Raw genomic sequence first — 72089 nt, forward strand, 5'->3', positions numbered from 1 at the left:
CCGATTCGTTAATCACTTTAACTTGTGATCAAGCGAGATACAGTTAAAGCAAAGATATAAAGGCAGTTTGCAGTTATGATGGAAATCAGAATGTAAGCGCAAACTGAAATATGATATTCGTACGATAAAACCGATTTCCGTCTTAATGCCGATTCAGTAAATACTTAACTATGAAACACGTTCATAAATGAGCAGAAGGTAGTAAGTTACTAAGGAGGTTTGTAGTAAAGATAAGTTGCTCAAAGTAAATGCAAACCAAGATTTAGAGTCGTTCGGTCAAACGTGACCTATATCCACTTTCGGCTTCCTCCTCCGACGAGGTCACCGACGTCCACTAGAGGCCTTCCTTCAATAGGCGAAGGCCAACTACCCTTTTACAGTTTCACTCCTTTCGATGGGCTTAGGAGAAAACCCTTACAGAATTTCTCTCCTCTCTTGAAAGCTCAAAACTTGGAAGAAAAGAGGGAGGAGAACTTCTAGCCTTTACAATACTTTTGAGCTCTAAAAATCAAAGAGTAAGATTGGATTTTTGGTGCTTTTGGTTGCCCTTTCATGCAGGAAAGGGTGAGGTTTATATAGGCCCCAAACTGGTTTGAATTTGGAGCTCAAAAGTGTCTTTTCTCGGATTTCCGGGGTCCTGACGGTACAACTACCTAGCAGCAAAGAGATTGAGCCTCTAGGCAGTGCCACCGCCTGATAGGGGCGGTTGCACTGCCCAATCTCGCTCGGAGACTGAGCCTAGGTGGTGCCACGGCCTGACTGGGGCGGTTGCACCGCTTGGCAGATCTCGGAGACCGAGCTCAAGTGGTTCCACCGCTTGTCAGGGGTGGTTGCACCGCTCAGTCTCGCTCGGAGAGTAAATCCAGGCGGTGCCACTGCCTGACCTGGGCGGTTGTACTACCCAGCTTTCTTGGGAGACCATCTCCTGGGCGGTGCCACCGCTTGGCAAGAATTCTGGTCCGAATGGGTTGATTCATTCGGCCCAATTTGGGTCTATCAAGGGCCCAATTGCCCCCAGATTAAGTTAATGGGATCACCTCCCATTCCTAACTTAATCTACATTCTAACTATGATATTTCTTAAGACATTTACTGCAATTTGCTCCGGTGCGTCAATCGCTTCTTCCAGCGAGCTTCCGGCGAACTTCCGGCGAACATCCGACGAACCTTCGGCGATGCTCCGGTGGACTTCCAGCAAACTCCTGGACTTACGATGATCCACTTGGTGAGTTCCAACGAGCCTCTTTGGCAAGCTCCTGGACTTCTCGGATTTGTTCCCGAAGAACCTCCGACAACCGTTCGGACTTCCGTCGAACATTCGAACCCCCAACATGATCATGGTCTTGACTCGGCGTAACTCATGCTGCATGTCTTTCTTCCATCATAGTTAATCCTACACATGTAAAATAAAACTTCGATCGAGACAATTAATCCTAAGCAATTAACCAAGTTGTCCGGCATGTCATTGGTCCCTCGATGCTTTGTTTGATTATTCGGTGCATCGTCCTCTCCTGCGGCCTATTGCCCAATCAGCTAGTTGACTCCGCAACTCTGATATCCTTGGCACAATACCCGCTCTTCTTGGCCCGATGCTCGAGTCCACGGCCCAAAGCCTTCTGTCGATACGTCGACCGATCCACTGGCCCGACGTCCAATCTTCTAACATGTTCCTCTGGCACAACATGATTTTCCTGCTTTAATTGTCTCATCTTGATCGAAGCATCCTGCGTTACTCAAAACAAAAATTAAATCATAAATATATATCAAGTAGTTTCATCATCAAAATATGAGATTCAACACTTCAGTGTCACTTGGTCTAGAAGGAGGTAAAGATAATGGTTGTGATTATGAACATATTATTTCATCAATTGGGGAAACTTGAGAAGAAATGAGTGGAGTAGTAATAGAGGGAATAGACAATTGCTGAACTAGAGTAGTTATAGAGTGTGGATCTTGAGGAAAGGAACTGGACGGTGTCATGGGAGGCTCATCTGATTGGATCGGATGTATACTCTAGTGAGGAATGTTTATTGGAGTGGTCTGCATGGCAAGAGACTCATGGTTTTGGAAAGGAAAGATAGACTCAATAAAAATAATGTGATGTGATATTAAGACTTTGTGGGTATGGGGATTATAGCATCAGAAAGCATTATGTTCAAGAGAGTATCCTATAAAGATGTAAGGTTGAGATCTTGATGTTATCTTATGGGAGGCATAGGGACATAACCATGGATAATATAGACAACAAAATACTTTGAGTTTATGAAGGCTTAGAGGTTTATGAAATAGTATTTCAAATATGGACTGGTATTATAGGACTAGCATAAGCATCCGATTAATAAGGTAGACTGTAGTTTGAAAGGTTATTGTCCAAAAGGTTGAAGGCATAGAGGCCTAATGTAGAAATGTGAGGCTAGTTTCAACTATATGCCAATGTTTGCGTTTAGCAGAGCCAATTAGTTAAGGAGTATGCGGGTGTGACTTGAGATGTTATATTCCACAAGCTGAGAGATAGGTTGTTAGGGCTTGATATTCACCTCCACCATCAGAGTAAACTATTTTGATTGTAGATTGAAGTAGTTCTCGACCAACTTTTGAAAGTTGGTAAAGATGATAGACACTTCAGATTTATGGTGAAGATGATATAATCATGTGTACTTAGTGAAGTAATCTACAAAAATAACATAAAATCTGAATTTAGTAAAAGAAATGATTAGAGCAAGGCCCCAAACATCAGTATAAATAATTTCAAAAGGTTTAGAGCATGATATAGAAGATGTGCCAAAGGGCTATCTATGACTTTTATTGCTAAGACATGCATCACATATTGGGTTGACAACCCATAAGTTTAGCCCATAGTAGGCTTTAATAGCCCACACCCTACCTCCTCTTTTAACCTAATCTAAGATCAAATTAGGGGGTGGTGGTGGCTACGAAAATAGAGTAAAAAATTATAGCAGTAGGGGTAGAAAATAGTAAAAGCAACGTGATTCAAAAAGAGAAGAAAAGGATAGAAAAATAAGAGAAGAAAAGGGAAGAAGACAAGGAAAATATAAAGAGACTGTTCTGAATCATCCAGGTAATGTTCTCATCTCAAGTTAGATAAGATCTATAGTAGATTCTTCTTGTGATTACTTGGAGAGAATTTAGATATTGTGCACAGTGACATAATCCTTGTATCCCAGTTATTCTCTTGAGATTATTCTTGGGTTTTGGGCAAAAGACTTTAAGATTTGTATATTTATTATTCTTATAGTGGATTATATTTGGTTTGCCTCGTGGTTTTTACCCTTTACTTTGGAAGGGTTTTCTTAGTGTTATATTTGATTGTGATTCAATTTAATTCCCACTGCATATTATGACCTACTAGTATTTGTTCATAGACAAAAGTTTATTTCTCTTTATATCTTATCAACTGGTTTCAGAGCAGGATTTTGGTAATTTAATTTTTGTATTTGAACATGGAGGCTAGTAGTGTTTCTTGTATGATTAGCTTGAATGGAAATAATTGGATGATATGGAAACCAAGAATAGAATATCTCTTGTATTGTAAAGATTTGTATGGACCTTTGCAGGGGGATTGTGCAAAGCCCGCAACTATAATAGATCGTGAGTGGAAGAGGTTAGATCGAAAAACAATTGTGTTTATTCGATAGTGGCTCGATGACAATGTCTTTCACTATGTTTCTATTGAAAGTTCTCCATATTCTCTTTGGAAAAAGTTGGAAGGTCTATATGAAAGAAAAATAGTTGGCAATAAAGCTTTATTTATTAGAAAACATGTAAACCTGAAATATAAAGAGGGTGCTTCTATTGCTGAGCATTTGAATGAAATGCAGAGTATCACTAACCAGTTATACTCTATGAAAATGTCTCTTGATGATGAGTTACGGGCATTATTACTTCTCAGTTCATTGCTAGAAAGTTGAGAGATGTTGAATCTTAGATTTTGATAATGAAACCAATCAATATGTGTTTATGTTTTAATCTGTATTTTGAGTGACGCAGAATGCTTCGATCAGGATGAGACAATTAAAGCAGGAAGAATCAAGTTGGGCCGGAGGAACATGTCAAAAGATTGGACGTCAGGCCGGTGGATCGATCGACGTATCAATAGAAGGCTTCGGGCCATAGATTCGGGCATCGGGCCAAGAAGAGCAGAGATTGTGCCAAGGATATCGGAGTTGCAGAGTCAACTGGCCAATTGGGCAATAGGCCGCAAGAGAGGACAATGCGTCGAAGAATCAAACGAAGCGTCGAGGGACCAATGACATGCCGGGCAACTTGATTAGATGCTTAGGATTAATTGTCTAGATCGAAGTATGTTTTACATGTGCAGGATTAACTATGATAGCAAGACATGAAGCAAACTGAAGTCCCGGAGTCAAGGACGTGACATCGTTAGGAGTTCGAGAGTTCGTTAGAAGTCTGGACGTTCGTTGGAGGTTCTAGCGGAACCAGCCGAGAAGTCGCAGAGCTTGTCAAGAAGCTCATCGGAACTCGCCAAGTGGATCATCGCAAGTCCAGGAGCTTACCGGGAGTCCGGCGGAACATTGCCGAGAGTTCATCGGAGGTTCACCGGAAGATCGTCGGAAGCTCGCCGGAAGAATAGACTTACAGACTTAGTTTAGCTTAGAATATGTCTTAGGAATCGTAGTTAGCACGTAATTGGGCTTGGATTGGGCCAACCCAATTACGGGCCAGCTAGGCCTATGTAAGAACTATGTTAGGCCCAATAAGAAGACCAAACAGTGCCCCAAGAAGACTCACCGTCGTGGCACAGTCTTCGAGACTATGTCAGGCAATGGTACCGCCAGTCTAGGTGGTTGTATCGTCGATGGCAGGGTGTCAGGCTATGGTACCACCAGTCTGGGTGGTGGTACCATCCAACACTGCACCCCAGGCGATGGTACCGCTAGACCTGGGTGGTGGTACCACCCAGGATAGTGTCAGTCAAACTAACACTGGGCGGTGGTACCGCCCGTGACCCGGGAACCCGGGATGAGATGTTTTTAGGCTTTAAGTTTGAATCAATTTGAAACCTATAAATACCCCTCTCATCCTTGGTTAAAGAACACAAGCACAAAGAGTTTAAAAGCAAAGAAACACTATAGAAATCCCTTGTGAGAATCCTCCTCAAGTTCTAAGTATTAGAATTCTATAAGAGGAGTGTGAGTGCTTGTAAGGGTTGTCTCCTAAACCCGGTAAAAGGAGAAGAGGGGTGTAATAAGGAGGATGATCTCCGCCTAGTAAAGGAAGATCATCAGTGGATGCCGGTGGCCTCGATGGAAGAGGAATCAGAGGAGTGGATGTAGGTCACGATTGACCGAACCACTATAAACTCCCATCTTCTCTGGTTTGCATTTTATTTCCTGCTATTACCTTACTACAAACCCCTTTAATAGCTTACTGCCTTCAATACATTTACGTATGCGTTCAAGTTAAGTTTTCGAAATCGGTTTTACGTCGGAAATGATTTTTATCATATGAGAGATTTGACAAAGTTGACGTTTTTATCCGCTGCACTAATTCACCCCCCCCCCCCTCTTAGTGCTCTTGATCCTAATAGGAGACACTAGTGATTTCTCTCAGTAATTCTACACCAGATGGTGTTGTCACCATGAGTCAAGTAACAAGCAGTCTGTTGAATGAGAATTTGAAAAGAAATAATTCAGCAACATCTTAGAATGATTCACAAGTACTTATCTCAGAGAACAAAGGAAGGTCAAAGTCAAAGGATAGAAGCAGTTCACGTATGGGTAGAAGCAAGTCAAAATTAAGAAAAGATATTATTTACTATAACTATAGTGAGAAAAGATAATACAAGAACCAATGTAAGCAACCTAAGAAGAGTAAGAAAAAGGGAAAAGAAGTGGAGTCTATAGAGTCAAAAGACAATATCACAGTTACAGTGCAGGGTGGTGATTATTTGATTTTATCTCATTCTGATGATATTTTTTATTATGTGTGTCAGGATCTTGAGTGGGTGATTAACACATGTGATTCTTATCATGCTACACCACGAAGAGAGTTTTTTGTTACATATAGGTCTAGAAATTTTGGTGTTGTTAAGATGGGTAACTATGGCACGATAGACAACATTGGCATGGGTGATATCCATATAAAGACCAACCTTGGCTACAAATTGGTGCTTAAGGATATGAGGCATGTTTTGACTTGAGGCTAAATTTAATTTCAGTTGGAAGACTAGATGATGAAGACTATGATAGCAGATTTCACAAAAGGTAATAGAAGCTCAATAAGGGTTCTCTTATTGTGGTTAGTGGAAAGAAATGTCACACTTTGTACAGGTTGTAGGCCAAAGCTTGTGATGAATAGTTAAATACTACAGAGAAAGACTTTTGCATGGAGTTGTGACATAGGCGATTGGGACACATGAGCGAGAAGGGGCTGTAAGCTCTTTCCAAGAGAGAGGTATTGCCGGACCTCAAAGGTACACATTTGAATCCTTGTATTGATTGTTTGGCTAGTAAACAACATAGTTTCATTTGCTAGTCTGGCTATATCTAGAAAAACACATGCCTTAGACCATGTTTATATAGATATATGTGGTCCTTTTTGAATCGCTGATTTTGATGATGAAACCAATTGATAAGAGTTTATGAATTGATCAGCGTTTTGAGTGATGCAGGATGCTTCAATCAAGGAGAGATATTTAAAGTAGGAAACATGTTAGAAGATTGGACGTCGGGCCGGAGGATCGGTCGATGTATCGACAGAAGGCTTCAGACCATGGATTCGGGTATTAGGCCAAGAAGAGCGAATATTGAGCTAAAGATATTGGAGTTACGGAGTCAACTGGCCAATTGGACAGTCGGTCGCAAGAGAGGACGATGCGCCAAAGAATCGGACGAAGCGTCGATGGACCAATAACATGTCGGACAATATGATTCAAGCTTAGTAATAATTGTCTAGATCAAATTATGTTTTTACATATGTAGGATTAACTATGATAGTAAGGCATAAAGCAAAATGAAGTCCTAGAGTCAAGAACGTGATTTCGTTAGGAGTTCAAGAGTTCGTCGAAAGTCCAAACATTCATCGGAAGTTCTGTTGGAACCAACCGAGAAGTCCAGGAGCTTGCTAAAGAAGATTGTTGGAACTCACCAAGAAGATCATCATAAAGTCTAGGAGCTTGCCGGAAGTCCGCCGGAACATTGCCGAGAGATCGTCGGAAGTTCACCGGAAGATCGTCGAAAGCTAACCGAATGAAACTAGACTTGCAGACTTGTTTAGCGTAGTAAATGTCTTAGATTTTGTAGCTAGCATGTAATTAGGATTGAAATTGGGCCAACCCAATTATGGGCAAGTTGGGCCTATGTAAGGATTGTGTTGGGTCCAATGAAAGGCCTAAACAATGACCCAAGAAGTGGCACCGTCATGGCATAGTCTTCGAGACTATGTCAGGCGGTGGTACCGCTAGTCTGGGTGGTGGTACCGCCTAGTGGCCTAGTGCTAGGCGATGGTATCGCCAGACTAGGTGGTGGTACCACCCAGCGCAATGTAAGTGTCAGACTAACACTAGCGATAGTACCACCCAGTACAGCCGGTGGTACCGCCCGAACCCAGGAAACCCAAGATGAGATTTTTTAGGCTCCAAGTTTGAACCAACTTGAGGCCTATAAATACCCATCTCATCCCTGGTTAATAAACACAAGCATAGAGAGTTTTAAAGTAAGAAAATGCTGTAGAAATCACTTAAGAAATCTCTCCTCTCGCTTAAACTTGGAATTCTGTTTAGAGAGGAGTGTGTGTGCTTGTAAAGGTTGTCTCCTAAACCTGTGAAAAGGAGAAGAGGGGTGCAAAAGGTAGTTGGTCTTCGCCTATCGAAGGAAGACCGATAGTGGATGCCGGTGGCCTTGATGGAAGAGGAATTGGTAGAGTGGTTGTAGGTCACGACGACCAAACCAATATAAAATTAGCGTATTCTCTAGTTTGCATTTCTATTGTTGCCATTTACTTTACTGTAAACTATTTTACTTGCTTACTACCTTCAATATATTTATGAACACATGTTTCAAGTTAAGTTTCCGAAATCGATTTTTATCGTATAAAAGAATTTTTCGAAACCGACGTATTTTACCGCTGCACTAATTCAACCCCCCCCCCTTAGTGCCGACTCGTTCCTAACAGTTAGTATCAGAGCCATATTCGTTTCTTATTTGGTTTAACAACCAAGAGAAATTGCTCATTTTGGCTTTCAAGAGGGTCACTCTCTCATTCGTCCTCCCTTATTCAATGGGATGGACTACACTTTTTGGAAAACTCGAATGAGTTTTCTTACTTTCTTTAGATTTGAATTTATGAAATATTATTGAAAGCGGTTTTAGAAGGTCTTCTCTTCCAAGGAACCATTGGAATAATTTGGAGAAGAAGACTTTTTCGTTAAATGCTAGAGCTATGAAAGCTCAATTTTATGCTTTAGATAAAATTGAGTTTAATCGAATTTCTATGTGCGAAACGACTTTTGACATATAGCACGCTCTCAAAATTACACACAAAGGCACTAATAGAGTAAAAGATTCAAAGATTAATTTTTTAATGCATGATTTCGAGCTATTTTAAATGAAGCCGAGCGAAACTATTGTTGACCTATACACCCGCTTTATGGATGTCGTCAATAGTTTAAAAGTTCTTGGCAAATATTTTTCAAATCTTGAACTTGTGGATAAAGTTTTACGCTCACTTTCTAAAACTTGGGAATCAAAAGTAACAGCTATTTAAGAATAAAAAAACTTAAAATATTTACCAATTGAAGAACTTGTAGGGTCTTTGATGACCTATAAAATGACGTGCAATGCACATGAAGAACTTGAGAACCACCTTCCAAAGAACAGGAAGGATTTCGGACATTGAACAAAAAAGACCACTCGAGTGAAAGCTCAAGTGATGATAAACTTGAACTTCTCACAATAAAACTTAAAAAGTACTTAAAGCAAGAATCAAAAAATAAAAATAAATTGAGGAAGAAGAAAGCAATTTAGGATGAAACGAGTATCTCCGAAGACAAAGAGCAAACCAACAAAGGCGAGATGGCAAACTATACCTTAACGACATTTGACGATGAGGTAATCAAAATGCTTTAATTTATTTCAAAATTACATGATGCTTTTCAAGAATTATTTTTAATTTAGTTTAGAATAATTATTTTTCTTGAGAATTACATGTTTAGTGAAAATGCAAAAATAAAATTGGATCATGCTTACCTTTTTAGTGATTTTAAAAATAATTATGAAAATTACATGTTTTATGATAAACAAAAAAAATGATTTTGATTAAAGATGCTTTATGTTTGATGAAATCATTTTCGATGATGCATAATGATGTAATTATGTAATGAAAATATTAAAATTTTTAGTACCATGGTGATTTTATACTATGCATGAGATTTAAAAATGATGCATGATGATTTTTGTGATTTATGCCTTATTGATCTTTGATGTAATAAATCTTGCACTTTCAATTTTAAATGTTGATGCATTTATTTATTTGGCATAAATGAAATAAATCATATGAATTGAAACAACTAAAAAGAGGAAAGATTTCTCCTTGAAAAATTTAGTTTTCCCTAATTTATCGATTTTTCTAAAAAGAAAATTAATGAATCTATTTATATCACATTTATAAATCTCTTGAAAATGATTTTGATGATTTGAATTTGAATGAGTTTTATCAAAATCATGATCTTGATTTCTTGGAATTACATGAGAATTTTTTTTAATCAAGATCTCTTCTTTGTATTTCTACAATTTTTTTTGGTATTTTATTTAAGAGGAGATTTAATATATGAATCATGTCTTTTAGTATTTACATGATCTTATCTCTCATGACATGATGTATTTTTGTATAACACCTTGTATTCATCACCCAATTAATTTTTCTTGATGAGACGAAATGAATGTGATGATATAAAAGTATGCATGAAATATGGGATATAATGTAAATTGACATTTAGATACCATTATGATTTAAAATGCTATGATTTATTACCAAAATGATTTATCATGAATGCTTGAATATCATGTATGATATGCCCATAGTGATGATTGATTTATTTTTGGTATCATGCATAAAGTAAGAATGATATGTAAAGTTTTAAAATTACGAATGTTGTAAATATAATGTTGCACAGACAAGATTGATACTTTACCTTTGTCATGCTTTGAAAATTATTGTAAAGAAAAAAATAGATACAAAATTATATTCTTCCCTTCTTTTTGACAATAATAAAGGGGGAGATAGCTAGCTTGCACAAGTCAAGAAGATGCAAAAACTTTCTTGCTTACACATCAAAAGAGAAGCAAAAATTACAAATGTACATATCGCAAAAAGAGAAAACTTTTTCATTTGCTCAAAAGCAAGAAATCCTATCTTGCAATCTCAAGAGAAGCAAAAATGATATCTTGCCTATCTCAAGAAGCAAAACTTGCAACTTGCACACTGCAAAAGGAAGCAAGAATTGCTACTTTGCACACTTCAACAAGAATGCTATCTTACATTTGTTTTTAAAATATTGCTAGCTTGCATGATGATATATGGAGAAAGAATTGGTAGAAATGCAAAAATGCTAGCTTGCACGTTTTAAGTAGATGCAAAAACACACTCTCTTGCATATATCAAAAGGTGTAAAAAGTTTGCAAAAAACTCACTAGCTTGCATAATGCAAAACTTGTTAGCTTGCTTCATGTAACACTTGCTAAATTTTCTAGCTTATAAATTGCATGATGATAAAACTTGAAATTATGTTTATTATGCAATGACTTGAACTTGTTTGTCTAAAACACTTGATAATTGAACTACTCCTTTTTGTTGATGACAAAGGGGGAGAAGTATGTTGATGTTATGCATGATTTTATCATGACATGTTTGCTTTAATTTTTGAATCCAAGAGTTATACGGCATATTGATAGGGGGAGTTTGTTTAAACTCCAGGAGTTAAGTTTAACTCCGTCATCAATTGGTTGTCATTATAAAAAAGGGGGAGATTATTGAATCTCATATTTTGATGATGAAACCAATTGATAAGTGTTTATGAATTGATCTGTGTTTTGAGTGACGTGGGATGCTTCGATCAGGGATAGACATTTAAAGCAAGAAGAATCATGTTGGGCCGGAGAAACATGTCAGAAGATTGGACGTCGGGCTGGAGGATAGGTCAACGTATCGACAGAAGGCTTCGAGCCATGGATTTGGGCATTGGGCCAAGAAGAGCGGATATTAAGCCAAGAATATCGGAGTTGCAGAGTCAACTAGGCGATTGGGCAGTAGGCCGCAAGAGAGGACGATGCGTCGAAGATTCGGACGAAGCATCAATGGACCAATGACATGCCGGACAACATGATTCAAGCTTAGTAATAATTGTCTAGATCGAAGTGCATTTTTACATATGTAGGGTTAACTACGATAGCAAAGCATAAAGCAAAATAAAGTCCCGGAGTCAAGAACGTGATTTCGTTGGGAGTTCGAGAGTTCGTCGGAAGTCCAAACGTTCATCGGAAGTTCTGCCGGAACCAATTGAGAAGTCCAAGAGCTTGCTAAAGAAGCTTATCAGAACTCGCCAAAAAGATCGTCGTGAAATCCAGGAGCTTGCTAGAATCCATTGAAACATTACTGAGAGATCGTCGGAAGTTCGCCGGAAGCTCGCTAGAAGAAACTAGACTTACGAACTTGTTTAGATTAGTAAATATCTTAGATTTCGTAGTTAGCACGTAATTAGGATTGGAATTGGGCCAACCCAATTATGGGTCACTTAGGCCCATGTAAGGACTGTGTTATGCCTAATGAAAGGCCCAAACAGTGACCCAAGAAGTGGCATCGTCGTGGTATAGTCTTTGAGACTATGTCAGGTGGTGGTACCGCCCAGTATAGTGTCAGTGTCAGATTGACACTGGCGATGATACCGCCCAGTACAGGCAGTGGTACCGCCCGAACCCAAGAAACCCGGGATGAGATATTTTTAGGCTGCAAGTTTGAATCAACTTAAGGCCTATAAATACCTCTCTCATCACTGGTTAATAAACACAAGCATAGAGAGTTTTAAAGTGAGAAAACACTATAGAAATCACTTGAGAAATCCCTCCTCTAGCTTAAACTTAGAATTCTGTTTAGAGAGGAGTGTGTATGCTTGTAAAAGTTGTCTCGTAAACTTATGAAAAGGAGAAGAGGGGTGTAAAAGGTGGTTGGTCTTCGCCAATTGAAGGAAGACCAATAGTAGATGCCGATGGCCTCGACGAAAAAGGAATCGGCAGAGTGGATGTAGGTCACGATGACCGAACCACTATAAAATTGGCGTGTTCTCTAGTTTGCATTTCTGTTGTTGCCATTTACTTTACTGCAAACCATTTTACTTGCATACTGCCTTCAATACATTTACGAACACGTGTTCCAAGTTAAGTTTCTGAAATCAATTTTTATTATATGAAAGAATTTTCCGAAATCGATGTATTTTACCGCTACACTAATTCACACCCCACCCCAAACACCCCCCCCCCCACTCCTCTTAGTGCCAACTCGTTCCTAACATTCCTTTAAGGATAAAAACTCTTGGTGGATCTGTTAATGTTCATGATATGCACTTTATTTTATCACTTTTATAGATAATTTTTTTTAAAAAGTTTGGGCCTATGCTATGAAGACCAAAGATCAAGTTATTAATGTCTTCAAAAAGTTTCATGCTAGAGTTGAAAGGGACACAGAAAGAAAATTAAAATGCATAAGATCGGATAATAGTGGTGAGTACGTAGGATTGTTTAATGATTATTGTAGGTCACATAATATCCAACATGAGATGACAGTTCCTGTTACACCTCAGTATAATGCAATTGTAGAGAGGATGAACCACACCATTATGGAAAAGATCTGTATGCTTTCACAGGCCAAGCTACCTAAAAAGTTTTGGGATGAGGCTTTGAGGATTGTAGTTGATGTGATCAACTTGTCACCATGTACAACCCTAGATGGTGATGTTACAGAGCATGTATGGTCAGAGAAAGATGTTTCCTATAAGCATTTGAGAGTTTTTGGTTATCATATATTTGCACATGTTCCAGACAATGAGAGGTCCAAGCTAGATGGTAAGATAAAAGAATATATTTTTCTTGGCTACTCACAAGATCAGTTTGGTTACAGGCTTTGGGATCTAGAAAAGTAGAAAGTGTTTAGAAGCAGAGATGTGGTCTTCTTTGAGGATCAAACCTTTGAGGATTTGAAGAAGAATGCACCAGCAAAGACTTCTATAGAAGGATTAGCAGATTGTGACCCAGTTACTCCTCCAATATATCAAGGTGATGGGGAAGATGTGTAGGAAGATGGTGTAGAGTCTGATGTTGATCTACCCGTAAGACATATTGAGCAAGAAGAAGTTGGAGAGCAACTTCCCGTAGAACCTCGGTTGAGAAGATCTTCTAGACAATGTCAACCTTCCAAAATATACTCTACAGATGAGTATGTGATGCTTACTGATGTAGGTGAACCAGAGAGTTACCAGGAAGTAGTTGGAAGTGAGCAAAAAACGAAATAATTAATTACTATGCAGGAAGATATGAATGCTCTTTAAAAGAACCACACATATGATTTGGTGCAACTACCAAAGGGAATGAAGGCCTTGAAAAATAAATGGGTTTTCAGGTTGAAGACTCAAGAATATTATTCTTAGCCAAGGTACAAAGCTAGATTGGTTGTGAAAGGCTTTGGTCAAAAGAAAGGTATTGACATTAAAGAGATCTATTAAAATATCTTCTATTCGTATTGCTCTTGGTATTGCTACTAGCTAGGACTTGGAGATTGAGCAGTTAGATGTGAAGATAGCTTTCCTTCATGGTGATTTAGAGGAGGAAATTTATATGGAGCAACCAGAAAGCTTCAAAGTCAAAGGTAAAGAGAACTTTGTTTGCAAGTTGAGGAAGAAGTTGTATAGGCTGAAGCAAGCTCCAAGATAGTGGTATAGAAAGTTTGATTCATTTATGACTGAAAATGGATACAAAAGAATAGCTTTAGATTATTGTGTGTACATCAAACAATTTGGTAAGGATTTTATTATTCTCTTATTTTATGTTGATGACATGCTTATTCTTGGGAAAGATATGTCTAAAATTGAAAGGTTGAAGAAGAAACTGAGTGAGTCTTTTACAATGAAGGATATGGGGCCAGCAAAGCAAATACGAGGCATGCAGATTTCCCATGACAGAGAAAACAAGAAGATTTGGTTATCACAGGAGAAATACATCGAGAAGGTATTGTAAATGTTCAGTATGAGCAATGCAAAGCCAGTTAGTTCTCCTCTTGTAGGTCACTTCATGTTATACTTAGAACATAGTTCGTTAAGTGATGAGGAGAAAGAAAAAATGCAAAAGGTTCCTTATGCTTCAGTAGTTGAAAGTTTAATATACACGATGGTATGTACGAGGTCAGACATCGCATATGCAGTGGGTGTTACTAGCAGATTTCTTGCAAATCCAAGCAAAGAGCACTGGGAAATAGTGAAGTAGATCTTTAGATATCTCAGAGGTGGACCACACATGTTACATAGATACATATATGACGAGAGATATAGATACGAGGAAGTCCACATCAGGTTTTGTACTTACTTTTGCAGGGGGGCCTATGTCATGACAATCTAGATTGTAAAGGCGTATTGCTCTCTCTACCATAGAGGTAGAATATATTGCTGCTATAGAGGTTTGCAAAGAAATATTATGAATAAAAGAATTCTTAAAAGAATTAGGATTGAAATAGGAAAACTATGTTGTGAATTGTAACAACCAGAGTGCCATCCATTTGTATAACAACTCAACTTTTCATTCTAAGTCAAAGCATATAGATGTCAGATACCATTGGATTTAAAATATACTTGAAGAGAAGTAGTTACAACTTTAGAAAATTCATATAGATGATAACAGAGCAGACATGTTGACAAAGACCTTACCTAAAGAAAGAAGAAGATATGCCAATAGCTAGTCGACATGGCTTCACATTAAGGAGTCATGGGACAGCCTCCCTTATGGGCTGAAGGGGGAGGTTGTTGGACTGACAACCCATAAGTTCAGCCCATAGCCTATAGTAGATTCTTGCTATAATTACTTAGGAAAAATTTGGATATTATGCATAGTGATATAATCCTTGTATCATAGTTATTCTCTTACGATTATTGCTTGGGTTTTGTGCAAAAGACTTTGAGATTTATATATTCATTATTCTTATAGTGGATTATCTCTGGTTTGCCCCATGGTTTTTACCCTTCACGTTGGAGGGGTTTTCCACGTAAATCTTGGTATTCTATTTGATTGTGATTCTATTTAATTCCGCTATGTATTATGGCCTTATAATATTTGTTCATATATATAAGTTTATTTCTCTTTATATCCCATTATCACAATGCATTATAGAACTACTTGATTTAAAAATAGGAAGAGAGTAACGAGAAAGTAACTTTTGTTGGATAAGAGACAAGGGATTACTAAGACGATGATGTCATACATCAATTGGAGCTGCAACTAAAGAGTGAACAGTGGGCTGGGTTATTTGTGGAGCTGACAATCATTCGTAAATGTTGCCTCTATTTGGGCCTTGGACCAAGGATGCCCCCGTGCTCAATTCCTTACAAGAAATGAATTAGGAAAGAATTCAATTGAAGTATTATTGTGTTTGCAAAATTAAGAAACAGTGATGAGGTTTCTTTTAATATGAGGGACACATAGAACATCATCGAGTGTAAAGATTGTAGTATTAGAATTAAGCGTTGTAGAACCAGTATGAGTTATAAGAAGTCCTTTACCATCACTGATAATGATATCTTCATTCCCGTCATAGTTGTTGTGAATAGACAAATTCTGAAGATCAAAGATGATGTGATGGGAGGCGCTAGAGTCCACAATCCAATTGGGTTGGTTAGTAGTCAAAGTAGTTATGAGATTCACTTGAGACCATTATGACGAAGTAGGGAGTCGAGGTCAAGACCAACAAACTTTAGCGGAGTGTCCAATTTTATCACACAGTTAGCATACGACTCTTTGTTGGCTTGTGAGGGCAGGACGCCAAGGCTAATGGTTATTGAAGTTGCCACTTTGCGAGAAATTATGATGATGAGGATAAGGGGGGGTTTGCTTGGGGCCCATAGGGTCAAGAGATATCTTGGCCAAACCTTTAGTGATGTTTATATTGTACTGGTTGCTCTTCCTTTTGGACTTGTGATTGACTTGAGCTGTGATTGTCGGTCCAAGCAATTTGTCATCGTGTTGCAAATACATCTTATAGTCAGTCAACTTGTCATAGAATTCTTCAAATGACATTGGAGAGTCACGTGCCTGAATTATGGTTATCAATTCCTTGTACTCATCTCTAAGGTCATTAAGGGTATGGATGATGACTTCTTCATCACATAGGGAATGACTTATCAAAACTAAGTCATCGATGATAACTTTGACATCTTATAGATAATCAGTTATAGTACTTCCCTCTTATTTTTGTTGAATCTTAGATTTTGATGATGAAACCAATTGATAAGTGTTTATGATTTGATCTGCATTTTTAGTGATATAGAATGCTTCGATCAGGGAGAGACAATTAAAGCAGGAAAAATCATATTGAGCCGGAGGAAAACATATTAGAAGATTAGACATCGGGCTGAAGGATCGGTCGACGTATCGATAAAAGGCTTCGGGCCATGGATTCAAGCATCGGGCTAAGAAGAGCAAATATTGTGCTAAGGATATCGGAGTTGCAGAGTCAACTGGTTGATTGAGCAATAGGCCGCAAGAGAGGACGATGCGCCGAAGAATCGGACGAAGCGTTGAGGGACCAATGACATGCCGGACAACATGATTAATGCTTAGTATTAATTGCCTAGATCGAAGTATGTTTTACATGTGCAGGATTAACTATGATAGTAAGGCATGAAGCAAAATGAAGTCTCAGAGTCAAGAATGTGATTTCGTTAGGAGTTCGAGAGTTCATCGGAAGTCCAGACGTTCGTTGGAAGTTCTATCATAACCAATGGAGAAGTCTTAGAGCTTGATAAAGAAGCTCATCGGAACTCGCCAAGAAGATCATCGTGAAGTCTAGGAGCTTGCCGGGAGTCCGCTGGAACATTACCAAGAGATCGTCGGAAGTTCACCGGAAGATCGTCGAAAGCTCGCCGGAAGAAACCAAGACTTACGGACTTGTTTAGCTTAAGTATATCTTAGATTTCATAGTTAGCATGTAATTAGATTTGGAATTGGGCCAACCCAATTATAGGCAGTTGGGCCCATGTAAGAACTATGTTGGGCCCAATGAAAAGGCCTAAACAGTGCTCCAAGAGATGACACCATCGTGACATAATCTCCGAGACAGTGTTAGGCGGTGGTTCCACCCAGTGCAATGTTAGTGAAAGACTGACACTTGCGGTGGTACCGCCCGGACCTAGGAAACCAGGGATGAGATGTTTTTATTCTCTAAGTTTGAATCAACTTGAGGCCTATAAATACCCCTCTCATCCCTAGTTAACACACATAAGCACAAAGTATTTAAAAGTGAGAAAACACTGTTGCAATCACTAGAGAAATCCCCTCCTATAGTCTAAGTTTAGAATTCTGTTTAGGAGGAGTGTGTGCTTGTAAGGGTTATCTCCTAAACCCGGTAAAAGGAGAAGAGGTGTGTAAGAAGGAGGTTGATCTTCGCCTATTAAAGGAAGTTCGATAGTGGATGCTAATGGCCTCGATGGAAAAGGAATCGACGAAGTGGATGTAGGTCACGACGACCGAACCACTCTAAAATCTGGTTTGCATTTACTTCTTGCAATTTATCTTTATTGCAAATTGAATTCCTCCTTCACTAAGTTTCCATACAATTTCAAGTTAACATCTTTACGAAATCGGTTTTATTGTAACGAAGTTTTTAAACCGACATTATTTTACCGCTGCACTAATTCACCCCCCTCCCTTTAGTCCTGACCTCTTTCTTAACAGTTTTGTTTTTATTAGACTGGATAGAAGACTGAGCTTGCGAGTACATGAATAATTCGCCAAGATTTGTAGCTTATATCATGCTTCCGTAATAGTCGCGCATGAAGATATAAATGCAGTGACGGATCCAGCAACTGAGGCTTGAATAGCTTAGAGGATGAGACGATCTTGACGTAGCCATAGTTTGTGAGTTGGATTTGGCACTGGATTGGGTACTCCAGGGATGTTAATTATGGCTAGTGGACAATTGAGAGAGCCGTTAATATAGCCTAGTAAGTCATATCCAAATAGGAGATTAGAAAATTAGGCCCGTCATGATACGCAGTTGCCACTTTTGATAACTTGAAAAGGATTAGCATGGCAGCATTGATGGAGATAAGTACTGTATGTGGAGAAGTACTATGATTCCCTACTGAAACAGTAACTGGAACATCAGAGGAAGATAACAAAGATATTCTGAGGATGTATACTGATCCGAGAGGCTCAAGATGAGAGTTTTAGTCAAGTTGTCGATGTGTTAAAGGTGAGGCCTGTGATCGAAGAAGCACAATTGCTGAAGGAAGAGAAGCAGGAGATCTTAGTTGATCTAAGGAAGAGATCTATTAGTGGAGGAACTGGGCTACGGCTATGGATCTGTGAGATATCTATAGTTTTTGTCGCAAATGTTGTGGCTGCAACTCCAGTGAATCGCAGGGAGAAGGTTCGACTCTACCTATGCAGGAAGAAGGTGGGGGTGCTAATGTGCTTTTTAGGAACTTTGATGTCACCGGAAAGTGCAGGAGGAGAGACAAAATTGAGGGATCTTCTTGTGTCCCACTTGGCGTGGATAGCATAGAAGTTGATGTCCTTGAAGAGGCCTTTAGAGGAGGAAGACCACTGAGTCTTGTGCCCCTGTTACCGATAAGGAGAACCATTGTTTTTCCTTATTGAGGAGCGAAGGACAGGAGTTGGCGACGAAGGATGCTATTGTTGTTGCAGCAACGATAGTGATGGGAAGCAATTTGATTAAGAGCAAGCAAGGAGATCGATCAGCCGGTGGCGATGGCAGAGAGCAGCCATCGGAGGAAAAAAGAAGGTCACCGAGTAGCAATGACAACCTACTATCATGGATCATGGTACCGCAGAGGCGGGTCTTTCGTGCGTGCATCGGATTTTTGCATCGGATGAAAGCCTTGGTCATCAGCATATGAGGGCTATGTTCCACCAAGGGAAAAGTTCGTATGCAAGTACCTGTGAGTCTCATGGGAGGGACTTGATCATACAGAGGTATGATCAAAGCAGCTGGAGAGTTGGATTGCTCCAGAGCTCATATTCGCTTAAGGGAGCCCATCAAGTCAGAGGACTAGGTCGAGTAAGCGAACGTTGCTACCAAGGAAGCTAAGGAGAATAAAATCGGTGCAAACCCTACAATGTGATGGCAGAGGCCATGCAAGGGAGTTGCAGTCTGTCTTTCCATCGACCAAAGGGAGCTACTTGGATAACACAGAGGTGTTGAAGCAGGGGGTCGAAAGGGGCGAGGAAGCGATGACGAGTCCAAAGGGACTTAGCTACCCAAAATCAAGTATCAGTTAGACTGGAGGTGGACTCAGAGGAGCGCCATGGAGACATATCTACTGATCGTGAAGAAAAGGGATGCAGATGCGAGGCGACGGATAGTAGGGCCATGGGCATGGCAGCGCCATGGTACCGCAGAGGCGGGACTTCCGTGAAAGGCATTGATCCCTTGCTCTCATAGAGGGAGAGCGCTTGCTCGTAAAAGGGGCCGAGGAGGCAAAGCATACAGAGGCAAACTCCAAGTACCGAGACAAGGCTGAAGGGCAGAGGCCAAGGAACTTCGTAAGACCGGTGTCAATGAGCTTCTCATCAAGATAGCCGAAAGTGAAGGACTTCGGGTCATGCAAGAGTACATAACCAAGGAACGAAGCAGGCAGTACGCGGTGATGTACCTTTGCTACTCAGTGGAGTAGGCGGCAGGGTTGATGGAGAAGACGGTACAATCCCAAAGGTGACCAAACCTATGAGAGAATTACTCCAAGTTAGGGTGAAAACTTCCTGCATTCCAGAAGTTCGATGGCATTGAGAAGGTGAATCACAGTAACTAACTCAACGCAAGGAGTGCAAACACTTCAAGTGCTTTAGAAGTGTGAGCAAAGAGCAGGCGAAGGCCAGTAACCAGCTCAATGCATGAAGTACAACTTCGAGGAGGCGGGCGAAGTCAAGTAACCTTTGCCTTCTCAACTCTTAAGAGAATGGGCGAAACCAAGTACCCCAATTCTCTTATCTATCCAGCAGAGGAGCTCTGCACAAGTTCAAAGACCCTTCGAAGATAATGAAAGACAATAGTTGTCAAATCCTCACCAACGGTGATCAGCGCTATTGAGAGTAGATTGTCCGCTTCATTTCCCAACGAAATGCCAATCGAAAGCGGAAGTGATGCGAACCTACTTGGATGTGACAACTAAGTTAAAGAAGAGTCAATGAATAAATTTTATGGAGGAAGGACCCAAAACTTCAGAAGTTTGCGAGACGATGCTCGTTAAAGCTCCAACAAGTATCCACCCAGTTCAAGCAGCATGAGGAATTTGAGAGACTGGCGTAGTAAGGATGGCCTTTTCCTTCATCTGGGGGATCCGCAGGAATCAACAAGGATCAACACAACTCAGCCAATCCCACACCAGAGTCAGAGTCATTGGTGAGTTGAAGCAGTATGGCGGATCAAAGGTTCGACTACTCAAAAACAGCAGCGGAGAGCAGCTGGGAGCCAAGAGGTGCATTGCAGTTGGAGCAGAAGATTGAAGATTCAGCAAAGGTGAGGAGTTGTAGTGTCGACAAAAGCTTCGATGAGGACGTCGAAGGAATAAGTGGGGGAGAATGTCATGGACAAACTTCGAAACAGGATGTTGGTTGGTTGAGGGCATAGGAGCCGGTGGTTGAGGATCCACTATGCTTCCGTTGGATGGCAGTCACAGCATATCACTAGCTTGCAACAATTTGACATAGGGGAAGTCTACACGATGAAGAATTTAGAAGGGGCGTATAACCCAAATCTATTGTGCCGTAGTGATGGTTGCAGATCTATGAGGATGGAGGCCAGTGCTGGTGAGGAAAGAAGTGTCGGTGAAGGCAGCGCTAGAGGCACCGGCGTAGAGTGGTAGCGAGAGAAGACAGGTGATGTTCGCTAAGTGTTGTAGTGGCCGCAGAAAGCGATGGCAGCAGGATCAATATCGCTAGAGGTGTGTCGAGGTAGAGGAGAGAGGGTTCTCGGCGTTAGCTCGGTGGAACAGGTGGAGTAGGACACGACTGAGCTGCATTCACCTTGGTGCAACTTTGCTAAAGGCCACGCCTAGGGGGCTATTGTAGTGCAGTGTAGGTGTTCGACGGCAAGATGCAGCTGTAGTGAGTGGACAGCACAGAAATGCCTTAAATCAATGTCAATTCCTTGAAGGAGTTCACTAAGGATAGTGTCCGCCTCGTCAAGCATTGCCACAAGCCCGATCGCGAGGAGTTCTCGAAGGTGGCGGTCCGCACGGTAATCAAGTTCATGGTGATGGGATTCGTTGGAGGTCAGGTATAGAAATGCTTCATGATGCCCTTAGCATGCCTTGCTCCGACGATAACAAGCTGTGGCCGCCCAAGCCCGTGATAAGTCTAAGGATGGGAGAGTACATCTTGCTAAGACAAGAATGTCTATGATACCTATTAGGAATGATTTAGCACTAGGGGGGGGGGGGGGGGGGGAGGCGGGGGGTGAATTATTGCAGTAGTAAAAACGTTGGTTCTAAAAATGTTTCGTATAATAAAAATCAAGCTCAGAAGATAACTTGAAATACATTCATAAGGATGTGCAATTAGAGTAAAGAGGAAGTATGATAGTTTACAATAAATATAAATAGCAAAGAAGGAAATGTAAACCAAATTTTATAATGGTTCGGTCGTCATGACTTACATCCACTCCGCTGATTCCTCTTCCGTCGAGGCCACCGGTATCCACTATCGATCTTCCTTTAATAGGTGAAGATCAACCTCCTTCTTCTCCTTTTCATAAGTTTAGGAGACAACCTTTATAAGCACTCACTCGTCTCTTAAACTATTCTAACACTTAGACTAGAAGAGGAGGATTTTCACAAGAGATTACTATAGTGTTTTTCTCTTTTTAAATTTTATGTGCTTGTGTTTCTTAACCAGGGATGAGAGGGGTATTTATAGGCCTCAAGTTAATTTAAACTTAGAGCCTAAAAATATCCCATCCTGGGTTTCCTAGGCACGGGTGGTACCACCGCCTATGCTGGGCGGTACCACCGCCAATGTCAGTCTGACACTGGGCGGTACCATTGCCTGACAAGGGCGGTGCCACCGCCTAGCACCCTACCACTAGGCGGTACCACTACCAACAGCCTCTCGTGTTAGGATCAAGAGCACTAAGAGGGGGGGGGGTGAATTAGTGCAGCGGAAATATTTCAGCGATTAAAACCGAAAGCTGCATTCGTTTGATAAAAACGATTTCGATGTAAAAGCCGATTCTAAGATTACTTTAACTTAAGATTAATCAAGATGACGTTAAAGTAAATCTACAAAGGCAGTTTGCAGTTTATGATAAAAATCAGAATGCAAGCGCAAACTGAAATGCAACGTTCGTACGATAACACCGGTTTACGTCTAAATGTCAATTTTGAAGATACTGAACTTTGAGATTTGTTTTATAAATGCGCAGAAGGCAGTTTGCAGTTATGATTGAAATCAAAACGTAAACTGAAATGTAATGATCGTACGAAAAAGTCGATTTACGTCTAAACGCAGATTCGGAAAGTTCTGAACTTAGAAACTCGTTCGTAAAAGCACAGAAGGCAGTAGCTATTTAGGAGGTTTGCAGTAAAGATAAAATGCTTAAAGTAAATGCAAACCAAGATTTAGAGTGGTTCGGTCAATCTTGACCTACTCCACTTTTGGCTTCCTCCACCGACGTCAACTAGAGGCCTTCCTTCAATAGGCGAAGGCCAACCACCCTTTTACAGTTTCACTCCTTTTGACGGGCTTAGGAGACAACCCTTACATAAATTTTCTCTCCTCTCTTTACAACTCAAAACTTTGAAGAACAGAGGGAGGAGAACTTTTGGCCTCTACAACAATTTTGAGCTCTAAGAATCACAAAAAGATGTCAAGATTTCGAGTGTTAGTTATATTCTTTCAGTGCTGAATGGGTGGGGTATTTATAGGCCCCAACCCAGTTCAAATTTGGAGCTCAAAATTGTCAATTCCCGAAATTCCGGGATCAGGCGGTTGCACCTCCTGACTGGGGCGGTTGCACCGCCTAGCAGAGCTCGAAGACTGAGCCTCTGGGCGGTGCCACCTCTGTCAGGGGCGATTGTACCTCTCTGCCAGAGCTTGAAGACCGAGCTCAGGCGGTTGCACCTCCTGACTGGGGGCGGTTGCACCGCTTGCCAGAGCTCGAAGACTGAGCTCAAGCGGTGCTACCTCCTATTAGGAGAGGTTGCACCGCCCAGTCTCGCTTGGAGACTGAGCCCAAGGGGTGCTATCTCCTGGTTGGGGTGGTTGCACCGCCCAGTCTCCCTGGGAGACTTAGCCCAGGCGGTGCTACCTCCTGGCTTGGGCGGTTGCACCTCCCACGGCAATCAGGGTCCGAATGGGTAGATCCATTCGGCCCAATTTGGGTTTTTCAAGGGCCCAATTGCCCCAAGATTAAGCTAATGGGATCACCTCCCATTTCTAACTTAATCATTATGCTAACTACGATAAATCCTAAGACAATTTCTGCAGCTTGCTCCGGTGCGTCAATGGCTTCTTCCGGCGAGTTTCCGACGAACTTCCGTCGATCATCCGATGAACCCTCGGTGATGCTCCTGCGGACTTCCGACAAACTCCTAGACTTGTAACGATCCACTTGGCGAGTTCTGACAAGCTTCTTTTGGCAAGCTTATGGACTTCTCGGATTTGTTCCCGCAGAACCTCCGATGACTGTCCGAACTTCCGTCGAACTCTCGAACTCCCAACGTGATCATTGTCTTGACTCCGGCGCAACTCCTCCCTGCATGTCTAACTTTCATCGTAGTTAATCCTGCACACTTATCTCAACACATAGATTAGACAACAAATGACAATTGACTTCATCATCAAAATCCGAGATTCAACATCTCGGAGACTGTGTCTGGGTGGTACCACCGCCTGACACGGTCTCGGAAATTATGCCACGACGGTGCCACCTCTTGGGTTACTATTTAGACCTTTTCATTGGGCCCAACACAATCCATACATGGGCCCAACTGGCCCCTAATTGGGTTGGCCTAATTCCAATCTCAATTATGTGCTAACTACGAATTCTAAGATATTTACTAAGCTAAACAAGTCCGTAAGTCTAGTTTCTTCCGGCGAGCTTCCGGTGACCTTCCGGTGAACTTCCGACGATCTCTCGGTAATGTTCCAATGGACTCCCGGCAATCTCCTAAACTTCATGACGATCTTCTTGGCGAGTTTTGATGAGCTTCTTTGGTAAACTCTTGGACTTCTCGGTCAATTCCGACAGAACTTCCGATGAACATCTATACTTCCGTCGAAATCTTGAACTCCCAACGAAATCGCGTTCTTGTCTCCGGGTCTTCATTTTGCTTTATGCCTTATTATCGTAGTTAATTCTACACATGTAAAACATACTTCAATCTAGACAATTATTACTAAGCATGAATCATGTTGTCCGGCATGTCATTGGTCCATCGACGCTTCGTCCGATTCTTCAGCGCATCATCCTCTCTTCCAGCCTATTGCCCAATCGGCCAGTTAACCTCTGCAACTCTGATATCCTTAGCGCAATATCCGCTCTTCTTGGCTCGATACCCGAACTCATGGCCCGAAGCCTTCTGTTGATTCGTCGACCGATCCTTCGGCTCAACGTCATATCTTCTAACATGTTTCTTTGGCCCAACATGATTTTTCCTTCTTTAAATGTCTCTCCCTGATCGAAGCATCCTACGTCACTCAAAACGTAGATCAAATCATAAACACTTATCAATTGGTTTCATCATCAAAATATGAGATTCAAAAATCTCTCCCTTTTTTATGATGATATCCGACGGAGTTTACCTTAACTCCTCCTATCAATATGTTATATTGGTAGAACCTTGAATTCAATGTGAATTCAAGTCACTGCAAATTTCATCATAAATATTTGCAACACGCTATCATGCATAATATGATCATACTTCTCCCCCTTTGTCATCAACAAAAAGGATAATTGTAACTTTCAAGTGTTTGGATATTAGTTCAAATCATCACATACTAAACATAATCTTCAGTTTTATCACCATATAATTTGTAAGCTAGCAAATTTAGCAAGTGTTACATCATATTAGAACATGCAAGCTAGTAGATTTTATATCATTTAAGAGCATACAACCTAGCAAGTTTTCAAAAACAAATGCAAGATAGCATTCTTATTAAAGTGTGCAAGCTAGTGATTCTTACTTCCTTTTGCAATGTGCAAGTTGCAAGTTTTGCTTCTTGAGATTGGAAAGATAGCACCTTTGCATTTAAGATGAGCAAACTAAAAAGTTTTACCTCTTTTTGCGATATGTACATTTGTAATTTTTGCTTCTTTTAGATGTGCAAGCAAGCAAGTAAGTTTTTACATCTTCTTGACTTGTGCAAGCTAGCTATCTCCCCCTTTATCATTGTAAAAAAGAAGGGAAGAATACAAATTTGTATCTCTTTTCCCTTTACAATAATTTTCAAAGCATGACAAAGATAAGAAATCATTCTTATTTCAAAATGTCATAATTGAGATAAACCTTGAATTCAAATCAAAGCAATTTTAATCATGATTCACATCATATGCAATATATCACATACATCATCATAATAAAAAGCATAAGTATTGCATGCATCATTCTAAATCATAAATATTTCACGGTATCAATTTATTAAATTACATGTCAAATTACATCCAACCATGCATGATCATAATTATTTTCCCTTTTATCATTGTAAATAAGAAAGAATAAGGGAAGAACATAATAGTGTAAAATATTTCAATCATTTCAAGGCATACATATCATAAATACAAAGAAATCATGTCATGAAAGATAAGACCACTTGAATACCAAAAGACATGATTCATATAGTAAATATCTTTAAATAAAATACCAAGAACAAAAAATTATAGGTGTACAAAGAAGAGATCTTAATTAAAAGAAAATCTCAAGTAATAAATCCAAGAACTCACAAGAAAAATCATGTTTCATTTTAGAAAATCTCCTCTTAAGAAAATACCAAGTAGAATCATAGGAGAACGATTAATGAAAAATCTTGATTCATAATAAATTTTAATTTGTAAATATCAAGAAATCAAGATCATGATTTGAATAAAAATTTATTCAATTTTAAATCATCAAAATCATTTTCAAAGTCCAAGAGATTTATAAAAATGATACAAATAGATTCATCAAAATCAATAAGATAGAGAAAAAATATTTTCAAAAAAAATATTTTCCTCTTTTTAGTTATTTCAATTCATATGATTTATTTCATTTATGCCTAATAAAAACATGTATCATGTTTAAAACCGAAAGTGTAAGATTTATTACGACAAAGATCAATAAGGCATAAATCACCAAAAAATCATCATTACTTCAAATCATCATGTATAATTTTGAAAGATAAATTCAACGGTGAAAACGTCGGTTCTAAAAATGTTTTGTATAATAAAAACCGAACTCGGAAGATAACTTGAAATACGTTCGTAAGGATGTGTAGTTAGAGTAAAGAGGGAGTATGGCGGTTTGCAATAAATGAAAATAACAAAGAAGAAAGAACCTACATCCACTCCGTTGATTCCTCTTCCGTCGAGGCCACCGGTATCCACTATCGATCTTCCTTTAATAGGCGAAGATCAACCTCCTTCTTACACCCCTCTTCTCCTTTTCACAGGTTTAGGAGACAACCTTTACAAGCACTCACTCCTCTCTCAAAATATTCTAACAATTAGACTAGAAGAGGAGGATTCTCACAAAAGATTACTACAGTAATTTTTACTTTTTAAATTCTTCATGCTTGTGATTCTTAACCAGGGATAAGAGGGGTATTTATAGGCCTCAAGTTGATTCAAACTTGAAGCCTAAAAATATCTCATTCCGGGTTTCCTGGGTACGGGCAGTACCACCACCAGTGTTAGTTTGACATTGGGTGGTACCACCGCTTGACAAGGGTAGTGCCACTGCTTGACACCCTGCCATTGGATGGTACCACCGCTTGCAGCCTCTCGGAGACTGTGTCTGACTGGTGGTACCACCGCCTGACACAGTTTCAGAGATTGTACTAGGATGGTGCCACCTCTTGGGTCATTGTTTGGACCTTTTTATTGGGCCCAACATAGTCCATATATGGTCCCAACTAGCCCCTAATTGGGTTGGCCCAATTTTAATCCTAATTATGTGCTAACTATGAATTCTAAGATATTTACTACGCTAAACAAGTTCGTAAATCTAGTTTCTTCCGGCGAGCTTCCGACCATCTTCCAGTGAACTTCCGACGATCTCTCAATAATGTTCTAGTGGACTCCCGACAAGCTCTTGGACTTCACAACGATCTTTTTGGCGAGTTCCGACAAGCTTCTTTGGCAAGCTCCTGGACTTCTCGATCAATTCTGGCAGAACTTTTGACGAATGTTTGGACTTCCGACGAACTCTCGAACTCCCAACGAAATCATGTTCTTAACTTTGGGACTTCATTTTGCTTTATGGCTTGCTATCGTAGTTAATCCTGTATACATAAAACATACTTCGATCTAGACAATTATTACTAAGCATGAATTATGTTGTCCGGCATGTCCTTGGTCCATCGATGCTTCGTTCGATTCTTTAGCGCATCGTCCTCTCTTGCGGCTTATTGCCCAATCGGCTAGTTGACCTCTGCAACTTCGATATCCTTGGCACAATATCCGCTCTTCTTGACCCGATGCCCGAACTCATGGCACGAAGCCTTCTATCGATACATTGACCGATCCTCTAGCTCGACGTTCAAACTTCTAACATGTTTCTCCCACCCAACATGATTCTTCTTTCTTTAAATGTCTCTCCCTGATCGAAGCATCATGCATAACTTAAAATGCAGATCAAATTATAAACACTTATTAATTAGTTTCATCATTAAAATACGAGATTCGACAATACTATAATAGAAAATAGAAGATAGAATATAGAAGTTAGAAGTTATGTTTCTCATTGAGATATTCTTCAAATTTATACAGGTTAGGAGGGAGGATTTCCCTCAATAAAACAACAAGATTTTCTCATAGGGAAATCTTATCTGCTCTCAGGGTGGAGGGCATAATGAAGGTGAAGTGGGTGAGGCCACTTGCGATGGGAGCATAGAATGGAGACAATAGATATCGATACTTGTAATGGGCAAAGGTCGCGGGTAGTGTTGCACATGGTGGGCAGCTGACGAAGGATGAAGGGATATTTTAATTAAATTAATAAAAAATATTTTAGGTAAAAATTAATTAGGATGCATTATTTGGTAGAAGCCCAATAAAGTCTTTTTAGATAAAACATTCAAATTAATCTACATAAAAATATATAATTTTTAAAAATATTTAGATGATTTTTTTGAAAATGTTTCTCATTTTATTTTTTTCCCAAAAGGTGCCCTCTTTTGTTTTCGTTTTTTTTCAAATAGTGCCTCAATAATATCGAAAATACTTCGCCATCTCTAATGTTACATGTTTTGATAGTTTTTCTATTATTTTTGGATCACAATAGTATTTTTATTTGGCTCATTTACGATGTTCTCCAACGACGTTACAATATTTTTATGGAGGTGTAAAAAATCATTATAAAGTTACCAAAAAATATTATAAGTGATATCATACTATATCTTTAGTTGTCATTGCTCATTATATTACTATATATTTTGATTTGATTTAAGTTAAGTTTCTATTTGGATTATTTATCTTATTTTTAATAGATTTTATAATATTTTTATTGTGATAGCTAAAAATATTATAACAAATTAATTTTTGATCAATATTTGAGTGATATCATGTGAATAGAACTGAGCCCCACCCCCCGCCCCAACAGAGATTGGAAGAACACCTCATTATATACTTCCTAGTTCCGAGCGCCGAGCATGAAGGATAGATAACGTTACCTTTAGATGTAACGCCCAGACTAGAATTTAATTGTCAAGCTTATTTGCTGCTGCTGCACACTACTGATTGTGTCCTCGTGTAGAATTACATGGTGACAACTTCAAATTTATATTGACACACTTTAAAGGATGGAGATGAAGACGTGACAACTGAAGCTGTTCGACTGCATGACGAATGGGAAAGATGAACAAGAAGATGAATGATTGAGATATTATTTCCCTTTCTCTGCTCTGTTTGAAAAAGAGGAATTAAAAAAAAAAAGGAAAGGAAAGGAAAGGAGTAAAATTTCGTCACCCATGCGAAAAGATCTCTCTTCTTCTTTCTATAGAAATACGACAAACGAGTTGAGATACACCGACCACTTTTTCTCTTTCTGCCTTCCCCCTGTTAGTCTCCTATATGATGGAAAAGACAGCCAACGCACTATAATTCTCTCGTGTTCATCTCACGCCTTCCTCCTTCCTCCTATCAAATATTTCCATCCTCTCCTTCCCCCGCTGGTCATTCAGGAAATGAAGGTGAGATCTTGTTTGCTTATGTGTTCAATGTTTTCCTTTATTGAATGGACTTAGTGATTAAGAAAAAAATCCCTTCAAACCTTGCAGAATTATTATGATAGAATTTCTTCTTCATTTTCTTTTCTTAATTGGGTTTGGTTGTAATCCTGTCTTTATTATTACAGATCTTTAGTCTGACAATCACTGTGGTGCTTGATCTTCTTAGATTTTCTCTCTCACTCTCTCTTTTTTTTTGCTTGATCAGAGAGGCTGGCTGTATTATGGATCAGATCCAATCAACTAGTGATATTTTTAAGTTTCCTTTTAACTTTCTTTCTTTCTTATCCACTTGTTGCTAGCTTAGTAACTCACTGAAAAGTGAATCTCTGTTTATCTTTTCTTACCAATTAACTTTGCGTCTCATTTTATGTGATATGTGTATAAATGTGAAACGGAGGTTGCGTGTTTGTTACTCTTAGGCTTCAGGTTTAGGTTGATGATAATAAATGATGGTGTCTGTTCATCCTCAATTTTCTGTCCTGGACTTGCTTCTTCTTCTTCTTCTTCATGATTTGCATCACTTGCAGAAGATTGTGTTGAAGTTGGAACTACATGATTACAAGGACAAACAGAAGGCCATGAAGGCTGTCTCCACCCTTCGAGGTATGTATCATATCCCCCTGTTTCTTTTTCCGCGATTTTGGTTCTCGGAGACCAATCTCCATTGCTTCAAACATCACAACTGTCAAGACGTCGTGATCATTCTATTCCGTACTATCATGTTGGAGTGAGCAGGGATTAATTCGATTGCAATAGATATAAAAGAGAAGAAAATGACGGTGATCGGATCTGTCGATCCCATAAACGTGGTGAGCAAATTAAGAAAACAGTTGCAGACGGATGTAGTCTCTATTGGGGCAGCCAAGGAGGAGAAGAAGGAAGAGCCCAAGGAGGTGCCAAAGAAGGAGGAAGTAAACAAGGAAGAAGAAACCAAGGAGGAGAAGAAGGAAGAGAAGAAAGAGGAACCCAAGAAGGAGGAAGAAAAGAAAGAGGAGACCAAGAAGGAGGAAGAGAAGAAAGAGGAGACCAAGAAGGAGGAAGAGCCCAAGGAGGAGGAGAGGAAGGAGCCTGCGAAGGAGGAGAAGGAGCCCCATGAGCAAATTATGGCAGAGCTAGTCAATGCATACAGAGCCTACCACAATCCTCACGTGTACCACAATCCTCACATGACCAGGCATTACCACCACTACTATGCGCAGAGCTCAGAGGAGAATCCAAATTCTTGTAGCATGTTGTGATCATGAAACAGCAAGAGAAGATAGATAGAGTGTGTGGAACTTTGGGTTGATCCGAAACAAAGGCTGTCGAACAATAGAGACGTGGCCCTCCCTGTACATACGTGATGGTGAACTGCTCAAGGCCTTTCTGTTAATTAGTAGTATGTTAAATAATGGTGGGAGGGATGAGTTCTGATGCTTCCTCGCCAACCCATGTTCAAGATCTTCAATAAGAATTTGACGTTGTATCAGTTGTATATATTTATCTGAAGAGGCTTGCGGACTTCATATCTTAATCTCAATAATGGGATTCGTCGGGGATGTATCTTTCCAGCTAGAATCCTCTGTAGCAGTTTGACCCCATACGTGCATGATATCATGATGGCTTAGTCGACATTTGTGGTTGGTTGTATTGATTTGGATCTCCTATTCTTTGAAATCACCATGTTCACGGCTGCACAGGTCTATATATGCGTTCATCGCGACTTTTGTTCTCTGTTGAGCGCGATTAATACCAGTGTTAGATGGCGCCTTGGAAGAAGAGATAGCGACAGGCTTCAGCAACTATGCATTAGCTTCGGTAGCCGCTTTACAAACAACACCGCCGACACAGGAAATAATGTGTCCGGAATCAATCAGCTAGAAATGCTGATTCTGAAATGGTAAAGGCTCATCATATGTGTAGGCTCTGATAAGCAAGCTTTCCAGGACATTGAAGTCCAGCAACCGAAGGTGGACTGATCAAAGTGGTGGGTGACATGCGATCGAGTTTATGTAGGACCAGGCGGTAAACGTTTTAGTAGGGAAGGGGCCATCACCGGCAACCATAATGACGAGGATGACGATAATGGTGATATGATTCTCTGCATGTCTTCAGAGAAGACCACCGCCTTTGGCAAGGCATTTAGTGGAATGACTCGGATGATTTGACCTAACCACATGCTTCCAAAGATCTCCACCGTGGAAGAAGGGCTCATCTTTTGTTCTTTGGGGTGTGGGAGGAGTCTTTCCCAAAAAGCGCGATGGTTGATGCTGTCAAGTGGGTGCTGTGGCCGGTTGCAAACATAGTGCTTACGTATGAAATGTTCCATTTCTTGTACACCTCTGGTTAATGTCCTCGATCAAGAAAAAAAAAAAAGAAAAAAAATCTTGAAGTGTTTTCTCATTTTTCAGCACAATCTTTTGTTCAGATATTGATCAACTAGACTTCAGGTCAAGTCGAACCATCAAACAAAATCTTTTGTTCAAGGTCAATTTTCTTAATTTTTGAAAAAAAACATAATAAAGTCATTGCAATCCTACTTGAATCTGACTCAAACCCAGCCAACTACTTCCATACCAACCTGATTTAAGTGGTTTGGGTAAATATTGATATCTAAAAATGTTGAGACTTTGCTACCATTATCATTTCACAATGGACTGACAACAGAAATTGCACGGACAAATGCCATCCTATTTGAACATAACTTGGCATATGACTTAAAGGTCTTAAACTTGAATCTGATTTAGTACCCGAACGTAAACCTGACTCAAATAAAACTACTTGCCAACCTATGCTAAACCCAATGTTAGCAGGTGAAATTAATACTGGTAATTAAACTTGTTATTTAACAAAAGAGAGATCAAATCCATCTCACCAGAACTAGACTAAACTGTCTAGTTGAGTCTATGTACATGTTGGAACAGATTTTGATTGTTTTATATGTAGAGAAAGAATTAACTAAGTTCTACTTTCGTAGTTGTTTTAGGATAAGGTGTATTAAGGGCATACTTGGTAAAATTCCTTCAATACTTAATAAATATTCAAAGAATTTCGATCAAGTGCTAAAGTAAGTATATAGATATAGAGTGTTCATTCTTAAGAATGCATATATAATATTTTTTTATAATGCGGTAGTTAATCATTAGGTTGAGATCATAATAAATATCAGGAATAATTATGCATATCATTTGACTATCAATAGATCATGAAATTATATGTTAAATCGGGGATATAAAACAACGGTAAGCATAAAATCTATAATATGTTGTATGAAATACGAAAATAATATTTTATACCTTGAAATCAAATAATATTAGATCTGGTTTTACGATTTGTACTGACATCTAAAAGTCTTTAGATCCAAAATCGTTGTCAATCTAGAAGTAGAACTAGACTCTCATTCTCGTCTCTTCGTATCCTTTCACAAAACTATTTAGATTGATGGTTTAGGAAAGTTGAGAGAGAAATTATAATCCCTCAACTGCATCCTCTATGAGATGTGTAACATGCCTCATCCAGTCCCTAGAGGTCTTGTCTATTTATATGCGAGAGCAAACGATTTAGAATAAGTTATTAGGAGAATTCCTTCCATCAAGGGTATCTCCTAAAGAATCCTGCTATAATATGAACTTCTTTTCTATTTGTCAATATCTGTTATCAAAATTCAATTAGTTTCATTATATATCTTATCCAATTATAAAGGGCTACAAAATCTAACATTCTCCCACTTGGCCCATTAATTGATAAAATATAAAAGATATTCAAAATCAAAATAAATAAAATAAAATTTGTTTGAAAATGATTTTACCTAATTTGATTCCCAAAATTTTTTAAAAGTATTTTATACATGGTCATGAATTTTAAAAACAAGCCAATAAGTTCAATAAACACAATAATACTATATTAAGTCCAACTATCAATGCGAGTCATAGCGGTTGTATATCATCAATATCATACTTCCTTTTATGTATCACAACATTATTAGTCTTTCCTAATATAGTCCATAATGACCCCTATAATTTATCTTGTCAAAGCAGTCCTGTTATTACATTCAACTATAATATGCATAAACATAAATGTAAACAGGATAGCAGAAACAAATAACTTTAATTAAGTAAGAAAAATATTAATAATAATATCCACCTAAACATGCATCACCATATCTTTTATGACTTGCTCAAAAGCTTCATTCTAAGAACATGTTTTTTAAATATTTTACACTATAAAGCTTTAATAAATGGATCAGCAATCTTTATAGTGGTGCTTAGTTTTTTAATTAACACTTGTTGTTTCTAGACTCTTTCTCCAATCATAAAGTGCTTTATCTCGATGTGCTTAGAGCCACTAGAATACTTGCCATTTTTAGAGAAGAAAACTGATATGGTATTGTCACAAAACATTTTCACCAGCCTAGCAATTGAGTCGACCATACTAAGTCCTAAGATAAAATTTTGCAGCCATAAAGTTTGATTTATGGCCTCAAAGTATACCACAAATTTAAATTCCATTGTTGATGATGCAATAAGCGATTACTTTATACTTTTCCAAGAAATTGCTCCACCAGCTAACATGAATACAAATCCCGAAGTGGACTTCCTACTGTTAAGGTAATTTATAAAATTAGTATTTGAATATCCCATCACTCTAAGCTGATCTGATCTCCTGTATGTGAACATATAATTTTTCATCCCTTACAGATATCTCATTACTTTCTTTATACCTTTCAAATGTTCTATTCTTGGGTTGCTCTGATATCTTCCTAGCATTACAATCGTAAAACTGATATATAGTCTTGTATAGGTTTGAGCATATAATAAACTTCCAATTGTACACTAATAAGGAATATTTTTTATTTGAATTTTTTTAAGTCATTTTTTGGGCATTAGTTTTGGCTGAATTTTTCACCTCTAGTAATAAGTATATCATTGACTAAGCAAAGACAATCATAATAATATTTGAGATCTATCCCTAAATATCTCAATGCCAATAATATAGATTGTCTCATTCATATCAACTATCTTAAAGTTCTTGTTGAGAAATATCTTGGTTTCGTGCAATAAACCAAGATCACTATTGGCAAGTAAAATATCATCCATATATAATACTAATATAATAAACTTACTCTCACTTACCTTTAAATATATATATTGATCAATAGAGTTTTTTTTAAATCCGAAGGAAGTAATGGTATCATGAAACTCTATATACCATGATTTGGAAGCTTATTTAAGGCCATAAATGGATTAATTTAAGTTTATAAGCCCAACTTTCTTTTCTCCTTTATATGAATCCTTCAGGTTGTTCCATATAGATTTTTTCATTTAGATCCCCATTCAAAAATGCTATTTTCATATCCATCTGATGTAACTCAAGATCATAATGAGTTACTAATGCTATGATGATTCTCAATGAGTCCTTTCTAGAAACTAGAGAAAAAGTCTTGTTGTAGTCAATACCTTCTTTATGAGAAAATTTTTTGGCCATAAGTCTAGCTTTATATTGTTTGATATTTGTTTGTTGAGTCACGTTTTGCCTTAAAGACTCATTTACAATCAATTTTTTTATAAGTATTGGGTAATTCAATGAGTTTCCAAACATTATTCTAGACCATTGATTTTAACTCTTCTTTCGTTGCATCATATCATTTTTCAGAATTGTTATTTCTATGGCTTATGAAAATGATAAGGGGTCTCTTTTTATCCCTATATCATAATCTGATTCTTATAGATATACCACATAATTATCAGAAATGACATGTTTCCTTTTTCTTTGAAATATTCTCAAAGTTGTCAATTTTGATTCTTCTACAAGATTATTAGTGACAATATTAACGTCATGTGAGAGTTAATCGATGTTATTTTGCTGTTTACCCTCGTCAATTCTAGGAACAATAATTTCTCGAATACGGTATGATATGAGAGAATTAACCTGAATCTCCTTAATATTAAAATTGATCATTCGAGACTTTTCACTCCCACTAATTTTATCATTTTCTAGGAATTTTACATTACTAGATTCTACTATCCTTGTACTATGATTAGGGCAATAAAATCTATATCCTTTAGATTTTTCTAGATAACCAATAAAATATCCAGAAATAGTTCTTGGATCTAATTTTCTTTCATGTGGATTAAATATTCTTATCTCTGCAGGGCACCCTCAAATATATAAATGTCTCAAACTAGGCTTCCTACAAGTCCATAACTTAAATGAAGTTGATGAAACCGACTTACTAGAAACCCTATTCAAGATGTACATAGCTGTCCTAAGAGCTTCACCCCACATTGACTCAAGTACATAGGAATAACTCATCATGCTCCTAACCATAACCATAAGAGTACGATTTCACCTTTCAATAATACCATTCTACTATGGTACACTTGGTAATGCATATTGAGCACAAACACCCCGTTGTTCTAGGAATCTAGCAAAAAGACCTGTTGAATCTCGAATTTTGATGATGAAATCAATTGATAAATTATTTGATCCAATCTATATGTTGAGAAAAGTGTGTAGGATTAACTACGATAGCGATCACGACATAAAGCAAAATGAAGTGTCAAAGTCAAGATCGAGATTTCGTTGCGAGTTCAAGAGTTCGTTAGAAGTCCAGAGGTTCATTGGAAATGCTGCCGGAATTGACCGAATAGAAGCTCATTAGAACTTGCCAAGAAGATCATCGTGAAGTCCAAGAGCTTGTCGAAAGTCTGTTAGAAGATTGTCGAGAGATCATTGAAAGTCTGCCGGAAGTCATTGGAAGAAACCTAGACTTACCGAGCTTGTTTTGTTTAGTGTATGCCTTAAAAATCGTAGTTAGCACATAATTAGGATTAGGTTTGGGTGGTAATCCAATTAACCTTGTTAAGGGCTAACTGGGCCTATAATTGGACTGGTTTGGGCTGGATTCAAGGCCCAAACATATTGCTAAACCTTGTCAGGCGGTGGCATCGCCCAGGATGGGCGGTGGAACCGCTTGAGGCTCAGCCTTCCAGGTGGTCTTGGTAGTGGTATCGCCCTGTCAGGCAGTGGTACTGATAGAGCTCAATCTTTGAGGCTCTGTCAAGCAAGAGTACCGCGAGACTAGGTGGTGGTACCACCTAGTGTCAGTGCTACAAGCAATGGTACCGCCAATACCCTGGAAACTCGGGATAAGACACTTTTTGACTCTAATTTTGAAGCCATTGAGGCCTATAAATACCCCACCCTTTTTTGCATGAAAGGGCAATAAAGTGTAATCATAGTGTGAAAAAATCTTCAAGTGTTGGGGAGTAAAAGTGTTGTAAAAGTGCAAAGAGTCCTCCTCCTCCCTCTCTTTAGCTTTGTAATCATCCAAGAAAAGGTGTGAGGCTTGTAAAGGTTATCTCCTAAACCTGTGGAAAGGAAAAAATACTGTAAAGAGGTGACCTCAACGGAGGAGGAATCGAAAGTGGATGTAGGTCACAATAACTGAACCACTATAAATTCCAATGTGTTCTTTCCTTACTGCTTATTTTCTTTACTTGTATTGCATTCTATTTTACTTCATTACAAATTGTCTAATCTCATCTTCTCTACTCACTTACAAACTTATTAGAGCTAAACATCTTTTCAAAATGGTTCTCATCGAACTAAGGTTTTTTGTATGAAGTTTTCGAAATCACTTAAATTGATTGTTTTTATCTGCTACACTAATTCACCATCTTCTTAGTGTCATTCTTGATCCTAACAATTGGTATCAGAGCAAGGTCACTCTTATTTTGGTTTAAAACCCAAGAGAGATGACATTTGCCGACAACCAAGATGGTCATTCAATCACATGTCCACCCATGTTCAATGGGTCGGATTATACCTATTGAAAAACTAGAATGAGATTTTTTCTAATTTTTATGGATTTTGAGTTATAGAACATTGTAGAAAACGACTTTCAAAAGTCTTCTCTTCCATTGAATGATTGGAATGAGTTGGAGAATAAGACTTTCTCTTTAAATGCCAAGGTTATGAATGCCTTATTTTGTGCTTTAGATAAAAATAAGTTCAATCAAGTGTCTATTTGTAAAATAACTTTCGATATTTGGCACACACTTGAAATCACTCACGAAGGTGCTAGTAGAGTAGAGGAGTCCAAAATAAATCTTTTATTCCATTCTTATGAATTATTTCGGATGAAACCAATTGAGACCATTGGAGACATGTACACCCAGTTTACAGATATCATCAACGGTCTAAAAGCGCTTGGTAAAAGTTTTTCTAACTTTGAACTTGTTAATAAAATATTTAGATCCCTTCCAAAGAGTTGGGACCCTAAAGTAACGGCTATTCAAGAGGCCAATGATTTAAATAATTTTCCTCTCGAAGAACTTATCGAGTCGTTAATGACCTATAAGATGACTTGCAATGCTTATGAAAAACTTGAGAACAACCTTCTAAAGAACAGGAAGGATATGACACTGAGAACTCATGAAGACCACTTGAAAAGAAGTTCAAGTGATGAAGACTATGATGATGACTTGGCACTCTTGACAAGAAAGTTTAAAAATTTCATAAAAAGAAATAAATCTAAAAATGATACTAAAAATAAAATTGAACCCAAGAAAGAACTAGTTATATGCTACAATGTAAAAAGCCTGGACATTTCAAAAGCGAATGTCCCCAAATGAAGAAGAAATAACTAAAGAAGAAGAATGCACTCAAAGCAACGTGGGATGATTCGAGTGATTCCGAAGATGAAGAACAAAGCAATAAGGAAATCACCAACCATGCACTAATGGCTATCGGAGATGAGGTAAGTGGTTCATTAGATGTAAATTTATCTTTTAATAAACTTTTAAGTGCTTTTCATGATTTGTTTGATGAATGTAGAATAATGAGCAAAAAGTTTAATTGTTTAAAAAAGGAGCATGCCCTTTTAAATGATGAATTTAAAAAACTTAAGCAAGATAATCTTTCATTGCCTCCATGCACTAAGTGTGAACACTTAGAGGCACTTGAGAAGGAAAATTTGCCACTCAAAGAAACTCTAGAAAAGTTTAAGGTTGGTAGTAAGTCCTTGAATATGATCCTTACCAATAAGGGTCACATTCATAGAAGAAGCGGAATCAGATTTGTGAGTAGCTCTCACCAAAATCCAACCACCTTTGTTAAAGGTCTTACCTTGCATGTATCACCCCTCACCAAATGCAACTTTTGTTGCAAACTCGAACATGATGCATATAAATGTCGGTTTAAGAGATATAGTCCACACAAATTGATTTGGGTTCCTAAAAGAACCATAAAGAACTCTATACAAAATGATAAGTTGAGTAGATCAATTTTTGAGGTACCCAAGGTCAAATGGTTACCTAAAAATTACCCTTTTTTGTAGAAATATTTATCATCACAAGTTAGGAGCAAGAGATGATACCTTGATAGTGGATGCTCAAGGCACATGACCATAGATCCATCTAAATTCTCTAAGCTCACTAGTCTAGATGAAGGGTATGTCACATTCGGAGACAACAACAAGGATAAAATCATTGGCAAAGGAACCATAGGTAATAAATCAAACTTTTTGATTAAAGATGTGTTGTTGGTTGATAGCTTAAAGAGCATTAGTCAATTGTGTGATAAAGGATACATCATTAGATTTGAATCCAATGCTTGCATTATTGAACAACCACACAAAGACACATCTATGATTGCTCTAAAACAAAATAATATATACACTATTGACATTGATGATCTTTATAATAAAATATATTTTTCGATTTTGAATGATGATACTTAGCTTTGGCATAGGAGATTAGGTCATGCTAGCATAAAATTAATTTCTCAAATCTCATCTAGAGAATTTGTAAGAGGTATTCCTAACATTAAGTTTTTTTAAGATAATGTGTGTAATGCATATCAACTAAGAAAAAATAAAATATAGTTTCAAATCAAAGAATCAAATAAGCATCTCTAGACCATTGCAATTGATCCATATGGATTTGTTTGGACCAATTAATACAACAAGCCTAGGAGGTAGCAAATACACCTTTGTAATTATAGACAATTATAGTAGATATACTTGGACATACTTCTTGGCACACAAAAGTAACTGCTTTAAGTGTTTTTCTAAGTTTTATAAACTAGTTTAAAATAAAAAAGGCTTTATGATTTCATCAATTCGGAGCGATCACGGTGGTGAATTTCAAAACTATGATTTCTAAAACTTTTATAAATCTAGTGGATACAACCATAATTTCTTTACTCCGAGAAATCCTTAACAAAATGGAGTAGTAGAAAGAAAAAATAGGAGTTTACAAGAAATGACAAGAACCATGTTAAATGAACATAGCCTATCCTAATATTTTTGAACCAAAGCTGTTAATACGACATGCTATGTCATAAATAGAATTCTAGTAAGACTATTACTTTCCAAACCTCCTTATGAACTATGGAATAATAAAACCCCCAATGTTTCATATTTTAAAGTTTTTGATTATAAATGTTTTATCTTGAATGAAAAAGATGCCTTAGGAAAGTTTGATGCAAAATTTGATGAAGACATTTTTCTTAGTTATTCTTCTATTTCTAAAGTCTTTTGTGTCTTTAGAAAAAGAACCTTGGTTATAGAAGAGTCTATTCATGTTGTCTTTAATGAAGTTTTTAAATTTAAGAAAAATAATTTTGATGATGATCTTAAGTTTGATGCTTTGAATTTGAATGAAACCTCTCCTCTAACTAGCAACTTGGATATATTTTCTTCCGAAATATCCTTACCTAAGGAATGAAAGTATGTAGATGCTCATCCTATGGAGCTAATTATAGGAGACATATCGAAAGGTGTTCAAACTTCTTCTTTTAAAAATTTTTGTGCTAATGTCGCTTTTTTTTCTCAAATTAAACCAAAATGCATTGATGAAGCCTTGAAAGATGATTCATGGGTTATCGCAATGTAAGAAGAGTTGAACTAATTTGAGATAAATGAGGTGTGGAAGCTTGTTTCGAGACCTAGTGACCATTTAGTTATTGGTACTAAATGAGTCTTTAGAAACAAGCAAGATGAATTTGGTATCATGGTTAGAAACAAGGCTAGATTAGTAGCCAAGAGTTTCAACTAAGAAGAATGTATCAATTATAAAGAAACCTTTGCTCCTGTGGTAAGATTAGAAGCCATAAGGATGCTTCTTGCCTATGCTAGTAGTAATAATTTTAAGTTATTTCAAATGGATGTTAAAAGTACTTTATTAAATGATTTTATTTATGAAGAAGTGTATGTTGAACAACCACCCAGATTTGAGAACTCTCTTTTTCCTAATTATGTGTTTAAGTTAACTAAAGCTCTATATGGATAAAAACAAGCCTCTAGGGCTTGGTATAAGAGACTTAACTCCTTTCTTATCCAAAATAATTTCTCTAAAGGCAAGGTTGATACTATGTTATTTATTAAAAATTTTGAAAATGACTTTGCACCTAGTGCATGTTGTGCACAAGTTATATGGATAAAAAATATATTAGAAGATTATAGAATTCACCTTAAGAATATTCCGATAAAATATGATAACACAAATGTAATATGTTTAATAAAAAATCCTATTCAACACTCTAGAACTAAACATATTGACATTAGGCATCATTTTATAAGAGATCATATTAATAACCATGATATATATTTAGAGTTTATTGATACGAAACATCAATTAATCGATATCTTTACAAAACCTTTAAATGAAGAACAATTTGATTTCAATAGAAGAGAGTTATGGATGTTAAACTATCTGAATGCATGAGTTTATTGTATATCTTTTCTAGACTTTCTCGATTTTTCATAAATAAAGCTTTCATGAATTTATTTTATATTATAAATAAAGCTTTCATGAAATCCAAAATTTTAATTTACTTGCTATCAAATTTACTTTATACTCTTGCTCCATCACTTAATGATTTTTTATACACTTAGTCCATTCACTAAAGGATTTCATTGACAAATATATCTCTCACGGATTTCACTCTTGTAAATTTTTAATGAGAAATGGATTTTATTGATGGATATTCATGAACTATCAATATTTCGATTCTTTTTTATAAATGCACTATTCATGAACCTTTCCTTCTCTTTGCTTGAGACGATTGCCCATTTCCTTTTTGTCGATGACAAAGGGAGAGAAATATAGCAAATTGATGATAAATTAGCATTATGAATGATTGAAATAGTATATCAAATGTATCTTTTTGTAAATGCTTGAATGTTTTACAATTGCTTGAAATATGATTGGAATCGTCAAATACATCGCAAATACTTGAAAAATATCAAAATATATTGCATATGCATCATACGTATCGTAATGTGGCATGAATACTTGAAAATGTTTCATTCTTAAAATCATACTTGATTTTAAATCAATATGATAAATGTCTATCATTGTGATTATCATGTTTAATTTCCTACTTACAATTGATATCATGCCTCGGATTGATAAATTGTCATCTTTTATCGAAATTTGAATCTTGCTAAATTTTATATTTAAAATTCGTATCATACTTGAAATTAATGATTATCGATCATCATTCTATATTGGACTTAAAAATGGATGTGATGCCTTGACATCATTTGTATTATGATAAATACATGGTATCATATTTTGAGATGGTAAATCATGATTGGCATCATAATGTGTATGTCGATAAGTTTAAATACATATAACTTATTGGTTTGATGCTTGAATTCAAACTTCTTGAATTCAAGAGTGTCTTTTCTCAAGTATGGCATATAGATAGGGGGAGTTAAGGTTAACTCCGTTATCAATTGATTATCATCATAAAAAAGGGGAAGATTATTGAATCTCAGATTTTGATGATGAAATCAATTGGCAAATTATTTAATCCATTCTATATATTAAGAAAAGTGTGCAGGATTAACTACAATAGCGATCAAGGCATAAAGCAAAACAAAGTACCGGAGTCAAGATTGAGATTTCATTGGGAGTTCGAGAGTTCATCGGAAGTCTGGAGGTTCGTCGGAAATGCTATCAGAATTGACCGAGAAGAAGCTCATCAGAACTCACCAAGAAGATCGTTGTGAAGTTTAGGAGCTTGCCGAAAGTCCAATGGAAGATTGCCATGAGATCATCGGAAGCTCGCCGGAAGAAACCTAGACTTACCGGGCTTATTTTGTTTAGTGTCTGCCTTAAAAAGTATAGTTAGCACATAATTAGGTTAGGTTTGGGAGGTAATCCCATTAACTCTATTAAGGGCCAACTGGACCTGTAATTGGACTAGTTTGGGCTGGATTCAAGGCCCAAATAGGTTGCTAAACCTTGTCAGGCGATGGCACTACCTAGGGTGGGCGGTGGAACCACTTGAGGCTCAGCCTCCCACATGGTCTAGGTGGTGGTACCGTTGATAGTTATTATTGCCAGGCGGTGATACTGCTAGAGCCTAGTCTCCGAGGCTCAAGTAGGTGGTAGTATCACTAGACTAGGCAATGGTACTGCCTAGTGTTAGTGTTGCAGGTGGTGGTACCGCCCAACATAGGCGATGGTACTGCTAGTACCCTAGAAACTTGGGATGAGACACATTTTGGCTCTAATTTTGAAGCCATTGGGGCCTATAAATACTCCACTCTTTTCTGCATAAAAGGGCAACAAAGTACAATCATAATGTGAAAAAATATTGAAGTGTTGGGGTGTAAAAGTGTTATAAAAGTGCAAAGAGTGCTCCTCCCTCTCTTTAGCTTTGTAATCATCCAAGAAGACGTGTGAGGCTTGTAAGGGTTATCTCCTAAACCCATGAAAAAGAGAAAGCACTATAAAGAGGTGGTTGGTCTTCGCCTATTAAAGAAAGACCATTAGTAGATGTCAGTGATCTCAATGGAGGAGGAATTGAAAGTGGATGTAGGTTATAACATCCAAACCACTATAAATTTTGGTGTGTTTTTTCCTTACTGCTTATTTTCTTTACTTGTGCTGCATTATACTTTACTTCATTACAAATTATCTAATCCCCTAATCTCTACTCACTTATAAATTTATTAGAGCTAAACTTCTTTTTAAAATGGTTCTCGTTGAACTGAGGTTTTTTCACCATACAAAGTTTTCAAAATCACTTAAATTGATCATTTTTATCCGCTGCACTAATTCACCCCCCCCCCCCCCCCCCCTCCCAGTGTCGTTCTTGATCCTAACAAGACTAATATTCTGACTGGATTCATCATATCTATCATAAAATTCACTACCCCTATCAGATCTGATAATTTTAACATTTCTATTTAGTTGTCTCTCGACCTCATTTATGTATACTTCAAGAGTGTCAACGACCTGAGGCTTTTTATGTATTAGGTAAACATAGTCATATCTGGACAGGTTACCAATAAATGTGATGAAATACATTTCTCTACTAAAACAATAAATATGGTATGGCCTGTAATTATCAATATGAATATCTCAAGAAGTTCTTTACTTCTTGTGGTATTTTTCTTTATATGTTTAGTTTGCTTTCTCTTTATACAATCTATACAAACATCAAAATTAGTGAAGTCTAAATGTTCCAAAATATTATTCTTCACTAATCTTTCTATTCTTTCCTTGGAGATATACCTTAATCATCTATGCCGTAATATAGAAGATCTTTTATTATTAAAATTATGTTTCTATCCAACACTTGATCGCAGGGTCAATAATATCTTTGAAACTTAAGATTCAAATTAATTCTATACAAACCATCACATAGAATTCCAGAACAAACTTTGATTAAATTATAAAATATACTAAGTTTACTATTACCAAAAGAAAGATAATATTCTAACTCATGAATTCTAGATAGAGAAACTAAATTTTTAGAAATAGTAAAAATATAACATGAGTCAACAAGACCATCAGATGACCCATCTCTAAGCGTAGACGATAAGTCCTCATTGATATCACTTTCGCTTTGAGACAATTTCCTATAATGATGAATCTTTCATGTTCTTTTGGTTTTTGGATTGAAAGAAATCCCTACATATTATTGGTAATATGAGTTGAAGCACTAGAATCAATCCACCAAGTATTAGAAGAAACTTTTGTAATGTTTGAGTTAAAATATACAAATGTCAAGTTTATACTTTTTTTTTCGAACCAATTCTTGTGTTTAATGCAGTCCTTCTTCACATGTCCTTTCTTGTTATAAAAGAAACAATTTACTATAGAAGCTTTCTTTTCATTAGTTCATATAATATTTTCAAACCCGACAAATTTCTTTGATGGATGATGCTTCAATTTTCTTTTATTGTTATCAACTCATTGAGTAGTAGTCATGACATTATATGAGTTTTCCTGTTTTAATCTCAATTTTTTCTGAACACACATACTAGTTAACTCATATAAGTCATACTTATCCTTATTTGTATTATAGTGAATCTTAAATGGGCCAAACTGAGAAGGAATAGAATTGAGAATGAACTACATGAGGAAAGACTCATCAACATTCAAACCTAACATTTTAAGTTTTGTAGCTTTATTAGCCATATTGAGGATGTAATATTAAATTCTTCAAGTGCCATCATATTGAGTCGTAGTCAGTTTTTTTATTAGTATACCGGCCAATGACTTATCAGCATATTTAAATCTGTCTTCAATAACCATTAAATATTCCTGTGCGCTAGTTGTAATCAGTAATGAAGTCTTTATATTATTTACAACTGTCATTCTTATGAACATTAAACTAAGCCTATTAGATCTTTCCTAAGCTTTCATTTCATTAACTTATTCCGTAGTACTTTAATCAGTTAAGTTTGTTGGCTTTTCAATAAACAATGCTAAATCAAGATCTAATATGCTTAGTGTGAATTGCACATACTCTAACCATTTGAATAATTGGATCTAAAGAGTATATGGACACTAGAAGCATAAGAATGTATGGACGGAAGTACCATTATAAAATATAAAATAACATTAAGGCTTTAAGTCTTTCAAAAATATGATGAACTATTGATATCATTTATATTTCACCTTCTGGTGAAATATTAATATATCTATTGTTCACTTAAGATCATCTATGGAGGATTGATACCATCCTTGTGTTATGATCAAGAGCGGCACTTGTTGAATCTCGAATTTTGATGATGAAACCAATCGATATGTGTTTATGTTTTAATCTACGTTTTGAGTGACACGGGATGCTTCAATCAAGATGAGACAATTAAAGCAGGAAAAATCATGTTATGCCAGAGGAAAACAGGTTAGAAGATTGGACGTCGGGCTGGAGGAACGGTCGACGTATCGACAAAAGGCTTCGGGCCATGGATTCGAGCATCGGGCCAAGAAGAGCAGATATTACGTCAAGGATATCAGAGTTGCGGAGTCAATTGGCCGATTGGGCAATAGGCTGTTGAATCTCGTATTTTGATGATGAAACTCCTTGATATATGTTTATGATTTAATCTGTGTTTTGAGTGACGCAAGGTGCTTCGATCAGGATGAGACAATTAAAGCAGGAACATCATGTTGTGCCGGAGGAACATGTCAGAAGATTGGACGTTGGGCCGGTGGATCGGTCGACGTATCGACAGAAGGCTTCGGGTCGTGGACTCGGGCATCGGGCCAAGAAGAGCGGGTATTGTGCCAAGGATATCGGAGTTGCGGAGTCAACAGGCCGATTGGGCAATAGGCTGCAGGAAAGGACGATGCGCCGAAGAATCGGACGAAGCGTCGAGGGACCAATGACATGCCGGACAACTTGGTTAATTGCTTAGGATTAATTGTCTCGATCGAAGTTTTTGTTTTGAGTGTGCAGGATTAACTACGATGGAAGAAAGACAAGCAGCAGGAGTTGCGCCGGAGTCAAGTTCATGATCACGTTGGGAGTTCGAGAGTTCGACGGAAGTTCGGACGGTCGTCGGAGGTTCTACGAGAACAGATCCGAGAAGTCCAGAAGCTTGCCAAGCGAAGCTCGTCGGAACTTGCCAAGTGGATCGTCGCAAAGTCCAGGAGTTTGCCGGAAGTCCGCAGGAGCATCACCGAGGGTTCATCGGATGATCGACGGAAGTTCGCCGGAAACTCGCCGGAAGGAGCGATTGACGCACCGAAGCAAAGCTGCAGAAATTGTCTCAGATTTAATCGTAGTTAGCACGTTGATTAATTTGGAAAATGGGAGGTGATCCCATTAGCTTAATCTTGGGGCAATTGGGCCCCTGAAAGACTGAAATTGGGCCGAATGGAGCTAACCATTCGGACCCTGATTGCACCAGGAGGTGCAACCGCCTAGGCCAGGAGGTGGCACCGCCTGGGCTAAGCCTCCCAGCGAGACTGGGCGGTGCAACCTCCCCAGCCAGGAGGTGGCACCGCTTGAGCTCAGTCTTCGAGCAAGACTGGGCGGTTCAACCTCCCTGACAGAGAGGTGGCACCGCCTGAGCTCGGTCTTCGAGCTATGGCAGAGAGGTGCAACCGCCTCAGTCAAGAGGTGGCACCGCCTGAGCTCGGTCTTCGAGCTCTGCCAGGCGGTGCAACCTCTCCAGTTAGGAGGTGCAACCGCCTGATCCCGGAATTCCGAGATTTGATCGTTTTGAGCTCCAAATTTGAATTGGGTTGGGGCCTATAAATACCCCACCCATTCAGCACTGAAAGCACAGAACACACACTCGAAATCTTGCTATCTTTCTGTGTTTCTTAGAGCTCAAAACTGCTAGTTCTCCTCTTTCTATTCTTCAAGTTTGAGTTGTAAAGAGAGGAGAGAAAACTTCTGTAAGGGTTGTCTCCTAAGCCCGTCAAAAGGAGTGAATCTGTAAGAGTGTAGTTGGCCTTCGCCTATTGAAGGAAGGCCTCTAGTTGACGTCGGTGACCTCGCCGGTGGGGGAAGCCAAAAGTGGAGTAGGTCAAGACTGACCGAACCACTCTAAATCTCTGGTTTGCGTTTATTTTGTGCATTTTATCATTACTGCAAACCTCCTACATAGCTACTGCTCTCTGCGCTTTTACGAACAAGTTTCTAAGTTCTAATCTTTCCGAATCTGCATTCAGACGTAAAAAGGTGTTTTCGTACGATCTTTACATTGCAGCTTACATTTACGTCTTGAATCTGTTTATAACTGCGAACTGTCTTCTGCGCTTTTACGAACGAGTTTCTGTGCAGTTTACGTTTACGTCTTGATTCTATTTATAACTGCAAACTGTCTTCTGCGCTTTTACGAACGAGTTTCTGTGCAATTTACGTTTACGTCTTGATTCTATTTATAACTGCAAACTGTTGTCTGCACTTTCACGAACGAGTTTCTGTGCAGTTTACATTTACGTCTTGATTCCATTTATAACTGCAAACTGTCATCTGCGCTTAGACGCCAACTGCGTTTAGACGCAAACTGCGTTTAGACGTAAACTGTGTTTGGACGTAAACTGTGTTTAGACGCAAACTGCGTTTAGACGTAAACTGCGCTTAGACGTAAACTGCGCTTACACGCTAACTGCGTTTAGACGCAAACTGCGTTTAGACGTAAACTGCGCTTAGACGCAAACTGTGTTTAGACGCAAACTGCACTTAGACGTAAACAGTGTTTAGACGCAAACTGTGTTTAAACGTAAACTTCGCTTAGACGCAATCTGCATTTAGACGCAAACTGCATTTAGACGCAAAACTGCAAACTGCGCAAACTGCACTTAGATACAAACTGTGAATCGGCTTTTGCATCATAATAATTTTTCTTTATCGAACGAACGCAGCTTTCGTTTTTAATCGCTGTAAGATTTCCGCTGCACTAATTCACCCCCCCCCCTCTTAGTGCTCTCGATCCTAACAATTGGTATCAGAGCAGGGTATTTCTCATTTCGGATTTACACCCGAGAGAAATGGCTCTTCAAGAGGGCTTTTCGATCTTTCGTCCACCGTTCTTTAACGGATTGGACTACACTTATTGGAAAACTCGAATGAGAGTTTTCTTGATTTCTCTAAATCTGGATTTATAGAATATCGTTGAAAATGGTTTTCAACTTCCCTCTAAACCGATGAACGAATGATCGGATTTAGAGAAGAAGTATTTTTCTTTAAACGCAAAGGCTATGAATGCCTTATTTTGCGCTTTGGACAAAAATGAATTCAATCGGGTTTCTTTGTGCGAAACGGCTTTCGATATTTGGCGCACTCTTGAAATCACGCACGAGGGAACTAGTAGAGTCAAAGACTCGAAAGTTAATATTTTACTGCATGATTTCGAGCTTTTTCATATGAAACCAAGCGAAACCGTTGTTGACATGTACACCCGTTTTACGGATGTCGTCAATGGTTTAAAATCACTTGGTAAAAGCTTTTCGGATTTTGAACTCGTTAACAAAGTTTTGCGCTCACTTTCTAAAACTTGGGATTCAAAAGTAATTGCTATTCAAGAATCAAAAAACTTGAACCAATTTCCACTTGAAGAACTAATTGGTTCATTGATCACATATGAAATGACGTGCAATGCACGTAAAGAACTTGAGAACCACCTTCCAAAGAATAGGAAGGATTTGGAACTCTGGACAAATGAATGCCACTTGAGCGATGACTCAAGTGATGAGGACAATGATGAACAAAACAACCTTCCAAAGAACAGGAAGGATTTGGGACATAGAACATTTGAAGACCACTCGAGCATAAGCTCAAGTGATGGTGAACTTAAACTACAAATGAAACGAAAATTAAAAAGCAAAAAGAATCGAACTACTTGCTTTAAACGCAAGAAGAAGAACAAAAATTGGGATGAATCGAGCTCCTCCGAAGAAGAGAAAGTCAACAAAAGCAAGGCGGCAAACTACGCCTTAACAGCCTACAATGATAAGGTAATCGAAATCCCCCTAATTTATTTTGAAATTACTTGATGCTTTCATGATATATTTTTCTCTTTTAGTTTAGAATTAATTTTCTTAAAAATTACATGTTAAAAAAAAAAAAATGATCATGCTTGTAATTTTGAAAATGATAATGAAAATTGCATGTCTTATGTTAATGCAAGATAGAAATCTAATGATTGTACACCTAGTGAGATTAAATCTTATTTATGTGCTTGAGAAGCAAGAATGTATATTTTGAAGATTTTCATATTGCTTTTCAATTACGATATATGGCTTTTGTTTGAAAGGCTTGATATTTTTCATTGTCTTTGTTTGTTAAATATGATGTATGATTTTGACATAAGAATAAAGATTTGAGATTTTAAAGTTATACATGATGATTTTTGTGATTGATGGTTTTATGATGAAATTCATTTCACGATCCTAAACGTTGATGCATGTTTTCATTTGACATAAATGAAAAGGCATGCTAACATGAAATCGATCACTTAAGATGAAACACTTAAAAAAAAAAAGGGGAAAAAATATATGAATTGATGCTATAAACACTATGCTATGATTATCCCATGCTTGCATCACCAAGAAATATATGATTGCTATCATTGCTATATGCTCTGTATCAAGATATCAAACAAAAATTGCATCATACGAGCTGATATCTTACCATATGATGAAATGCTACAATTGTAATCCTCTATCTTATTGATTTTTCAATAAATCTATGCTTGTCATACATGAATTTATTGAATGTAATTTTGAGGATGATTTCAGATTTGACAAATGCTTGATTCGTATTTACGACATAAGATACACTTTAAATATGAATCATGCATCAATCATGTTAAATGCTTCAATCATTTTCTATCTCTAGAGTTCTCGATTTTGATGAAATACAAGTGATAAATTCATTTATGATATCTTGTAAATCACTTGAATTATGAATGAGTTTTTTATGATGTGTTAAAAGAATCACTTAAAAAGAAAATGTTTTTTCCATCTTATCGAGATTAATGATTTCATGATATTGTGTGAATCTCGAAATTGATTTTGATGAAATAGTAATAACGTTATTCAAATCTTAAAAATGATAATATGCTTCATGTGATAATATGAATACATGAAACACTTATGATATTCCGTGTATTTATAAAATATTTATCTCCTCATCCAATAACTTTTCTTGATATTCCTTATGAGATGAAATGAAATAATGCATGAAATACAAATGAGGAGTTATTGATCATGCATGGTAGGATATAATTTGACAAAATTGATACCATCATGATATGAAACATTTATGATTTGCAATTATGCATGCAATACTTGTGCTTTCTAATTATGATGTGATGTATTGCAAATGATGTAAATCATGATGAGTGCTAAGTTACACATTTTGAGAAGAAATTGCTATATTAAAACATTAATGTAATTATGAATGATGATATGATATTATGCATGTAATACTTCAACTTATGATAATGCAATGATAAAATATTCATGATGAAAAATTATCTTGACATTCATAACTTGATTATTCATCCTTTGTCATGATTTTGAAATCGTTGTAAAAGGAAAAAGAACTACAAAACTGTATTCTTCCTTTCTTTTTGACAATGACAAAGGGGGAGATAGCTAGCTTGCACAAGTCAAGAAGATGCAAAAACTTGATTGCTAGCTTACCTATCTTAAGTAGCAAAGATTGCTAACTTGCTTATTTCAAGAAGCAAAAGTTGTCTTCTTGAACATCACCATCTTGAATATCTCAAGAAGCAAGACTTGCAACCTGCACATTACAATAGGAAGCAATAATCATGAGCCTACACAAGAAAGTTATCTTGCATTTGCTTTCGAAGTTTTTGCTAACTTGTATATCGTAAAAAAAATTGCTAGCTTGTAGTCTAAAGAGAAGCGAAAAGTTGCTATCTCAAAAGAAGCAAAGGTGCTATCTTGCCTATCTCAAGAAGCAAAACATGCTAACTTGCGCATCTAGCAAAGTAGACAAAATTTTCATATTTCAAGAAGCAAGAGTTGCCTTCTTGAACATCTCTAATTTGCTAGCTTGCATGATGTAGAACTTGCTATCTTGAACATCTCTAATTTTCATACCAAGTGCTATCTTGTATGCTATAAAACTTGCATATCTAAAACTTGATAGCTTGAATATTCTAAGCATGATTCAAAACTTGCTATATTTTCTAGCAAAATTGCATGATGATAAAACTTGATAATATGTTTTTCATGCAATAAGTTGAACCAATATCACAAACACTTGATTGTGGTACTTCTCCTTTTTGTTGATGACAAAGGGGGAGAAGTATGTTGATGACATGACATGTGATGCATAAGTTTATGCATATGTTCATGTTGACGTGTTGCAAGTATTCATGATGAATATTGCAATGACTTGAATTCAGTTTGAATTCAAGGTTCTATCAATATGGCATATTGATAGGGGGAGTTTGTTTAAACTCCGGGAGTTAAGTTTAACTCCGTCATCAAGTAGTTGTCATCATCAAAAAGGGGGAGATTGTTGAATCTCGTATTTTGATGATGAAACTCCTTGATATATGTTTATGATTTAATCTGCGTTTTGAGTGACACAAGGTGCTTCGATCAGGATGAGACAATTAAAGCAGGAACATCATGTTGTGCTGGAGGAACATGTCAGAAGATTGGACGTCGGGCCGGTGGATCTGTCGACGTATCGACAGAAGGCTTCGGGTCGTGGACTCGGGCATCGGGCCAAGAAGAGCGGGTATTGTGCCAAGGATATCGGAGTTGCGGAGTCAACAGGCCGATTGGGCAATAGGCTGCAGGAAAGGACGATGCGCCGAAGAATCGGACGAAGCGTCGAGGGACCAATGACATGCCGGACAACTTGGTTAATTGCTTAGGATTAATTGTCTCGATCGAAGTTTTTTGTTTTGAGTGTGCAGGATTAACTACGATGGAAGAAAGACAAGCAGCAAGAGTTGCGCCGGAGTCAAGTTCATGATCACGTTGGGAGTTCGAGAGTTCGACGGAAGTTCGGACGGTCGTCGGAGGTTCTGCGAGAACAGATCCGAGAAGTCCAGAAGCTTGCCAAGCGAAGCTCGTCGGAACTTGCCAAGTGGATCGTCGCAAAGTCCAGGAGTTTGCCGGAAGTCCGCAGGAGCATCACCGAGGGTTCATCGGATGATCGACGGAAGTTCGCCGGAAACTCGCCGGAAGGAGCGATTGACGCACCGAAGCAAAGCTGCAGAAATTGTCTCAGATTTAATCGTAGTTAGCACGTTGATTAAGTTGGAAAATGGGAGGTGATCCCATTAGCTTAATCTTGGGGCAATTGGGCCCCTGAAAGACTGAAATTGGGCCGAATGGAGCTAACCATTCGGACCCTGATTGCACCAGGAGGTGCAACCGCCTAGGCCAGGAGGTGGCACCGCCTGGGCTAAGCCTCCCAGCGAGACTGGGCGGTGCAACCTCCCCAGCCAGGAGGTGGCACCGCCTGAGCTCAGTCTTCGAGCAAGACTGGGCGGTTCAACCACCCTGATAGAGAGGTGGCACCGCCTGAGCTCGGTCTTCGAGCTATGGCAGAGAGGTGCAACCGCCTCAGTCAAGAGGTGGCACCGCCTGAGCTCGGTCTTCGAGCTCTGCCAGGCGGTGCAACCTCTCCAGTCAGGAGGTGCAACCGCCTGATCCCGGAATTCCGGGATTTGATCGTTTTGAGCTCCAAATTTGAATTGGGTTGGGGCCTATAAATACCCCACCCATTCAGCACTGAAAGCACAGAACACACACTCGAAATCTTGCTATCTTTCTGTGTTTCTTAGAGCTCAAAACTGCTAGTTCTCCTCTTTCTATTCTTCAAGTTTGAGTTGTAAAGAGAGGAGAGAAAACTTCTGTAAGGGTTGTCTCCTAAGCCCGTCAAAAGGAGTGAATCTGTAAGAGGGTAGTTGGCCTTCGCCTATTGAAGGAAGGCCTTTGGTTGACGTCGGTGACCTCGCCGGTGGAGGAAGCTAAAAGTGGAGTAGGTCAAGACTGACCGAACCACTCTAAATCTCTGGTTTGCGTTTATTTTGAGCATTTTATCATTACTGCAAACCTCCTACATAGCTACTGCTCTCTGCGCTTTTACGAACAAGTTTCTAAGTTCTAATCTTTCCGAATCTGCATTCAGACGTAAAAAGGTGTTTTCGTACGATCTTTACATTGCAGCTTACATTTACGTCTTGAATCTGTTTATAACTGCGAACTGTCTTCTGCCCTTTTACGAACGAGTTTCTGTGCAGTTTACGTTTACGTCTTGATTCTATTTATAACTGCAAACTGTCGTCTGCACTTTCACGAATGAGTTTCTGTGCAGTTTACGTTTACGTCTTGATTCCATTTATAACTGCAAACTGTCATCTGCGCTTAGACGCCAACTGCGTTTAGATGCAAACTGCGTTTAGACGTAAACTGTGTTTGGACGTAAACTGTGTTTAGACGCAAACTGCGTTTAGACGTAAACTGCGCTTAGACGCAAACTGCGCTTAGACGCTAACTGCGTTTAGACGCAAACTGCGTTTAGACGTAAACTGCACTTAGACGCAAACTGTGTTTAGACGCAAACTGCACTTAGACGTAAACAGTGTTTAGACGCAAACTGTGTTTAAACGCAAACTGCGCTTAGACGCAATCTGCATTTAGACGCAAACTGCATTTAGACGCAAAACTGCAAACTGCGCAAACTGCACTTAGATACAAACTGTGAATCGGCTTTTGCATCATAATAATTTTTTTTTATCGAACGAACGCAGCTTTCGTTTTTAATCGCTGTAAGATTTCCGCTGCACTAATTCACCCCCCCCCTCTTAGTGCTCTCGATCCTAACATAGGCCACAAGAGAGGACGATGCGCCGAAGAATCGAACGAAGCATCAAGGGACCAATGACATGCCAAACGACTTGATTAATGCTTAGTATTAATTGTCTAGATCGAAGTATGTTTTACATGTGCAGGATCAACTACGATAGCAAGGCATGAGGCAAAATGAAGTCCTGGAGTCAAAGATGCGATTTCGTTGGGAGTTCGAGAGTTCGTCGGAAGTCCGGACGTTCGTCGGAGGTTTTGGCGGAACTAGCCGAGAAGTCTCGAAGATTGCTAAAGAAGCTCATCGGAACTCACCAAGAAGATCGTCATGAAGTCCAGGAGCTTGCCAGGAGTTTGTTGGAACATTGCCGAGAGATCGTTGGAACATCGCCGGAAGATCGCTAGAAGAAATCAAGACATAGGGACTTATTTAGCTCAGCAAATGTCTTAGGAATCATAGTTAGCATGTAATTGGGTTTGGATTTGGGCCAACCCAATTAGGGGTTAGCTAGGCCCATGTAAGGACTATGTTGGGCCCAATGAGAGGCCCAAACAGTGCCCCATGAAGTCTCACCATCGTGGCATAGTCTTCGAGACTATGTCAAGCGATGGTACGGCTAGTCTGGGTGGTTTTACCGCCCTTGGTAGGGTGTTAGGTGGTGGTACGGCTAGTTTGGGCGGTGGTACTACCCAGCACTGCCCCCCAGGTAGTGGTACCGCTAGACTTGGGTGGTGGTATCGCTAGACTTGGGCAGTGTTAGTGTCAGACTGACATTGGGCGGTGGTACCGCCCGTGCTTGGGGAACCCGAGATGAAAAAGTTTTAGGCTCCAAGTTTGAATCAACTTGAAGCTTATAAATACCCCTCTCATCCCTGGTTAAAGCAAGTAAGCACAGAGAGTTCAAAAGTAGAAAAACACTATAGAAATCCCTTGTGAGAATCCTCCTCTAGTCTAAATGTTAGAATTCTGTAAGAGGAGAGTGAGTGCTTGTAAGGGTTATCTCCTAAACCCGGTAAAAGGAGAAGAGGGGTGTAAGAAGGAGGTTGATCTTTGCCTATTAAAGGAAGATCAATAGTGGATGCCGGTGGCCTCGACGGGAGAGGAATTGACGGAGTGGATGTAGGTCACGACGACCGAACCATTATAAAATTGGCGTGTTCTCTGGTTTACATTTACTTCTTGCCATTTACATACTGCAAACTGAATCTTTACTTGCCTATTGTATTCACTTCATAAATGTACGCTTTCAAAGTTAAGTTTCCAAAATCGATTTTCATCGGAATCGGTTTTAATCGAAACGAAAAGTTTTGAAGACGTAATTTTTACCGCAGTACTAATTCACCCCTCCTCTTAGTGCCGACCCCGATCCTAACAATTGGTATCAGAGCCTCGTATTTCTCATTTGATTAACACCTAAGAGAAATAGCTCTTTTCGGCTTTTAAGAGGGTCACTCTCTCATTCGTCCTCCTTTTTTCAATGGGATGGACTACACATATTGGAAAACTCGAATGAGAGTTTTCTTGCTTTCTTTGGATTGGAACTTATGGCACATAGTCGAAAATAGATTTAAAATTTCTTCTCTTCCAATTAATAATTGGAATAATTTGGAGAAAAAGATGTTTTCTCTAAATAAAGACTATGAATGTCTTATTTTGCGCCTTAGACAAAAACGAGTTTAATCGGGTTTCTATGTGCGAAACAACTTTCGACATTTGGCGCACTCTTGAAATCACACACGAAGGCACTAGCAAAGTTAAGGATTCTAAAGTTAATTTTTTAATACATAATTTTGAACTTTTTCGAATGAAGCATAGCGAAACCATTATTGACATATACACCCGTTTTACGGATGTCGTCAATGGTTTAAAAGCTCTTGGTAAATATTTTTTGGATTTTGAACTTGTCAACAAGATTTTGCATTCTCTTAATAAGAGTTGAAATTTAAAAGTAACGGCAATTCAAGAATCAAAAAACTTGAATACCTTTCCGATTGAAGAACTAATTGGGTCTTTGATGACCTATGAAATGACTAATGCAGCACTTGACGAACATGAGAACTACCTTCCAAATGACAGGAAGGATTTCAGACTTAGTACACATGAAGACCACTCGAGCATAAGCTCAAGTGATGGTGAACTTGAACTCACTAAGAAATTTAAAATGTTAATGAAACAAAAATTAAAGAACAAAAAGAACGCAACTACTTGCTTTTAACTCAAGAAGAAGAACACAAATTGGGATGAATCGAGCTCCTCTGAAGACGAGGAGAAAATCAACAAAGGCGAGGTGGCAAACTACGCCTTAACAACTTTCAACGATGAGGTAATCGAAACTCCCTTAATTTATTTTAAAATTACATAATACTTTTCATGATGCATTTTATTTTTTTTATTTAGTTTAAAAAAATTATTTTTCTTGAAAATTGCATGTTTATAATGACATGAAATGTAAAAAATTAGGAATCATGTTTATCATGCTAGTAATTTTGAAAATTTTCATGAAAATTGCATGTGTTATGTTAAATTAACAAAATGTTAGATTTAAATCTAATGATCTTATGTATGTTTTTTTCAAGAATAAATAATGTGTATTTTGGTGATTTCCGAATTTGAGTAAAACCATGATGTCTTAATGAAAATATTAAGAAGTTTGATATCATGCTTAATGATGATGTATGGCTTTTGTATGGAAAACTAAGCATGAAAACTTGATTCACCTAAAAAGAAAAATACTCTATGAAATCAATTTCGATGATGCATAATGATGTAATTATGTAATGAAAATATTAAATATTTTGAAACCATATTTTGATGTCATGCATAATGATCATGTTTAATAAATTTCAAAATTATGCATGATGATTTTTAAGTAATTTATGGTTTATTGATCTTGATGGTTTTTATAACGAATTTATTTTTTGATCCTAAATGATTGATGATATATATATTTTTTGACATAAAAAGGACAAGGCATACTTGTATGAAACAAACTAAAAAGAGGAAAGCTTTCTCTTAGAAAAATTTCTCTACTTTATCGATTTTTCAAAAAGGAGAGATTAATGAATCTATCTATTTTTTTATGAATCTCTTGAAAATGATTTTGATTTGATGATTTGAATATGAATGAGTTTTTTTTTTCTTTTGAGATTTATAAATTGAGATTTCTTATGCTTAAGTCAAGATTTTATATGCATGAATCAAAATCTTATATCTCCTACGTTTCCTTTTACCATTTACTAAAGATGAGATCTATAAAACTAACCGTGATCTTGATAATTATGTTTTGAAACTTTATGTAAATCAAGATCGTTCACCATGACTTCTTGCATTTTATTAAAAAAATTATTTATCATATGAATCATGTCTTTTAGTATTTAATTGGTCTTATCCTTCATGACATGATTTCTTTATATTTATGGCTTGTATGGCTTGAAATGTTTTGGAATGATGCATGGAACAATATAATTGTTCCTTTAGATAAAAATGCATGCAACACTATGATTTTTTGAAATAATATAAAAATTAATATTTATCATTTTATGAAATAATACTCTAGAATGATGATTTGGAATCATGCATGTAATGATGATTTTATATTTCGGTATCATGCATGAAAAATAAAATGTAAAGTTTTAAAAGTATGCATATTTTAATTTGAATATATAATGATGCACAAATAAGATTGATACTTATCTTTGTCATGATTTAAAAATTGTTGAAAAGGGAAAAGAATTACAACATTATATTCTTCCCTTCCTTTTGACAGTGACAAAGAGGGAGCAAAACTTGCTAGAAAGTAAATTTGCTAGCTTGCATCTTTCAAGAAGAAGCAAAATGCTTGCTCATAAAAAAAAAGATACAAAAATCTTGCCAACTTTCATGTATGAAATTTGCTAGCTCACAAATTGCAAGGAGAAAAACTTTCTAGGATACAAAGTTGCTAGCTTATTCAAAAACGATGCATGCAATACTTATGAGTTTATTATGATAATGTATTTGATGTATTACATATCATGTATGAGAATCATAATTAAAATTGCATTGACTTGAATTAAATTTAAATTCAAGGTTTATCTTAATTATGATATATTGCAATAAGAATGATACTTTATTTTTTTCATAATTTGAAAAATGATGAATTGCACTATTGTTTTTGTTATTCCCCTCTTCTTGCCAATGACAAAGGGGGAGAAAGAATTTCTAGCATGCACATCACGAAAAGAGACAAACTTGATAGCTTGCAATCTCAAGAAGCAAAAAGTTGCTATCTCAACAAAAGCAAGAAATGCTATCTTGCGATCTCAAGCAAAAGTGCTATCTTTCCTATCTCAAGAAGAAAAACATGCTAACTTGCACATCTAGCAAAATTGACAAATTTGCATATTTCAAGAAGCAAGAGTTGCCTTCTTGAATATCTCAAAACTGCTAGCTTGCATGTTCTAAAATTTTATAAAATTTGCTAGCTTGTATGTTGTAGAACTTGCTATCTTACTACCGTGCATATCTATGATGATAGCAAAATTGCATTATGATAAAACTAGAGATTATGTTAATTATGCAATGTGTTGAAATTATATCTCAAACACTTGATAGTTGGAACTTCTCCTTTTTGTTGATAATAAAGGGGGAGAAGTATGTTGATGTCATGCATAATTTGATCATGATATGTTGATTGTATTTTTGAATCCAAGAGTTATATGCCATATTAATAGGGGGAGTTTGTTTAAATTCCGGGAGTTTGGTTAACTCCGTCATCTATTGGTTGTCATCATAAAAAAGGGGGAGATTGTTGAATCTCAGATTTTGATGATGAAACCAATTGATATGTGTTTATGTTTTAATCTGTATTTTGAGTGACGCTAGATGCTTCGATCAAGATGAGATGATTAAAGTAGGAAAAATCATATTCTGCCGGAGGAAAACATGTCAAAAGATTGGACGTCGGGCCGGAGGAACGGTCGACGTATCGACAGAAGGCTTCGGGCTGTGGATTCGGGCATCAGGCCAAGAAGAGCGGATATTACGCCAAGGATATCGGAGTTGCGGAGTCAATAGGCCGATTGGGTAATAGGCCGCAAGAGAGGACGATGCGCCGAAGAATCGGATGAAGCGTCGAGAGACCAATGATATGCCAAACAACTTGATTAATTCTTAGTATTAATTGTCTAGATTGAAGTATTTTTTACATGTGCAAGATTAACTACGATAGCAAGGCATGAAGCAAAATGAAGTCCCGGAGTCAAGGATGTGATTTCGTTGGGAGTTTGAGAGTTCGTCGGAAGTCCAAACGTTCGTCGGAGGTTCTGGCGAAACCAGCCGAGAAGTCTCGGAGCTTGCCAGAGAAGCTCATCGGAACTCACCAAGAAGATCGTAGTGAAGTCCAGGAGCTTGTTGGGAGTCCACTGGAACATTGCCGAGAGATCGTCGGAAGATCGCTGGAAGCTCACTAGAAGAAACCAAGACATAGGGACTTATTTAGCTTGGCAAATGTCTTAGGAATCATAGTTAGCATGTAATTGGATTTTGATTTAGGCCAACCCAATTAGGGGTCCGCTAGGCCCATGTAAGGACTGTGTTGGGCCTAATGAGAGGCCCAAACAATGCCCCAAGAAGTCTCACTATCATGGCACAATCTTCAAGATGATGTCAGGTGGTGGTACCGTCAGTCTGGGTGGTGGTACCGCCTAGCATTGCCCCCCAAGCGGTAGTACCACCTAGGGCAGTGTTAGTGTCAGACTGACATTGGGCGATGGTACCGCCCGTGCCTAGGGGACCTGGGATGGGAAGTTTTAGGCTCCAAGTTTAAATCAACTTGAAGCCTATAAAGATCACTCTCATCCCTGGTTAAAGCAAGCAAGCACAGAGAGTTCAAAAGTAGAAAAACATTGTAGAAATCCCTTGTGAGAATCCTCCTCTAGTCTAAGTGTTAGAATTATGTAAGTGGAGAGTGAATGCTTGTAAGGGTTGTCTTCTAAATACGGTAAAAGAAGAAGAGGGGTGTAAGAAAGAGGTTGATCTTTGCCTATTAAAGGAAGATCAATAGTGGATGCCGGTGGCCTCGACGGAGGAGGAATCGATAGAGAGGATGTAGGTCATGACGACCGAACCACTGTAAAATTGGCATGTTCTCTGGTTTGCATTTACTTCTTGCCATTTACATACTGCAAACTGAATCTTTACTTGCCTACTGTATTCACTTCATAAACGTACTCTTTTAAAGTTAAGTTTACGAAATTGGTTTTCATAGGAATTGGTTTTAATCGAAATGAAAAGTTTTGAAGACATAATTTTTACCGTTGCACTAATTCACCCCCCCTCTTAGTGTCGACCCCGATACTAATAGCACTAAGAGAGGGGGGGGTGAATTAGTATGGTGAAAATTTCTTCGATATCATAAAATATTTGTCTCGATTCAAATCGTTTCGAAGAGATGTTGAACTTAAAAATTTCGTAAGAATGTAAGGAGAAGCTCAAGGAGGTTTACAGTAAAATAAATTGCATAAATGAAAAGCAAACCAGAATTTAGAGTGGTTCAGTCAATGAGACCTACATCCACTTTCGGATTCCTCCTCCGTCGAGATCACCGACGTCCACTAATGGCCTTCCTTCAATAGGCAATAACCAACCACCTTTTATAGCACTTTCTCCTTTTGTCGGTTTTAGGAGATAACCCTTACAAGACTTACTCCTCTTTCTTGAATGGTTACAAAGCTAAGAGAGGAAGGAGGAAAACTTTAGCACTTTTACGCTTTAAAGATTCAAGATTATAATCACACTTAGGTACCCTTTCATGCAGAAAAGGGTGGGGTATTTATAAGCCATAATTGTCACATCCTGAATTTTTTTTTTTTTTTATTTCCACACAGGCCAAATAGATAAACATCACTTTATTCATCATCTATAACCATTTATTACAATTCATTTATTCATCAAATTACAAATAGAAAAGTAAACATAGTGATGTTAACTTCAAGAGTCATCCAAGTGGCTGTACCTAGCGGTAGAGGAAGGTTCGCTCTCCACTAGAATCCAATTTAGTACTAGAGGGAGGCTGCTCTGAAAATCAAAAACAAAGAAAATTCAGCAACGCTGAGTAGGAACCCCAAAAGTCAAATCAAGATGAATACATGATCAAAATTCAATCAATCATCCCATTGGCGTATATCAAATACCCGAAGGAGCACTCCCCCAACAGCGGATAGAGAGGCTTTATCCTACGAGATGAGTTTTTGTTCTCCCAATAGCGGATGGAGGCAAACTCATATCACACTCTCAACAGCGGATGGAGTGGTGTCCACACCCGCCAAAGTGGGGACACGTTCCTCCCAACAGCGGATGGAGGAACCGTCCAGCCACCACGTCTGACGGCCCGCTAATCCCCGAAGGGAATCGCCCTACCTGCCCTTGGCAGGGAAATAACATAATCTCACACTAGTCTTGTCCATATAGGGATGAAATAACACATTTAAACTTTTCTTTCAAATATCATCAATACCAAATAATACAAATTAGCCCTCAATTGACTTGAACTCTAGTTCAATTGATCCAATTGAACTCAATTTACTAGGACCTAACTGAACCGATCTCTAATCCTTATTTAACTGGTCTCGAACCACCCTAGACTAGTATAATTTGGATTAGATTAGGTTCAATTTAGGTTAAACTAACTTGAATAAGTCAATCAATTTGGAATCACCTTGAATTGATTTAGACTAATCAAGCCTAGTTTAGTTCAATCAATACTTGGGCTCAAATCCAACAATAATATTGAGCAAGATTAAGCCAGCTCATCTACTAGTCATGTGAATTATACATGATTGAGCATGCATCACACAAAGCTGGCCCAGCCTTGGCCCATGGACTGGTCATGTGCATCGCATGTGACCGCCCATGATGGTTAGGCTGGGTTAGCCTACGGGCCAAGGCCTGATCCGTGGGTTGGGCCTGGCCTACGGGTTGGGCCTAGTCTACTGATTAGGCCTAGCCAATAGGCTGTGGCCTGACCTATGGGTTGGGCCTGACCTGTGAGCAATTTCAATCCAAATAATATATAATTTCATACCGCAACATATATTCATTAGCACTATAAATAAAAAACATAATAACGCATTGAATGATAGACAAGGAGATAAGCTTTAAAACAAGGAAATAACATTCTAATTTAAATAAAAATCATAATACATTAAAAGACATAAACTTTAATATAATAAAATAACCTTCTAAATTCACATAAAAATAATGCTTTCAATACATATAAAATTTCAACATATTCTAGTCAAATTCTAAATCATTCAGAATAGCATATTTTAAATTTCAAATTAATGAATATCATAAAAGATTTTAGATAACATATTTTAATCTAATAATATTTTAATCTAGATAAGATTAAAGATAAACAGTAATATCAGGAAATATCATATAAAACATATAAATTTTTTATACCTTTAAATCTACAATAAAAACTTAATCATGGGTCAATATTATACAAGTGATTACTTTAATGTAATAATAAAAAATTTAACATTTAAAGAATTGATAAACATTTTTTTCAAACTACAAGCTTTCAACATTCAAAGAATCAAAATAAAAACTAAAACTTTTAAATTTAAGAAAGGCAGGGAAACCTACCTCTTGTCAACAGGGTGTAACTCCTTGTTCTCTTGTCAACAGGGTGTAACTCCTCGTTCCTCCCGCTGCCAGGCTCGACTAGGTGAGGAACGAAGGAGAGAGATCCCTCCCCTTTAAATAGGAGAAGGTGAGCCTCTATTAAGGGAAATTTATTTTAATTTTTATATAAATTATTTCCATTTAATATACTAACAAATATGATATCATCATATTTGGAATACTTAATAGTTATTTCCTTAATTCATATCAACAAACAAGGAAGTAGATTAAGATTTCCTTAAGTTATAATAACAAGTAAGGAAATAAAATCAATTCCTAACTTAAATATTTGATTTGATTACATTTCTCCCCTCCTATAGGAAATTTGGTCCCCAAATTTAGCTTACCTTAATAGAATAGGTGAGGATACTGCTCTCGCATATCTTCTTCTCTTTCCCACGTTGCCTCTTGGTCTGAATGGTGTTGCCAACAAATCTTTACCAAAGGTATAATTTTGTTCCTTAGAACATGTTCTTTTCTTTCCAAGATATGGGTTGGTTGTTCTCTAAAAGTGGCATCATCTCGTAATTGTAGAGGTTGGTAAGATATGACATGTGATGGATCCCTGATATATCTTCGAAGCATTGACACGTGGAATACATCATGGATGCTAGCCAAAGTCGGGGGCAATGCCAATCTGTATGCTACAGACCCAACCTTTTGTAAGATCTCAAATGAGCCAATAAATCTTGGGACTAACTTTCCCCTTTGACCAAACCTCATAACTCTCTTGGTTGGCGACACCATTAAGAAGACGTGCTCACCAACTTCGAACTCTAGATCTCTTCGCCTTCGATCTGCATAACTTTTCTGATGACTTTGAGCTGTTAATAATCTTTGGCGTATAATTTGAATATTATCAGCATCTTTTTGAATTAATTGAGGCCCCAAAAGCTTCCGTTCTCCCACCTCATCCCAATATACAGGTGATCTGCACTTTCTTCCATAAAGAGCTTCAAATGGAGCCATTTGTATGCTAGAGTGGTAACTATTATTATAAGAAAACTCAATTAGATGCAAGTGCATATCCCAACTCCCACCAAAGTCTAAAGCACATGCTCTTAAGAGATCTTCAAGAGTTTGTATTGTCCTTTCAGATTGGCCATCAGTTTGGGGGTGGAAAGCTGTACTAAATTTTAACTGCGTGCCCAAAGATTTTTGTAGACTTCCCCAAAATTTAGAGGTGAATCTTGGATCTCTATCTGAGATAATGCTAACTAGCACCCCATGATATCGAATGATTTTCTTAATATATAAGCTTGCTAGTTTATCCAATGAATACTTCTTATTAATAGGAAGGAAGTGAGCAGATTTAGTAAGTCTGTCTACTATTACCCAAATTCCGTCATATCCTTTCACAGTCTTGGGTAATCCTGTCACAAAATCCATAGTGACTTGCTCCCACTTCCATTCAGGAATCGAAATCCTTTGTAACTTTCCCGCAGGTACTCGATGTTCTATCTTCACCTGTTGACATATCAAACATTTAGAAACAAACTCTGCTATATCTCTCTTCATACCACGCCACCAATAGTTTTGGCGTAAATCTCGATACATCTTAGTAGTCCCGGGATGGATATTAAATTTTGATCTATGTGCCTCCTCTAATAATTGCATCTTTACTGGATGGCTTTCGGGAACACAAAGTCGATTGTGGAATGTAATAGAACCATCTTCGGCTTGGAGGAATTCAGGTCTAGATCCTTGAGCTATTTCCTTAACTATCATTTGAAGATATGTATCTTCCTTTTGACCTTCTTTAACCTTTTCCATCAAAAATGATTGTGTCATCAAACACACAAGAAAACCTTTATTTGTCTCCGATAAAAGTTTAAGTTTTAAGTCTGCTAACTCCGTCATCATAGAATTCCTTTGAATATTCATATAGGCTACAAGACTGTAGGTATTTCTGCTTAAGGCATCAGCAACTACATTAGCTTTTCCAGGATGGTAGTTGATATTAAAATCATAATCCTTTAGAAAGTCCAACCACCTTCTTTGTCTCATATTTAAATCTTTCTGTGTGAAAATATATTTGAGACTCTTATGATTTGTGAAGATTTCGAAAGTCTATCCATAGAGATAATGCCTCCAAATTTTCAGTGCAAAAATGATAGCTGCTAGCTCTAAGTCATGAGTAGGATAGTTCTTTTCATGAGGCTTTAATTGCCTCGATGCATAAGCAACTACCCTCTCGTTTTGCATTAGAACGCAACCAAGCCCTTGTAGTGAGGCATCACTATACACTACAAAACCTTCTCCCCCTGAAGGAATCACCAAGATAGGAGCACTGGTTAATTTCTTCTTCAATTCTTGAAAACTTTGTTGACATTTATAATCCCACATGAATTTTATATTCTTTTGTGTCAACTTGGTCAATAGTGCTGTTATTTTTTAAAAGCCTTATACCAATCTTCTATAGTATCTAGCCAAACCCAAGAAGCTTATAATCTCTGAAACATTAGAAGGCTGCTTCCATTTTATCACAGCTTCAATCTTGTGAGGGTCAACAGATATGCCAGCGCTCGAAATTACATGACCGAGAAACATAATTTCATTGAGCCAAAAGTTACACTTACTTAACTTAGCATATAGTTTCTCTCGCCTTAGGACTTCCAGAACTGTCTTAAGATGGTGTTCATGCTCTGCTATGCTTTTGGAGTAGATCAAGATATCATCAATAAACACAATTACAAATTTATCGAGATAAGGGTGGAACACTCTATTCATGAGATCCATGAAGGCAGCTGGTGCATTTGTGAGTCCAAAAGGCATTACTAAGAATTCATAATGACCATATCTTGTTCTAAAGGTAATTTTCTGTATGTCTCCTTCCCTTATCTTTAGTTGATGATACCCGGATCTCAAATCAATCTTTGAGTATACCTGAGTACCTTGAAGTTGATCAAATAGGTCATCTATTCGAGGAAGAGGATATTTATTCTTTATGGTCACTTGGTTAAGTTGTCTATAATCGATGCATAATCGCATAGATCCATCTTTCTTCTTCACAAATAGGACAGGGGCACCCCAAGGTGATACACTAGGTCGAATAAAACCCTTGTCCAAAAGCTCTTGGATCTGTTTCTTTAACTCCTCCAACTCAATTGGTGTCATTCTATATGGAGGTTTAGAAATAGGTGCAGTACCAGGTAGAAGATCAATTGTAAATTCAATCTGTCTATTTGGTGGCAGTGCAAGTAGATCTTCAGGAAAAACATCTGAAAAATCTCGTACAATGGGGATGTCCTTTAATACTGGCTTCTTAGATTCTTCTCCAGAAATAAAGGCTAAGTATCCCTGACATCCCTTCAGTAATAGTTGGGTAGCACTCAAGGCTGAAATAATAGAAGGGAACTTTTCTTGAATCCTAATGAACTTGAAAGGTGGTTGATCTAGAGGTGAGAAAGTAACAGTCTTCCGAAAACAATCGACACTTGCATGGTCTGCTGAAAGCCAGTCCATACCCAAGATAGCGTCGAAATCTTGAAATTCTAGTAGAATAAGATCTACTAGCAAATCGTGACTTTCAATAGTAATAACACAGTTTCTATATATCTGATCAACTATCAAAGAGTTTCCAACCGGTGTTACTACCATTAATGCATTATTCATTGTCTCACGATTCTTATGTAATTTCATAGCAAAATAGGGTGATATAAAAGAATGTGTAGAACCAGAATCAATAAGCACAGATGCTGGCATACCACAGAGTGTGATGATACCTTTAATAATAGATCCCGAGGCTTCAGCATCTTGATGAGTCAGTGCATAGACTATTGCCTGTCCTTCCTCTCTGGGTCGTAGCTGTTGTTGTCCAGTTGTTTGGGGTGGAGCTCGGCGTTGATATTGCTTCTGTGGGCAATCCTTCGACATGTGCCCCGGTTGTTGACAATAAAAACATACGCGTTGTCCCAAGGGGCATGAGGTGGAAACATGATCTGTCTTCCCACAGAAATAACATCTTATAACAACTTGATTGCTAGGAGCTCCTGCTTGTTGATGCCCAAATTGTTTGCCTTTTCCTTTCTTTGAGGGTCCAGAATGTGATCTCCCATACGTAAATGGTGTAGTACTAAAAGGTCGCTTTCGATCCTTTGCTTGTTGTAATTCATTATCCAATTTCTCTATCACCAAAGCTCGATTTAACACTTCAGCATATGTTGGTAAAATCAGTACTGCAACATTCTTTCTAATTGATGATCGAAGTCCCCTCTCAAAATGATGAGCTCTTTGACTTTCATTAAAAGCAATATGTGGAGAGAACTGAGCCAACTCAGTGAAATGATGATCATATTCCATTACAGTTCTATTTCCTTGGTGGATGCTAAGGAACTCTTGTTGTTTCTCAAAACGAACTGAATCAGGAAAGAACTGCTCATAAAATGCATCTTTAAACTGCTCCCAAGTTACTACATTACCTCCAGCCTCTAACATCCTCCTTTTTGAGGTCCACCAAGTGTTTGCCTTCCCTTCCAAAATGAAAGAAGCAAAAGGCACTTTCTGATTTTCCCTACATTCGATAGCTTCAAATGTCTTTTCCACTTGACGAATCCAACGTTCAGCAAAGATTGGATCTGGCTTGCCTTCAAAAACCGGTGGTCCCAATCTATAAAGTGATCTAAAGTATTATTCCTACCCCGTGGAATTTCATCTCGTTCCTCTTGACGCTCAAAGTATCCTCTAATAGCATTGAGGACTCCGTGTACGTCACCTTGAGCATTGACGGGTGCTGGGGCATGAGGGGCATTCTGCAAAGTCGGAGAAGCTGGTCTATAATCAGTGACAGGTGTACGTGAGGATTGGGTTTGTTCTACGATACGTGGAGCTTCCAAGTTATTATTTGTTTGAACACCTCTCCGAGTGCGTACTCCAGTAGCATTGCGACCATGAGCACCCCGAGTGACAGGACCACTAATCTCTGGAATTGGCTCCATTACTCCTATAATATGTTAAAGACAATCATCGGTTAGAGTCAATCAAGAGACCTAATACACCTACAGGCCCTAGACCATGCTCTGATACCATAAAAAGATGTCACATCCTGAAATTTTTTTTTTATTATTTCCACACAGGCCAAATAGATAAACATCACTTTATTCATCATCTATAACCATTTATTACAATTCATTTATTCATCAAATTACAAATAGAAAAGTAAACATAGTGATGTTAACTTCAAGAGTCATCCAAGTGGCTCTACCTAGCGGTAGAGGAAGGTCCGCTCTCCACTGGAATCTGATTTAGTACTAGAGGGAGGCTGCTCTGAAAATCAAAAACAAAGAAAATTCAGCAACGCTGAGTAGGAACCCCAAAAGTCAAATCAAGATGAATACATGATCAAAATTCAATCAATCATCCCATTGGCGTATATCAAATACCCGAAGGAGCACTCCCCCAACAGCGGATGGAGAGGCTTTATCCTACGGGATGAGTTTGTGTTCTCCCAACAGCGAATGGAGGCAAACTCATATCACACTCTCAACAGCGGATGGAGTGGTGTCCCACACCCTCCAAAGTGGAGACATGTTCCTCCCAACAGCGGATGGAGGAACCGTCCAGCCGCCACGTCTGACGACCCGCTAATCCCCGAAGGGAATCGCCCTACCTGCCCTTGGCAGGGAAATAACATAATCTCACACTAGTCATGTCCATATAGGGATGAAATAACACATTTAAACATTTCTTTCAAATATCATCAATACCAAATAATACAAATTAGCCCTCAATTGACTTGAACTCTAGTTCAATTGATCCAATTGAACTCAATTTACTAGGACCTAACTGAACTGATCTCTAATCCTTATTTAACTTGTCTGGAACCACCCTAGACTAGTATAATTTGGATTAGATTAGGTTCAATTTAGGTTAAACTAACTTGAATAAGTCAATCAATTTGGAATCACCCTGAATTGATTTAGACTAATCAAGCCTAGTTTAGTTCAATCAATACTTGGGCTAGATTAAGCCAGCTCATCTACTAGTCATGTGCATTATACATGACTGGGCATGCATCATACAAAGCTGGCCCAACCTTGGCCCATGGACTGGTCATGTGCATCGCATGTGACCGCCCATGATGGTTAGGCTGGGTTAGCCTACGGGCCAAGGCCTGATCCGTTGGTTGGGCCTGGACTACGGGCTGGGCCTAGTCTACTGATTAGGCCTAGCCAATAGGCTGTGGCCTGACCTATGGGTTGGGCCTGGCCTGTGAGCAATTTCAATCCAAATAATATATAATTTCATACCGCAACATATATTCATTAGCAATATAAATAAAAAACATAATAACGCATTGAATGATAGACAAGGAGATAAGCTTTAAAACAAGGAAATAACATTCTAATTTAAATGGAAATCATAATACATTAAAAGACATAAACTTTAATATAATGAAATAACCTTCTAAATTCACATAAAAATCATGCTTTCAATACATATAAAATTTCAACATATTCTAGTCAAATTCTAAATCATTCAGAATAGCATATTTTAAATTTCAAATTAATGAATATCATAAAAGATTTTAGATAACATATTTTAATCTAATAATATTTTAATCTAGATAAGATTAAAGATAAACAGTAATATCAGGAAATATCATATAAAGCATATAAATTTTTTATACCTTTAAATCTACAATAAAAACTTAATCATGGGTCAACATTATACAAGTGATTACTTTAATGTAATAATAAAAAATTTAACATTTAAAGAATTGATAAACATTTTTTTCAAACTACAAGCTTTCAACATTCAAAGAATCAAAATAAAAACTAAAACTTTTAAATTTAAGAAAGGCAGGGAAACCTACCTCTTGTCAACAGGGTGTAACTCCTTGTTCTCTTGTCAACAGGGTGTAACTCCTCGTTCCTCTCGCTGCCAGGCTCGACTAGGTGAGGAACGAAGGAGAGAGATCCCTCCCCTTTAAATAGGAGAAGGTGAGCCTCTATTAAGGGAAATTTATTTTAATTTTTATATAAATTATTTCCATTTAATATACTAACAAATATGATATCATCATATTTGGAATACTTAATAGTTATTTCCTTAATTCATATCAACAAACAAGGAAGTAGATTAAGATTTCCTTAAGTTATAATAACAAGTAAGGAAATAAAATCAATTCCTAACTTAAATATTTGATTTGATTACAATAATGGCTTCAAAAATGGAGTCAAAAAGTGTCTCATCCTGGATTTTCGGGGTACTAACGATGCCACCGCCATTACTGGGCGGTACTACCACCTGCAGTCTGACACTGGGCGGTACCACTACTTAATTTGGGTGGTACTACTGCTTGACAGAGCTCGGAGATAGAGCTCTGGTGGTACCACCACCTAACAGGGGTGGTACCACTACTGGCAGGTAATAACTATCGGCGGTACCACCGCCCAGACCGCTTGGGAGTTTGAGTCACCAAGCGATGCCACCGTCGGCCATGACTTCAGGTGATGAATGAGCTTTTTCAATCCGACCCAGTTCAACCCTGTTAAGGGCCCAATTGGCCTCTAATTAAATTATTGGGATCACCTCCCAATCCTAACTTAATTTACTATTTTAACTACATTTAAGACAAGCAATTAGTCTAGTACGTCAATTTCTCTTTCGGCAATCCTCCGGCGAACTTCTCGGTGAGTCTTCCGACGTGCTTCCGGTGAACTCCCGACGAACTCTCGATTAGTCTTCCGGCGTGCTTCCGGCGATCTCCCGATGAGGTTTCAACAAGTCTTCCAGTGTGCTTCCAGTGATCTCACGATGAACTCTCGGCGAACTCCTGATATATCGTCCGAATCTTCGACTCCGGCCCATCATCTGCTTTACACCTTATTGCTATCGTAGTTAATCCTGCAAACTTATCTCAACACATGGATTAGATCTAATAATTTATCAATTGATTTCATCATCAAAATCTGAGATTCAATAATCTCCCCCTTTTTGATGATGACAACCAATTGGTGAAGGAGTTAATCTTAATAGCCTTGGCATTTAAAGTGAAAGTCTTCTTCTCCAACTCATTCCAATCGTTTATTAGAAGAGAAGACTTTTGAAAACCATTTTTGACAACGTTCCATAGCTCAAAATCCATTGAAATTAGGAAGATCCTCATTTTAGTCTTTCAATATGTGTAATCCGCCCCATTGAACATGGGCGGACGTGTAATTGAATGACCCTCTAGGTTGCTGGCAAACGCCATCTCTCTTCGGTTTAAAACCAAATGAGAGTGAGCCTTGCTCTGATACCAATTGTTAGGATCAAGAGCAACACTAAGAGGGGGGGCGGGGGGGGGGGGGGGGGTAAATTAGTGTAGCGGAAAAACTTTCCCGATTTCAAAAGTCTTCATTTCGATTAAAACCGATTCCGACGAAAATCGTTTTGATTCAATCCGTTTCAAAGATGAATTGAATTTGAAAGCTTTCACAAAAGTACAAGAGAATATTAAGGAGATTTGTAGTAATGTAAATTGCTCAAATGAAAAGCAAACCATGATTTAGAGTGGTTCGGTCAACGTGACCTACATCCACTTTCGGATTCCTCCTCCGACGAGGTGTCTGGTGTCCACTAAAGGCCTTCCTTCAATAGGTGACCAACCACCTTTTACAGCACTTTCTCCATTTCACGGGTTTAGGAGAGAACCCTTACAAGTCTCACACCTCTCTTGAATGATCTCAAAACTTAGAAAGGGAGGAGGACTCTAGCACTTATTTACAATACTTTTACACCACAATAACTCAGGATTATCTCAATACTTTTCATGCCCTTTTATGCAGAAAAGAGTAGGGTTTTTATAGGCCCCAATGGCTTCAAAAATGGAGCTAAAAAGTGTCTCATCCCGGATTTTCGGGGTACTGGCGGTACTACCACCTGACACCTGACATTAGGCAGTACCACCGCCTGATAGAGCTCGGAGATCGAGCTCTGGCGGTACCACCATTTGATAGGGGCGGTACCACTGATGGCAACAATAACTGCTGGTGGTACCATCGCCCAGAACACCTGAGAGACTGGGTCTTCTAGGCGGTGCCACCGCTAGCCATGTTTTCAGGGGCTGATTGGGCTATTCAATCTAGCCCAAATCAGCCCTATTAAGGGCCCAATTGACCCCTAATTAAGTTAGTAAGATTACCTCCCAATCTTAACTTAATTTATGCTCTAACTATGATAATTAAGACATGATCATAGCACTTCTTGTTCTGGTGCGTCA

At 38.0% G+C, this 72089-nt stretch overlaps 1 protein-coding gene and 1 pseudogene across 3 annotated transcripts; both read left to right on the forward strand.

Annotated features, from left to right (window-relative positions):
* Positions 1–21374: 21374 nt before the first annotated feature.
* Positions 21375–23700, forward strand: LOC135612243 (protein transport protein Sec61 subunit gamma-1-like; annotated as a pseudogene).
* Positions 23701–29483: 5783 nt separating this feature from the next.
* Positions 29484–31300, forward strand: LOC135583313 (heavy metal-associated isoprenylated plant protein 39-like). 3 transcript variants are annotated; one of them, XM_065086897.1, is made up of 3 exons: positions 29484–29632; positions 30199–30274; positions 30407–31300. In XM_065086897.1, exons 1-3 carry the CDS (start codon positions 29627–29629, stop codon positions 30907–30909), a joined length of 585 nt encoding a protein of 194 aa, XP_064942969.1. In that variant the 5' UTR covers positions 29484–29626; the 3' UTR covers positions 30910–31300. The 3 variants fall into 3 exon arrangements, with proteins under 3 accessions (XP_064942969.1, XP_064942974.1, XP_064942980.1); XM_065086902.1 differs by having other exon boundaries at positions 30202–30274; XM_065086908.1 differs by lacking the exon at positions 29484–29632 and having other exon boundaries at positions 30106–30274.
* The last annotated feature ends 40789 nt before the right edge of the window (positions 31301–72089 follow it).

Source organism: Musa acuminata, chromosome BXJ1-2 (genome assembly GCF_036884655.1).
Source record: "Musa acuminata AAA Group cultivar baxijiao chromosome BXJ1-2, Cavendish_Baxijiao_AAA, whole genome shotgun sequence".
NCBI classification, from domain to species: Eukaryota; Viridiplantae; Streptophyta; class Magnoliopsida; order Zingiberales; family Musaceae; genus Musa; species Musa acuminata.

Coding starts and splice junctions, on each gene's coding strand:
- LOC135583313 (XM_065086908.1), top strand. CDS start 30,118: ATGATGGTGTCTGTTCATCCTCAATTTTCTGTCCTGGACTTGCTTCTT. Junction 30,275..30,406: donor GGCTGTCTCCACCCTTCGAG/GTATGTATCATA, acceptor TGGAGTGAGCAG/GGATTAATTCGATTGCAATA.